At 44.3% G+C, this 72089-nt stretch overlaps 1 pseudogene; it reads right to left on the reverse strand.

Moving 5' to 3' along the window:
* Positions 1-13830: 13830 nt before the first annotated feature.
* LOC147959667 (uncharacterized) lies at positions 13831-14516 on the reverse strand (annotated as a pseudogene).
* Positions 14517-72089: the final 57573 nt, after the last annotated feature.

Raw genomic sequence — 72089 nt, forward strand, 5'->3', positions numbered from 1 at the left:
GTATCCACACATGTACTAAGTTTCCGGTTAATACAATTCTAGCATTAATAATAAACATTTATCATTATATAAGGAAATATAAATAACAACTTTATTATTGCCTCTAGGGCATATTTCCTTCAACTAGCCCATCTAAACCCCATCCACGCTCTTCGCCATTGGATCACGATCGTGTGGGCGAAAATCGCACCTCAATAGCCCTCTCCTAGCTCCCTCTATCTATAAATAAGTCTCCCCCTCAACAAATTTTGGGTAAAACCCTAGCCTTCTCATCCTCGCGCCGCCGGACACATTTGCCCCCGCCGCCGGACATGTCCACTGTCCTCCAGCCAATCCACGACCGCCACGTCACCCACCAGCTCCCAACCACCGCGCCGGCCGCCACGGGCCCACGAGCCCAGATCGGGCCCACCCCGAGCCATGCCGGGCCCGAGGGAGCCCGCGCCTCGCCACCTCGCCGGAATATCGCTGCCGCCTCAACGCCCATGCCACTCGAAGTCGCCTCCTCCGCGCGCGCGCCGCGCACCGCCGCCTCCCACTCGCCGCCTTGCTCCGCCGCCGCAGCACCTCCCACGCCGCCGCCTCGTCGCCGCTGCTCGTCGTCACCCCGCTGCCTATAGCTTGCCGCCGCCCGCGCCAGGCGCCAACCCTCCCCCGCCATCCCGCTCGTCGCCTGCCGGATCCGGCCAGATCCGGCCCGGGGCCGCCTCGCCGTCGTCCTCCCTGCAACTCTGGCGACCTCCTCACCCTCGTCTCCGGCGAGCCGCTGCCGCCTCTGTTTGGGTTGACCTCAGAACCCTAGATCTGAGAGGTAGAAATTCTGCTAAGTCCCAATGTTTTCCATATCTTGTGCACTTGTTTGACCTAGCGTAACTTTGTGCTCGTAGCTCCGATTTGCGCATATGGTATGTCAAAATGTTCATCTCTAGATGCTCCATATGATGGTGTGATTTGCATGTATGTTGTTGTTCATCTTCATGCCCTAATCATCATCGCAAAAGTGCTAAATGTTATAATCTGCTGAAAACTGCTGCAACTTGCTGATTTGTCTTTTTCATATCATTTTGTGTGTTTATCTCTTGTGCATCATGTCAACATGTTTTAGGAGCACATTCATGCATCTTTACAGTGGTGCAATCCATGCATTTTTATGTGCCCTGTGGTGACTAGCACAAGCATGCAAAGTAGGGTAGTTGTTGTTGCTGATTTCAGTGACAGTGTTTTATGCTAAGTCTAAACCTGCTATATTATGTTGCCATGTTAACTTGATGCTACAAGTGAATCCATACATAATCTGAAGATTCTCAGTAAGGATGTTTTGTATATATTGTTATGCTCTATTCATCCATGCTCTTGTTTGCAATTATGTCCTGTTGTAGCTTATCATTACCATGCTCTCAAATTGCTAAAAAAATTTTCTGTCAGCTTGTTATTAATAAGTTCAGTTTTGCCATGTGAATAGCTAGTGTTCTATGCATCCTATGACCATGTTCTTGGCATGAGTAGCTGCACAAATATGACTTCTTGTTGTTGGTTTTATTCGCATGCCATTATATGCCTTGAGATGAGTTGCACAAGCTTGCAAACATGCCTACTTGTCGTTGTTCCTTCCATGTTCAGTTTATTTCACTAAGTCTGTGAATCTATTATCATTTGCATTCTTGCCATGATGTTTTGAACATGTTCGGGTGGTTTCTAGCAATAGCTCAGTGTTCATGTTTTGTTGTACTCTACCTGTACATGCTTACCATGCCCTTTGATGCCACGAAATGTTCCTGTAGCATATACTTTTGTTGTCTCAAAGTATGCATCATGAATCTGTTTTCTGCCATACTCTGTTATAAATTGCAATCTTGTCTTGACGAATGCCATTGATCTAGAGGTTATATGGAGATGATTAGTAATCATGTTTTGTCATGTCTAATCTGTACTTTAATGCCATGATTTTGCTTGTTATGTTCTTAAAATGTAGCATGTTTGTTTCATGCCACCAACATATCAACATGTTATTTCTGCTCACATGTATGCCATGTTTTTCACTAAGTCTCAATCCGTGTTATAAAGTTGTTTTTTGCATTGATCTCATTGGATTAATCCTGCTGCCTATGAAGCTGAACCTTGGTGTTATTTGAAGCATGTAATCTGTACTTTGAGCGCAGGTCAACTTGTGTCCATATGTTTCCTGTAGCATGTTGTTTCCTTGATTGCAAAGTGCTTAGTTGCTGTTTTGGGCAGATTGTGTTTGAAACTTGTATTGAGTGTATGTGTTGAACCGTGGCTCTGTTTGGAGCATGCTCTACATGAGACTTGATTGGTTTTGCATGTAGTTTCATCATGCCATGTTGCGTCCATGTTTTGGAGTGTTTTCTATTGTGTTTTGCTTGTTTTTGCATCAATGCCATGCTTAACTTGTTTTGCTCATATCTTTTAGGCCGTAGCGCCGAATTAAATGAACTTTACATGTAACTTGACTAGAAAGACGCGTAGATCATCTTGGCGCACTTTAACTTGCTGTTTAACAACTTTAACTTAATGTTTTAATCAGATCAGGGCCAATTTCGAAATTTTCATATGAGGACTTACCGGAATTGTTATATGTTGTTTCCGGCCTCATTTAAACTTGCTTCGGTGTGGTGTTCTTGTATGCATCATCTCTTGCCATCAGTAGCATTATGTAGCCTTGTCCTACATCATGCTTGGTTGAGCATCATGCAATGTTATGTTGTGTGTTTACCATGTTGTTTGCTTCTTCCCGGTTATGCTCCTTCTTGATAGTTTATGTTTCATTGCGATCGTGAGGATTCATTCGACTACGCCTGTTCATCTTCTTCATGGACTTGTTCTTCTTCCTAACGGGATTTCAGGCAAGATGACCGTCACCTTGGATCTCACAACTATCTTTGCTATGCTAGTTGTCTCGATGCTATCGCTATGTTGCGCCACCTACCACTTGATTATCAAGCCTCCCAATATGCCATGAAACATCCTCTAATCTTTTCCACCATCCTAGCAAACCATTGTTTGGCTATGTTACCTCTTTGCTCAGCCCCTCTTATAGCATTGCTAGTTGCAGGTGCAGTTGCAGGTTGTTCCATGTTGGGACATGGATATCATGGATATCATGGGATATCATGGGATATCACAATATCTCTTATTTAATTAATGCATCTATATACTTGGTAAAGGGTGGAAGGCTCGGCCTTTTGCCTAGTGTTTTCTTCCACTCTTGCCGCCCTAGTTTCCGTCATACCGGTGTTATGTTCCTTGATTTTGCGCCCCTAACACGATGAGGGTTTATGGACCCCTCTTGACAGTTTGCTTTGAATAAAACTCTTCCAGCAAGGCCCAACATTGATTTTACCATTTTCCTAATAACAACTAAGACTTGCATAGGAACCGGCTAGCACCCGAGGATTCTTAATCAACCCCCGAGCCAGTGCTCCTCATGAGTACTAGTCCGAACTAGAGCACCTTGCGGCGCCCCCTGGGCAACTTGGGTCTCAGCGACTGTAAGCATAGCTCATCCGTCGTGGCCTGAGACGAGATACGCGCGCCTACTATCAGGGTGTCGGCACATCGGGAGGTCTTGCTGGACTTGTTTTACCATTGTCGAAATGTCTTGTGCACCGGGATTCCGAGTCTAATCGGAGGGTCCCGAGATGGAGGATTGTCTCCACGGATCGTGAGCTTGTCATGGGCTATGTTGGGACACCCCTGTAGGGTTTAAACTTTCGAGAGCCGTGCCCGCAGTTATGTGGCAGATGAGAATTTTTAATATTCGGTTGTAGTGGACTTGAACTAAACTCAATTAAAATACACCAACCGCATGCGTAACTGTGACTGTCTCTTTTCGAGTGAGTCGAGAAGAGAACACGGTGGGGTTATGTTTGAACGGAAGTAGTTCAGGATCACTTCTTGATCATTACTAGTTTGTGACCATTTGTGTAGTTTCTTGTCTTACTCTTGTACTCGTAAGTTAGCAACATACACTGCTTAGTCGCTTGCTACAACCTCACCACTTATCCATTCCATACCCATTAAGCTTTGTTAGTCTTGATACCCATGGTAATGGGATTGCTGAGTCCTTGTGGCTCACGGATTACTACAACAACAGTTGCAGGTGCAGGTAATGTGATGATCATGATGTGAGAGTGATGTTTACTTGATTTTGAGTTCTCCTTCTTCGAAGATCTTGGGATAGGTTCCTTGTCGGCAGCTTGGGCTAGCAGGGTGGGTGTCGTTTGAGTTTCTGTTTGTGTTTCATCCATAGTCGGGTGTTGTTCTCATGTATGATGTTTGATGTATTCATGTGTTATTTTTATGCCTTGTATGTATCCCCAACTATTATGTAATGGTACGATGTAATGATATCCACCTTGCAATAGCGTTTCAATATGCGGCTCTATCCTTGGTGGGACCTTCGAGTTCCTCCCAGATAGGATCGCATATTGGGCGTGACAAGTTGGTATCAGAGCCTCGACCGACCATAGGAGCCCCCTTGTTTGTTCGTAGTTGGTCGTTGTCGAGTCTAGAAGAAAACTTTTTCAGAGTCTAGTTATATCGGAGAGTAGGAATTCTTTTTACTCCTCAGCCCCTTCGTCGCTCTGGTGAGGAATCTCGACGTAGGTGTTTTGACATTACTCCTCTTCTCCTTCAAATTTCTTTAGGATCACGCAGTCAGTTTTCGTTCGTTGAGATGTCAGCTCTTTTATCCGGCGCACTTGTTTTTGAGTCATCCGCCCTTGTCGTCTTTCGTGAGATCAATCCTTAGTTCTTTCTCAACGATGTTGTTTCCCCGTTCAAAGTTGTCCTTGTTTTTCCCACCCGTCCACCCTTTTTCTTCTCGGAGCCAGAGTCCATAATCGAGTATCCATCCTACTCGTGCGATGCCTTTGGATTCTTTCCTCAATTATTTCAATCTGTGTTTTTCTCTTCAAGTTATTCGACGATTGCCCGTTCCAAGTTGCCTTTGTTTTTCCTGCACTCCCATCCCTTTTCTTCCCGGAGTCTGAGCCTCTATTCGAGCATCAATTTCATTCGTGCGGAGCCTCTTCAGTATTTCCTCAATTGTCTCAACCGGTGAATTCTTGTCTAGTTAATCATTGTTCGTCTCGTTTTCTTTCCAGTGGATCCATTTCAAGTATTTCATTGTTGATCATATTACTTTCCTCGACTCAAGTGTTTCCCCTTGATCGTTCGCCTCTCGCCAGTTTGTCCTTTCGGAGTGCTCAAGACATCTCAGAAGATCCCTGTCTGCCTTCAAATTAATTCGAGGTCGTTACCTCACTCAACTCTTCAATTGTTCCGGTGCATCATCTCTCTCTCTCCAACAATCCTTTCCAACGGTGTTTTCTTTTCAGTGGACCCTATCACACAGGTCTTTTCCCAGGATCTTACCTGACTCTTCTAATTTTCCCGGAGTTATTCTCAAATTCTTTTCGAAGTTTGACGTAAGAATGAATTTCATCAGTCACATACTTTTCCAAGATCAATTTCAAATTATTTTCATTGTTGGCTCAATCTCTTCGCTTTTCATTCTCCCAGGGTGCCTCAACAATTTTGGTGGTGTTCCTCGTCGTCATTCTCAATATTTGAAGACCGAAGAAGAGTTTTCCTCTAAATCTTGTCCGTTCCCTCGGAGATTTGTGGTGCTAGCTTGTTGCTATCCTCTCTTTTTTCAATCATGCGATTCTTTTATTACCCATCCGGAGTATTTCAGGAGTTTTTTCTGTTTCAATTATCCGAAGGCCTTCATTTTGAAATATTTCTTCGTTCCAAGTTTTCAGCTTTGTTCTCCAATTATTCTCAACTGATGCCACTTCGTTCCTCTCCATGTTCGTATCGGTGCATTATTCAAGAATTCTTTAGCCAGCTTGTGATCTCTTCATTCTTTTGCATCTAAATCCCCTGAAGTATATTTGTTCTTCTAATTCTTCCCGGCAAAGAATTCTCTTTCTTCTTTCATTTTCAAATTCTTATGGTGGTTCGTTCAAGATTCCTTTTCTGTTGTTATCGTATCAATTAATTCGTTCTTTCCAAATCCTACCGGTGGTTCATGAAGACTCTCCCATGTTCGCACTATATATTTCTTCAATCCTTTTCAAGAAGAATAAGTTGCATGACAAAAATCCATTTGTCATCAATTAAATTTGATGAGGATAAGCATAACATAATTCTTATTCTTACTTCGTCCTAATGAAGTAATCCCTTCCTTCGGAGCTTGTTCATGATGAATAATCTCTCGGTCATGAGTTGTTCATCTTTTCTTTTCCAGAGTTCCAAGTTTTTCTCGCTTGTCTCGTCGCGAAGCTCCATCTAAATCATCGCAAGGCATCATCTTGTTATTTTCATCCTTCAATTCTATCTCATCATACTTTTGTTACCGGAGTTCTTCACGGTGGTTCGTTAAGGATTTAATTCTCAAGTATCTTTTCTTCTTGCGTCACAACGTGCAAATAATTCTCTGTATTCTTTTGAAGTGGAGTTTTGCATTTCTTCATTCTTCTCATCTATTCAATCATTTCCGTTTGTGGCCGGTTATCACCTCATAATTTTGAGATGTTTTCCATAAGCCCACAACAAGCTTATTATTTTCGCTAGTGAATTTCCAACAACTTCGTTCAACAATTTGCGTAAGGATGCTTTCAATTTCATTTTTGGTATAAGTTGTCATCTTCTTCTCCATTCTTTTCATTCGACTTTTTCAATTCTTCCGGAGGCATTGTGTTGTTCCTCTCGTCAAGTATCGTTCCATCTTGTCAAGTTCATGTTCTATTCCATTCTATTTTCAACCGGGATGCTAACCTAATTCATTCATTATTATTTCTTTTCTATCTTGTTCTAACCGGAGTGGTTTCAGAGTCTATCTTGTCCTTGAGCTTTTGATTCCCGTCATATTCGTCGTTCCTCTTTTCTACCCGAGTGCTCTCGACTTTGTTCATCTTCTCTCTTGCGTTCTTATTTCACCCCATCCTCTTTTCTTCCGTCTCGCTCCTAATATCTCAGGACAAGATCTTCTGTTAGTGGAGGAGAGTTGTGACGCCCCAAGACTAATGCGCCAGGTGTCTTCCAGTTATTCGCTGTCATTGCCATGTCATTCGCTTGCGTGTTGCACCTTGCCATGTCGTCATGTGCATTTTATCTGCATGTTTTTCAAAACTTGCATTCGTTCGGGTCTCCTAGTTCTCTCCGTTGTCCGTTCTGAATCCGACACTCTCACATGCACCCGCCGCACCTTCCAGATCTCGTTTCGTGAGCAAGAGAAAATGTTCTCGGAAGGAGCCGAGATTTTTCAAGGGGCCTTGGTATATCACCGGTAGGCCGCGTGTCAAATTTCGTTCCATTTGGATGTCGTTTGATGCCCCAATGGTTAACCGCGTTAACTGCCGGACCCCTTTCTCCTTGCAGCCCAGCACCCCTCCACAACAACCCACTAGTGTTGGGGAACATAGTATTTCAAAAAAATCCTACGATCACGCAAGATCTATCTAGGAGATGCATATCAACGATTGGGGAGAGTGTGTCTATGTACCCTCGTAGACCAAAACCGGAAGCGTTTAGTAACACGGTTGATGTAGTCGAACGTCTTCACGATCCAACCGATCCAAGTACCAAACATACGGCACCTCCGCGATCAGCACACGTTTAGCTCGATGACGTCCCTCGAACTCTTGATCCAATTGAGGTTGAGGGAGAGTTCCGTCAGCACGACGACGTGGTGACGGTGATGATGAAGTTTACCGGCGCAGGGCTTCGCCTAAGCACTACGGCGATATGACCGAGGTGTGTAACTGTGGAGGGGGGCACTACTCATGACTAAGAGAAACTTTGGTGTGCCTTTGGGGTGCCCCCCTCCCATGTATATAAAGGGGGAGGAGAGGTGGCGGTGATACGTCTCCAACGTATCTATAATTTTTGATTGTTCCATGCTATTATATTATCTGTTTTGGATGTTTAATGGGCTTTAATATGCTCTTTTATATCACTTTTGGGACTAACCTATTAACCGGAGGCCCAATGCCAGTTTCTGTTGTATTACCTATTTTAGAGTTTCGCAGAAAAGGAATACCAAACAAAGTCCAAACGGAATGAAACCTTCGCGCTGATCTTTCTTGGACCGAAAGCAATCCAGAAGACTTGAAGTCAAAGTCTGGAACTCCACGAGGCGGCCATGAGGCAGAAGGGCGCGCCAAGGTGGGGTAGGCGCGCCCCCACCCTCATGGGCCCCTCGTAGCTCCACCGACATACTTCTTTCGCCTATATATACTCTTATACCCTAGAAACATCGCAGGGAGCCACGAAACCACTTTTTCGCCGCCGCAACCTTCTGTACCCGTGAGATCCCATCTCGGGGCCTTTTCCGGCGATCTGCCGGAGGGGGAATCGATCACGGAGGGCTTCTACATCAACACCATTGCCTCTCTGATGAAGCGTGAGTAGTTTACCACAGACCTTCGGGTCCATAGTTATTAGCTAGATGGCTTCTTCTCTCTCTTTGATTCTCAATACAAAGTTCTCCTCGATGTTCTTGGATATCTATTCGATGTAATACTCTTTTGCGGTGTGTTTGCCGAGATCCGGTGAATTGTGGGTTTATGAACAAGATTATCTATGAATATTATTTGGTTCTTCTCTGAATTCTTATATGCATGATTTGATATCTTTGCAAGTCTCTTCGAATTATCGATTTATTTTGGCCTACTAGATGGATCTTTCTTGCAATGGGAGAAGTGCTTAGCTTTGGGTTCAATCTTGCGGTGTCCTTTCTCAGTGATAGTAGGGGCAGCAAGGCACGTATTGTATTGTTGCCATCGAGGATATAAAGATGGGGTTTATATCATATTGCTTGAGTTTATCCCTGTACATCATGTCATCTTGCTTAATGTGTTACTCTGTTCTTATGAACTTAATAGTCTAGATGCATACTGGATAGCGGTCGATGTGTGGAGTAATAGTAGTAGATGCAGAATCGTTTCGATCTACTTGACACAGACGTGATGCCTATATTCATGATCATTGCCTTAGATATCTTCATAACTATGCGCTTTTCTATCAATTGCTCGGCACTAATTTGTTCACCCGCCGTAATACATGCTATCTTGAGAGAAGCCACTAGTGAAACCTATGGCCCCGGGTCTCTTTCTTATTATATTGCATCTCTTTTATTATATTGCATCTCGTTTACTATTTTTCAATTTTACTTTCCAATCTATACAACAAAAATACCAAAAATATTTACTTTACTATCTTTATTAGATCTCACTTTTGCGAGTGACCGTGAAGGGATTGACAACACCTTTATCGCGTTGGTTGCAAGGTTCTTGATTGTTTGTGCAGGTACTAGGTGACTTGTGCGTTGTCTCCTACTGGATTGATACCTTGGTTCTCAAAACTGAGGGACATACTTACGCTATTTTGCTGGATCACCCTTTCCTCTTCAAGGGAAAACCAACACATGCTCAAGAGGTAGAAATAAGGATTTCTAGTGTAGTTGCTGGGGAGATCTACGCCAAGTCAATACATACCAAGTACCCATCATAAACTCTTCTCCCTCGCATTACATTATTTGCCATTCGCCTCTCGTTTTCCTCTCCCCCACTTCTAAAACAATTTTCAAAAAGATTTGCCCTTTTCTTTCGCCCTTCTTTCGTTCGATATTGTGTTACCATGTGCCTTCCTTTTCCTTGCATCTTTGCTTGCTAAGAGTTTATGGATACCCATCCACTTGCTAACCTTTTTAAAGGATCCAATTATGATGAACCTATTGCTAGTGAGTTGAGTGCACTAGATTATCTTTATGGAGTTTTGCTTGAAATCCGTGAATCTGAAAATTGTGATGAAGTGCTTTATAAAGTGATTCACGATAGATCTTTGAATAAAAATCATTATTGCAATGACGTTACTATAAATTCTATTAATGTCAATTGTGCTAATAATATGAAAAACCCTAAGCTTGGGGATGCTAATTTTGCTATGTCTACTACTTGTTGCAATGATCATGATTGGGGTGATTCTTCTTATGATCTTAAAAATTTATTTAAGCCCCATGATGAATATGAGATTGATAATAATGCTTGCAATAATACTGAAAGTGGGTTTGGAAGAGTGTTAATTTAGACCCCACATATTTGGATAATGTTCGATCTCATGAAGTTTTTGATAAAAGTGGGTTCAGAGAGGTCATGACTTTATTTTATGATAATCCCACTATTTCGAAAGAGGGTCAACTTTGCATGCATGTGGATCATGAAGAGAAAATTTTATGTGATAGCTATATTTTTTAATTTGATTTTGATCCTACATGTAATTATTATGAGAGAGGAAAATAAGGTTGTAGAAATATTCATGTTACAAAATTACCTCTCGTTAGGATGAGATTGCTATTTTTTTTTTCTTCCTTGCATATGGTGGTTTTTGCTTGTCTTGATAATTTGTTTGCTTATGAAATCCCTATGCATAGGAAGCATGTTAGACTTAAACTTGTTTGTCATATGTTTTATGATGCTCTCTTTGTGCTTCAATTCTTGTCTTTCATGTGAGCATCATTGAAATCTCAATGCCTACCTATGTGCGTTAAATAGCGCTTGTTGGAGGCAACCCAATTCTATTATTGTTTTTTGCTTTTTTAGGTACTGTTTTGCATTAAATAATGTTTCTAGCCTATGTTTAGATATGGTTTTGTGTGTTTAATTAGTGTTTGTGCCAAGTAAAGCCTTTAGAATCTTTTTGGGTGATAGTTGTTTGATCTTGCTGTAAAAACAGAAACTTTTACGCTCACGAAATTAATTTTCATTTTTACCAGAGAGCAATGAAATACGTAATCCACTTGCAATAGATCAATATACAAATTGCTCAGGCCGTCCTAATTTTTCAGAATTTTTGGAGTTACAGAAGTATTCGAAATCTCCAGATTGCTATAGACTGTTCTGTTTTTGACAGATTCTGTTTTTCGTGTGTTGTTTTCTTATTTTGATAAATCTATGAGTAGTATCGGGGGGTTTGAACCATAGAGAAGTTGGAATACAGTAGGTTTAACACCAATATAAATAAAGAATGAGTTCATTATAGTACCTTAAAGTGGTGGTTTATTTTCTTATACTAACGGAGCTCATGAGATTTTCTGTTGCAGTTTTGTGTTGTTAAGTTTTCAAGTTTTTGGGTAAAGATTTGATGGATTTTGGAATAAGGAGTGGCAAGAGCCTAAGATTGGGGATGCCCAAGGCACCTCAAGGTAAAATTCAAGGGCAACCAAAAGCCTAAGCTTGGGGATGCCCCAGAAGGCATCCCCTCTTTCGTCTTTGTCTATCGGTAACTTTACTTGAGGCTATATATTTATTCACCACATGATATGTGTTTTGCTTGGAGCGTCTTGTATGATTTGACTCTTTTCTTTTTAGTTTACCACAATCATCCTTGCTATACACACCTTTTGGGAGAGACACACATGAATCAGCATTTATTAGAATACTCTATGTGTAGGATGCGGCGGCGAGGTCTCTGGGGATAGCGTGGTGGGCATGACCTCTTTCGACTCCCTACCATCGCCCACAATGACGAGTACCAGGCTGCGCTGCACCTCCAGTCCTAGTTCATGGTCGTGCTGGACAAGCCCCATGATGTGCCTTGGATTCAGTCGTAGCGTGGGCAGGGAACCAAACGGTGTTGTCTGATGCGTACGCACCGGGAGGTTTGGTCCGTCAAGGCCAGGTATGAGTAACTCTCCAGGATGATGGATGAATGGATGTGTGCATGAACGTATCTATGTATGATATCAGGGTCATGTTGCTTGGTGGGAAAAGGCCGGGGGTACAACCTCCTTTTCGATAAAAAAATGAGGGACGATGGCTGAAATAAGCATGTCTCGAGCAATCAAGACTATTGTGGCCTGTGGGTACTAAATTAGAGCACATCCTTACCTCTCTTGAAGCCTGTTCAATCCATTAGTAATGTTCAATATTCTGCACCTCTGATGGTCATTCTGATGAGTGATAACCAGGGTACTTCGTTTACATTGTGATGGGTATGTTATGCAGAAAGAGACATGAGTGTTGGGCTTGAAGATCAAAGACAGAACTGAGCCCTCTTTTGCTATACTACAAATACACAAAATTTTCTTATCTACCATACAGTGTACTTCCTCCTGTTTTATTCCTCTATTGTGTTGATGTGAGTGAAGATCCACCTGGACCTGAGATTTATGTCTTCTTTTGGTGATGAACTCAACCACCCTAAGCCTACTTTCATTGATTTATAAATAGGTTTGTTTTGCCTTTCTAGTTGTATATACTATATGTATTACATGATTGTACTTTTTCTCCAATGCCTGTAGCTATTGAGAGTTTTATTCCCGTGGTTAACAAGATACTGTCGTCCTGGTTGTCTTGTTAACATGTTAGCTTTTTCCAAATGCTTCTTCAAAGGCGAACTTCGAACCTCCAGTGGATCGCAAAGAGTTGTCACTAAAATAGATTGCCAAAATGTGCTCTCTATTTTGGTCAGAGTAGACCCTTTGTTATGATTCTCTTTGCTATTTAGTTCACTGGTCATCATTCTCTTTTTAAGCTGCTGCTGTCAATATTAACTGACACATTTATTATTTCAATCACATGATGCATTAGTGCGGTACAGATGCCTCACGGGTTGTTTAAAATGAGAGTGTCAAGTAAATTTATCTACTAGAAAGTTCTTTTTTTCATTAAAAATGTTCTTATATTTTGTCTAATAATGAATGTAAGTCCTCTTGGAGCTTTTTCTTGGGCCATTGTCCGTCTTCTGATTGTAGGTTTTAAAATTTATTTAGTGGTCTTGCTTTGGTTTTTGTTTTCATTTTGCCAAAGGGTGCACTGTGGAAACCATGCATCGGCTATCTCTCTATCAATAGTTCAATACCACTGCCTTTTTCACCATCTTCGAACATCACGACATTAGTTCGATTTGATACATCATGTTCTTTACTTCACTCTTAGTAATTCCTTATTTCTAACTATTTTTTCTTCACTTGCATATCTCTGTGATCAGCTTAGGCAATATACATCCGATGGTTCTACATTTTTCTTGGTAAGTGTACATGTCATGTAGTCCATCAAAAGAACGAAATGCACTGAATTGGTGGAGGCCTTTCTATTTATACATTAAATCTATGGTATTGATTCTCTATGCTTTATGCTCTGCCCATGGCCGTGTGGTTTTAGTGAGTCTCCTCTGTTGGAACAAGCCATCACTGTACGCAAATGTGCTTTTGTTTTTATATTGATAAAACATGTGTTTAGTTGTACTGGCTAAGAATAGTTCTGTGATTAATGGTTATAGTTTACTGTTTACTACTTCTACTGATGGCTTATATTTTTATAGACCGTGACCGTAATTGTGAGCCTTATGGGAGGCCACTCACTAGATAAATATAATGGATTGGGGTGGCCAATTGAGTAGCTTCTGAAAGAGGCCTTACTCTTCGGTTTCTCCTTCCACGACATCGTGGTGTAGGATGTGGCATGATGCTGTGTAAGAGCATCTCCAATAGCCGCCCAATGCGCCGCGTGCTAAAAACCACTTTCCCGCGCGTCCTTCGCCTAGTTTTGCGCGGCTGGCGGCGATGGCTCCAACAGCCGTGCTAAAATGCAGTGTGCGCACTGCTCCAGCAGCGCGCGCGACTCGCTGGCGCATGTCATATGTTGCATTTTTGACACAAAATGGATTTCAAACATTCAAAATGCAATGAACATGGCATATAAATTTCACACAAACAAGTTGATGAATAAAAGTTCATGCCCACAAGTTCATCCAACCAAGTTCAAAATGCAAACCAAGTTCACGACACAAACGAAAGACACATCAAGCCTCGTCCTCGTCTCCGTCCTCATCTTTGGAAGGTGGTTCTTCCTCCTTCGAAGATGATTCTTCCTCCTCCTCCTCATTATTGTCGCGCACCGCATCACGTGAAGCTCGGACGGTGTTGGCAAGATCTTCAATAGCATCTTCATGAGAAGGTGTGTGAGGCACACCGGAAGACATTCTTCCCATGGCGGCCGAAGGTGCACCCATGCCTCCCATGAGAGAAGCAAAACTCATGCCTCCCATGGCGGCCATGGCGCCGGGGGGGGGGGTGCTCCAATGCCACCCATGGCTCCCATGGTCTCCATAGTAGCTCCAAAGCCACCCATGGCACCTAAGCCGCCCACGGTAGCTCCGAAGCCATCCATGGCGCCAAGGCCACCGCCACCCATTGCACGAATCATAGTTTTTTGGATCAAGACTTCTTCACGGGCAAGATTGACATACTCCTTTTGCGCCTCATTGAGGATAGATGTGTCCAAGAAGAACAAGTGCTTCTCCCATTCCGACAATCTAGTTCGCTCCTCATTCCTCACCTTCCTCTCCTCCAAAGCCACCTTCCTCTTCTCGGCCGCCACCCTCCTCTCCTCGGCCACCAACCTCCTCTCCTCGGGCACGACATCTTGGTTCCTTGACATTTTCCTCACCTCATTGGCTTCTTTTCTTAACTGCACAATAGCTTCCATATCATTTTTAGCTCATCATCTCCTTTCCTCTTCTTCTTTTCTTTTGCGTCTTTCTTTCACCCATCCGGTCATTTTGGTTTCGAGTATGAAACCGAGTTGGGTGTGGGGCTTCTCTTGACATCATCACTTGATGCATCATCCTCCTCATCATCATCATCCAGCTCAATTGTTCGCTTGCTTTTGTTGCTCAAATCCAAATCATCCAAATCATCACGCTTCTTCCATTTCTCATCATCCTTCAATACGTCATAGCAATGAGCCAAGGTAAATGGTCTTCATTTCTTGATCCTCCCCTTCTTGGTCCTCTTCTCCTCTCCTTTGAACAAGTTTTGAACCCGCACAAGTGAAAGTTTCTTGAGAAATGGGAGAGGTTTAGTACCAGATTGTCTGGTAGGTAGCACTGCACAAAGGTGGCAGTGTGGAGAGAGGACGAAAACCCCGAGATGGACATCGGTGCTGAGGGCACAAGTTCATGGCGTTCGGTATGTGGTATGTGATTTCCAGGGGAATAGTAGAACTCAAGCAGCTGTAGTTCTGTGAATTCAGGGGATTCGAGCCAGGCGTCCACCATGCAGGGCATGGTATGCTTGCTCAGGTAGCATGACGGGATGCAGAGGCTTTGAACAGAGCCCTGGTGGGAGGAGATGATGGCTCTGGGGATTTCAAAATCATTGAAGAGAGATAGCTGACGACAGTCGAGATTAAGGGGAACGGCGTGCCATAGAGGGCGCCACCGAATTGAGAGGACTTGGGTGCGGCAGCAATCCTTGGTGGGGAGAAGCAAGATGATCTCCCCAAGGATGGCGTCCGGGAGATTGCTGATGCGGTCCACCTGAGATTCTACGGGTTCCTGGGATCCGGTGGGGGCGGGGTCGCCGCTTCTCCCCGCGCTGCCGGGTGCGGGATCTACAACAGGCGTCGCCACTGGCGGGAGCCTCATCTTCTTGGCGCTGGGGTCAGTCGACTCCATTTTCCTCGAGGGAGTCGTGTCGCGCTCACGGATTTGAGCAGAGTAACGAATGACGAGCCTAGTTTAGTGCGAGCGAAGAAGAAGGGGAGCTGGGGGTTTTCTATAGGAGTGAGGAAGAAGGGGAGCTGGGGTTTTCTGTAGGAGTGAGGTGAGGAATTTGGGGGTACGAGTGGAGCGAGCTGACGTGAGGTGGGTGGGAGCGAGGAGGAAGAAGAGCACCCAGGTTTTTGAATTGATTTTACTATTTACTAGTGTGGATGGGTTGTTTTGTCTTGGGACCCGAGAAACAATTACTACTAGTACAGTGGAGACACTCTAAAGCTACCCAGAAAAACAATTACTATTAGTACAGTGGAGACACTCTACCGCTTCTAGCTCCTCCTAGGTCATTGAAACGTCTCCCTCTACTGAATGTCGTTATACTTTTGTTCACCGACATGCGGGCCATGCAGCGCGCGGGCCCAAATGCCATCCACCAAATAAGAAGGCAGTATGCAGGCGGAGAGTCACCCCGGTCGTAGCGCGGCAGTAACGAGCCGTCGTATCACAAAACCCCACCTACCCGCAGTCTAAGTTTGACGGACGAAGCAACCATCATTTCACTCTTCGCTAAATCCCCTTCTCCCTCACTGTCTTCAAGAAAGGCAACACTTGCATCTGCCACTGTTCTTCTCTCCGAACAAAGGGAAGGTAAGCGGATCCGTGATGTTGGTATATTTTCATTCAGAGGAAAAAAAGAACTTTTGCAAAGCAGTAACCGATCCTCACTCTCTTTTTTGTTTCATTGTCATTGCGATTGTGTTTTCCTTTCAGTGGACTCCTAGTATTCGTCAGTTTCATGATGGACCAAGGAGAACCAGGCAAAGATCTGCCGATATTGGAGCAGACGCGGGAGGCTGATCCCCACGAGATAGAGAGCTCCAAGAAGATGGAGGCAACCACCGAGGCGACCCCAGATACTGAGATGGTCAACGCCCCGTTTGTGGTTACAGCCCCCGTGGCACTGCAGGAGCAGTTTTCCCCCTTCGAGGATGTGTCCCCCCCCCCCCCCCCGCTGAGCTGCCCAAGGTGATTTCCTTCTTTGCCAATCTCGATTGTGGTTTTTCATCTAAGTATGTGGTGATTTTTTTAGAAAAGGAAGTATGTGGTGATTAATAATGCAAAATTTTATTAGCTTCGATGCCATGGTATACGTAGTGGTTTAAATAACTTGTGTTTCTTATACTGAAAAGTAATTCAGAATTTGTTTCTGTTTCAATTAGAGCCCTGATGCAGACAAGGATTGTGTGGTTGTACATGTCACTCGCTATGAGGCGGACGACCTGAATATACGCACTGGGAAAACAGAGTTCTTAGGCTGTTGGATCTTGGAAGCCATTTGCGGTTATACCAATGAAGAGTTGTATTCCAGCCTCACTGTTGTCAGGCGTGTTGTCTAGGGTGTACTGAAGCACAAGAAGTTCAAAGCTACTCCTTCGTTTGTGAGGAATACTGTTCTTGTCAAGCTTACGCAGGAAGATGACATGGCATGCCTCCACAAACAAGTTTATCAGTGGCAAGGCCACAAGGTTGTCTTCATGAAGGTTCACAGGATTGAGCTGCTGCGGGATGTCATCGATGATGTTCATGGCAAGGTCCGCCTTGTGTCCAGCCCAAATTAGATAGAGGCATGAAATAGTTGCCCCAGCTAGTGTTTAATAGTAGTTTGGATTGTGTCTAATTATCCGAACCTTGCCTGTTATCGACCCCTCTAGGGCTAGTACTCTGTTTGAATCTGTCTATGGGAACTGCTACTACTTTTGTGTGCCCGTGAATCATGTGAGAACCATCATAATTGTTGCCGAAACAGATGCGTCCTCACTAGTTTTTTCATGAATATGGCATGGTAAGACATAAGTTGTCATGGTTTATCATACGAGCAGTGTGTGTTTTGATGAAATAGAGCACTCGTTCGAGAACCGTGCGCTGACGTATACATAAGTACTTGTAAACACTGTTGGTGCTACCCCACTTGTAAGCAGTTGTGCAAAACACGACACATTGGCTCAGCTCGCTTCAACACTAGGCTATCGACCAGCTAACAATCAACAATCTGCTGTCTGACATATAAGCAACTATGTATCTTGTTACAGTGGTTCATGCAGTTAATTGAGGCCACAATGTAATAAATTCCAAACGTTCACACGCTAGTCCAGCGCTCATGTGGAACACTCACATTAAACTCGTCTTCATAAAAAACTTGAAAAACATAAGTTAAGCAATTTTATACATCTCAATGATTCATAGAACATAACAAACATATACTAGTTCACAGCAAAAGACAAAGTTGTGAGAAGGTTTACAAATCAGGAAAAAACAAGCAAGGCTTCTCTCTGAGCAAAGGGCCTCCCGACAGGCTTAAATTTCCTGCAGTTCACTCTGGTTTTTTTGTTGCCACCATTCAGGGTTAGGTTCTCTCATTCCAGAATAACCAATTATAATTGTGGTATCAGCTGGAATGCTGAATTGAACCATGCAGTGTACTGACTAGCTGAAATGCTTGTGCATTCCACTAAATTTAAGCACCACTATTTGCAGAAATAAGCAGACCACAATGCCTCTTGTCCGCGCACCTGTCCAAAAAACCGTCGTGCAGCCGTGCCAGCTAGTCCTTGGTCCATGGGTGAACTGGTAGAAAGTGCATTCCAGACTAGGATGCAGTTGTTTTCGCTCGTCCCTGCACTGCAATCAGGAAGTAAAACGTACGAATCAGCTTCTTTTAGATTGCGTTGGTCATTCTACCTTAGTTACTAGCAATGTAGGGATACCTTGAAGACGGGAGGTTAGACGACGACAGCGAGGGATAGCCATCTCATTTTGCGCAGTTGTACTAAAACTGAGGTGTGTGCTTTTGATTGCGCAGATAGAAACGATACGGAGACAGACATCCCGAAACGATATGGAGACAGACATCCCGAAACGATATGGAGACAGACATCCCTATTTGCGCAAATAAGGTATACAGTTATTTAAACAGTGACATATATTACTACTTTCCCCCGTTTCCTCTTAGAACCAAGTCCTAGATTCATGCTACAGCTTTCCCACTTTCTTCCCTGTTTGAACCAATGCTTTGAGTCGACTGTATGAAATAGCTTTACTTCTAATCTACTACTACTATAACGCGGCAGTTTTGAAATTGGATTTACCACTCCATCTTCGGTTCTCCTGCCCAAACAAGCATTGGCTCAAAATCCACCATTCATTTCCCCTCTCATGCATATCACTTCCGTCCATCAAACAAAGGATGACATAATCTGACGGCTAAGAGCTGCCGGATTCGCTCCCGCTCCTTGTGCACATGGCCGACTTTGCTCTCCAAGTAAACAAATAAAGAAGTCCCCGTTGAATCTAGATTGCACCTACTGAAGTTGAGAAATGTCTAGAAACTGCCGCCACCTCCTCACATGCAAGTACGACAAGTTGGCAAATAGCTAGCACATTTTGGTTCCCTGTTGTCACCTGGGAAATAAACACTCTACTACTAACTTATTTTTTTAGATTACTGTAAAAATGGATTTTTAGATGCCGCTATACTACAAAGTTTACACTGTTCACATAACATAACATTGCATGGATGATGCTAGCTAAAGTTTTATTCTGCTTCATCGAGAAATGTAATATTTTTATTATTCGCAGAAAAAGTGTAATATTTTATTTCAGTCATACATAAGCTATACCTCAAGCTAATACAGGACATGAGTGTCTATCAGACCTAAATGACTCATTTAGTTGCACAAAATAGTCCGTAAACATGCATGTAAACCGTCAAACAACTCTAGAACTATACATCAGTGGAACCCAGGAAACAACATATAGTAAAACTTCAACTTTTATCTTGTAATCAAATTCTTACTTGGAACTCAGTTTGATTTGTGCAAGTGATTTGCTTCTTATTTCAGAATCCTTAGATCATGCAAACAAACACACTATGATATCTACTCAAGATACGAGTACCCATTTCTCTCTCTAAAAAGAAGGTATATGAGTATCTATCATACAGAACATACGTGCAAAGCACATGCCTTAGTAGAAGTCTAGGTGGCTTTGGAACAGCGGATGGAAGTAGAAAAGGATCCACACGAAGGGAGCTGGGGCAGTAGAGCAAGGCAGGTTTCGAAGGAATATATACCTGAGGGTCGTCGGCATGTCGCAAAGACAGCGTCGGGAGGCCACATCTTGGCCACAATACCGCAGGGAGGAAGAAGGGGTCGGAGGCCCTCCCGAGCCAGCGCTCTCTTGGAGAGAACGGCATGGCCGCCGATCGGGACGCGCGGGCAGCCGTTGGTCTCCTCCCTCGCCGCCGACGACAGCGTGAACGATGCACCTACACCCCTGCCCCGGTCGAGGTTGTCCGGCCGGATTTGTGACCAGCCGTGAGCTGAGAGAGTGTGTGTCCACCTATGTGTTGCTTAGATCTGGAGAGCATGAGAGAGTGAACGAGAGGAACCCTAGTAAAGCAAGCGCTAAGGCTCCTGCTTTTATATATAGTGGAGTGATTTTGTTGTACCAGCTTCAACAAAATGCGCTCCTACGTGTACCCGCGAGTGGGTGAGAGAGAACTAGTGCGTGTGTGCACCGCTTCTCTTCGTGAGAGTACAATATACTATGCCCAAAGAACGTTCGCCGCAAGAGTAATAGTACAAGTGTGACGTGTGAGCTAAAATAAAATGTGCGCGCCGTCTTTTGTTTTTTAGAAGTTCTGAGGGTAGGGTGTGAAGAGCACATATGTGCATGACGTCTACCTGCAGATAGACGATGGGTGCCACATGCGAGTCTGCGAAAGGACTCGGGAGAGTCGTGACTCATGAGGGTGCGTGTGCGTGAGGAGAGGGGGGCACGTATCAATGCAATGCATGTGTCCGTAAATCATTATCCGACAAACGTTCACCACAAGCCTTTTCCTGACGAACGCCGTAAGGACCGTTAGATCGGCATCCGACAGTGTCAGTTTTTCCATGTCATTTGACAGAACAGCCACTCCTCCTACACACAAATCTTCCACATGAGTGTTAGCAACTGCCGTATGCTCCCTCCGTTCCGAAATGCAGTGCATATAGCTTTATTGAAAATTCGAACCTCGCAAAATTTTACCGAGTTTTCGTGTACCAAATTGCACATGTAGAATACCATGTATATATCATTTCATTCATCTTCGAGAGGTAACTATAAAGTTGGGTGAGGAGTCTACAAAGAAAGACCATCGTATCACCCGCAGCAATTTCAAGCATCCTTTAGTGTCGAGGAATATCATAGGAACTCTATATGATATGATTTTTATAGGATTTTTTCCTTTAGAGCCAATTGGTTCATAGGAATAGATTCATATACTCCACATTTCAAAGGAAATAAACATGATATCATTTCTATAGCTTTAGAGCCACTTGGTTCATATGAATGGATTCCTATACTCCCTTAATTTCAAAGGAAAATAAACATTAGCGTATATTCAATAGAAAAGTTCCTATGATATGAACCAAATTACATCTCTTTTCTAATCCCTCATAGGAATTGAGAAACATGTCATCTCTATATTCAATAGAAAAGTTCCTATGATGTGAACCAAATGACATCTCTTTTCCAATCCCTACTCATAGGAATTGAGATGCTCCATGTCATCTCTTTCCCTACAACTTCCATGTATACATCTTCTATTCCTAAATAGATAGTACAACCCACTAGTAGCTTTTTTCCAAAACATGCAACTATGGCACAAGAACTATATAGTGTGCCAATAACTTTGAAAGATGGTCGCTGGATGAAGCTAACCCGACAGTGCAGAGATAGGCAAATCCGAGCACTACTGGCCGTTGGATATCATCAACATTCCACCAGATCTGCCACATGTACAATTTAGAAGACTCAATGGTTGAACTTAAGCATAATGCACAAACCTCAAAACACAAGCACTTCTCCTTTGTTCTAGAATCTTCTGTATCATAATTGATTATTTTTTCTAAATGAATTGCCATTATTTGTTTTTTACTTTATGATTTACTCCCTCCGTTCCAAAATAGATGACCCAACTTTGCACGAACTTTGTACAAAGTTAGTGCAAAGTTGGGTCATCTATTTTGGAACGGAGGGAGTACAATGCACAACCCCATGAATCTTAACATTTTTATAAAACTTATTGATTTTGAATGAGATGAACTATAAGAACTAAATGAACATCTACATCATCATATATGACTCAAAGCTTTACATCCTATAGTGTGTATTTATTCATAATTTGGTTTCGAAATATCATGCGTTCAATACATGTGTACCTTACTAGTTTTGAGTAGAGTAGCAAATTTCACGCGGCCCCGGGTATATCAAAATGTAGGGCCCATGCATCATTGCCTTTCGGTCGAACCTACGTCCACAATTTTTTGTATGTACTATATCTCCACTGGTCCCCGAACCCAAAATGCTGCCTCGTTCCCGTAAAACCAAGCAGCCCACACATATTTAAGGCATCGGCTCGAACCCGTTTACTACGATGTGGCCCCGCACGCTGTAGTACTCCTATAAACCCTACCGCCGGACTCATCATCGGTTTTCTTCAAGAGAACGAGGGAGAAGCCGATTTGTAGTGGATGCACTTTCAAAAAAAAGGATCTGTAGTGGAGACCGCTACCCTAGGGTGCCCTAGGTAGCTGCCGCACACATCATTGTTTTCTCTTTTCTTTATGCTCTTGCGCCCTAGAGTGAAATGATGGTTGCTTCATCCGTCCAGCTTAATGCGGGAAAGGTGGGGCTTTGTGATTTGACCCCCCATCGCTCATTTCTACTACTGCAGCGCTACGACCTGGGTGCCTTCACCTCCAACCGCTGCTCCGAACTGTAATTTGGTGCATCACACATGGAACAAGACAGTGGATGAGCCACATGTCGGCCAAATGGGTCCTGTTAAGTGTGTCGCCATTTCGTGTGCGGACTGATCCTGCTTGAGTTGCTACGCCAACACGACAGGAGCAGCCTACCACTTGGTTTTGCTCCTTGGTGAATCCCGACTATATTGATCTAAAAAGATACGTGCTGAACTACCCTCTCCGTCTCGGTTTTTTTATTTTTAGGTGTCTCAGTTTATAGGGCCTGCACGTAGTTCTAGGTCATCCATTTGACTAACTAAATGTGAGTTACTATGTCACAAAATTATATCATTGGATTCTTAAGCGAATGTAGTTGTACGTAAAAGTCGAGGGCGGGGCTTTTCCTACGCGGTAGGCGGCGGGGCAGTTCCGCCTAGTCGGTTCGACAGAGACGCGAGAAGACGAGGGAGTAGGCTGCTGCAAACGTAGGGCTGTGTGATTTGACAGTGAGTTACTGCTAGACAGGTGGGGCCCCGTGATTTGACTTGCCATTATCATTTTAACTTCTGCGCTACGCCCGGCGTGAGTCTCCCAGATTCCTGACCACCTCCATACAGGTGCCTCTCCCAATGCTCCACAATGTAGTAGAGGCTGGCTCTTGCATGAGAGACCACTTCTCCACTTTTTCCTTGCCTCTCTTTACTCCACATATGCAAAAAATGCCATGTAAAGCGCTCTATTGTACTTACTTTTACTTCCTCCTACAGGTGCTTAAGCTTGCCACATAAGCATAAAGTATGATGTGGCAAGTTAATCAAGAAGAGAGAGACTAGTTTGGTGACCCAAGGAAGAAACGGTGCTAAGCACGTGTACCTAGGTGAAAAGACAATTTTGAGTCTATAGCTAATTAAATGAAGCAAACTTAGCAACACCATTTCATTGGAAGAGGTCACTCCTTGGCAAATGCAATAAATACACGCGCTTACCACCGTTTCTTCCTTGAGTACAAAGAAAGAGATAGACAGGAGTAAAAAATACACTTATAGCCAGCCTTGTTGTAGTATGAGTGACTAAGTGATGACTATGTATGACATGCCAACATCAGATAGCCTAATGCACCGTGTTAAACCTCCGAGGGTGCGACCGCGCGAGCGACGCGACGGTCGTGGTAGGCGCGACCATGATACGGGCTGCTGGCAGCCCTTGGATCTGAGATCAAACGGTCGCATGCTAAGTTGCTGAAAATTTGCAGAATAACCCTCTAGGATAGGATATTCACCCATAGATCTAGAATCACGCCATGCAACCGTTCGATCTCAGATCCAAGGGCTCTCGGAAGCCCGTATCATGGGATAATGGAAAGCCACTACCTTGCCATTCGCACGCTGGCAGTTCGCTCCTACTCGTCCCCGCATGTCCTTCAATACTACGGCGGTTCGCTCCTAGTCGTCCCGTCCATTCACATTACGGCAGTTCCACTAATCCTAACCCTCCTCCCAAATCCATGGTGTCCCAAATCTCCACGATCGGCGGTGAGTACAAGGTTAGAACCATCACCGGCGATGAGTTCGACGTCATCTACACCCGTTCTTCCGCGACGGTGAAAGGATGCCTTTCTCGCTTTAGCCGCATGTTCGAAAACTCAGATGATGAGTGGGTCGCTAGGCTAGATGTTGTGTACACCACAGTCCTGGGACGAGAGAAGGATCTAAAGGACGAAGAGAGGAAGAAGCCCGCCGTGATCCAGGTTTGCGTACATAACGTTTGCTTGGTCTACCACATATGCCATGCCGACATTGAGTGCCAGGATTTTAAGAACTTCCTCAAGGACAAAACAGTGAAATTCGTTACTTTAGACTTTGGCAACGACAAAGAAGTCCTGCGTCGGATAGGCCTCGTTGTAGGCACCATCTTCGACCTCTAGAAGAATCGGCTAGTGTCCTCTCGTCAGCCTTCAATGCTGACCATGGCAGGAGCCATGGTTCATCCTTTGTACGGTAAACTGGAGAAACCTCATTATACGTTTCGTCGTCATGCATGGCAGCGGAATGTACTAGATATAGACCACATCCACTACGCTGCAATGGATGGCTACCTTTGCTTCAATATCTACAAGGGTTGGATGAAGAGCAACAGCCAAGTGTGCGGTTCAAGCAAAGAAGTATCGCCCAAGAGGAAGAGGGACAAGGACGAAGTCGAGGACATGGACGAGGACTCCAAGTAAGGTGGCAGTGTCCTTGCTCATGGTGGTTCTAATGCAGTGTCTACCATAATAGTTGCAAAGTTTAATTTCAGGTGTGCTTAATTTAATTTGAGGGGCGTGTTCTGCTGAGCCCCCAGCAGAACTATGTTATGTTTCTTGTCGTTACTTTAACTCTTCAGTACGTACATACTAGTATTTCTTACATTTCATCTTTTAGTTGGTATAGTACTACCACTCGTTTCTTCACATTATATACGTACAATATATATATGGCCAACATCATATAGCCAGCAGTTTAGTTGTCAAAGAATTTCAGGGTGCTTAGTTTTGTCAAAGAATTCCAGGATGCTTAGAGGGTGCTTGGATCCAAGGGACTTATTTTAGTCTGACTAAAAATAGTCTCTTTAAGAGGCTAAAGTTCCAAGCACCCCTGACTAAAGAGGGGCTAAAACTAGTCTTGAGACTAAATTTTTTTAGTCAGGGGTACCCCTACTAAAATGTGGATTAGTCCTCTCTCTACTCATTTAACTCCTCTCCTTTAACACATGCGAGTTCTGGATTGGAGGGTTTGGAGGACAATAAATGCTCATTAACTTGATTGTAGCCTTTTTAGTATTTGGATCCAAGCATGGGTGAGGCTAGCATGTTTTAGTCCCACTACTTCTAGTCATGGGACTAAAACGTATCCAAGCACCCTCTTAGTTTTATTTGAGGGGTGGGTTGTGCTGGAAACCATTATTGTGACTAGCCTTTTTAATAGTACTATATGAATAATTTGGCGATGAGCGCTCTCTATATGTACCACCTTTTTTTAATTTCAATTTTTGCTCCATGGCACAATCCATCGATAGTACTACTGTATAAAAGTATACATTTTTTAAAAGGCTAGAGTACTGTTCATCACATATATAGCCAGTTAAATTCTCAACCTGGAACGACGTGCATGCCATGTAGTAAACCGATACGGAGGAAGTATAGTAAAAATGAGGTGATTTTACCGAGCGATCGACGGGGGAGCATGGCCTGTCATGCAGTCCCACGTGTCATGATGTACCAAGGCGATGCGCGTGTCCCTCTTGAGGTAGAAGAAATACTAGTATGTGGTTTGAGATGATGGCGAACCGAAGTGTGAAATAATGGTTGCTTCGTCCGTCTGGGAAAGTGCGGCATTGTGATTTGACGTCTCATTGCTCATTACTACTACTGGGCTGGTACGAGTGGGGTGCGTCCCCCCTGGTATTCTGCACTGTTATTTGGTGCTTGACACGTCGACCCGGTTGCTATATGTCCCACATGTCGGCGACAGGAAGTACATAATTCATGAAAGGGAGCGTTGATGGAGGAGTATACTACAGAATTCATGAAAGGGAGCGACTTAGTTTTGGAAAAATCTGTTTTTATGGAGTACATACCCACTAGGGTTTATAGGGCTCATCTAAAAAACATTCGTTTTTCCGTTTGATAAGTCTCAATTCTACTAGATGTAGTAGTACCATTACATGTTGGATTTCGAGGTGCGTTAGATCACCCGACGCAAGCAGTGTCAAGAGGAAACTAACCAATGCATGTACAAGTTCATGGAAATTTAGTGGTCATTCATGCATTCATTCTAATTAATGCCTCGGTAAACATAACTTCTTGTGAAAAACGAGCGTACTAATTACTTGTGCAAAATACGAAATTAATTCGACCACTCACCATCTACCTTGGTTGGAGAGATTTTGAAATTGAGCCATAAACTGGAAAGGAGGGAGTAGTAACTTTTGTCTCGATTACTATTTGTGGCCTTGTATAGATGCAAAATGTATTTTTTATAGTGGCCTTGTATAAGTAAATGGAGGGAGTACTAACCAAAGTACGTAGTAGGGACGAGGAGTAAACGGAGGGAGTAGTAAAATTTTCTCCTCGTGCTGCGAGCCACTACGCGCGTGGGCGAGGGAGCGGGCGTAAGGCGTACTAGTAAGCAAGCTTCACCTCATCCTGCAAGCCACCGCGCCCGTGGGCGGGGGAGACGGCGTACTGAGCAAGCTTCTCCTCGTTCTGCGAGTTGAAGGGACACATCAAAAGTAATCCAGTGTATAGAGCCTTGCCTCTAAGGTAGGCCCCACATGGTTTGCCTCTTTTTTTAATTTAACATAACGCGTCAAGTCGCAATTTGTTTGTTCACCGTGGTAGACGATCCTCCCTCCACCAAGTGGACAATGAGTACACGTGCCAAATTACCACGTGGGCTGCCTTTTTCGTACAGAAATGAGCTCCACCGTGTACCCGCATGGGTGTGGTTCGGAAAGATACGGGAGTATGTGCGCCGTGCGTGCACCTCTTCTCTTCGTGCACGTCCCCCACCTATGTGGGTGTGTGAGAGAGAGATACAAACCTAGACATAATGCGCCGTCCATCGCCATGCCTCCGCCCAGTCCGACCACCATGCCCCACTCCTCCTCACCTTATCTCTCATCTTTCTCCCTCCATTTTTATATACAAGGGGCCACTATCAAAATTACAATTTGCAGATATACAAGGCCACTAACACTAATAGATGCAATATTAATGGTGTTTGCCTCGTGGTACTAGCAAAGGAGGACATTCATTATCCCTTGCATGCATGCGGGAGTTTGTAAAAAAATGCATCTTGATGTTCTGTGCAATGCACGGGCATCTTGCTAGTCCATGAAAACAACACATGGCAAAATTCCACGGCTTGGGGCGGCAACTGGCTCCGTCAGGCGAGGGGAGGGAGGTGGATCAGCGAGCTGCATAGCTCGTATCCGGCGGGCTACCCAGCCGGCTTGGATGCGGAATAACTACTCTTCTAAGCCATTGTAAGAGTGGACAAAATGGTGGAGGAGATAGGGGAGTGGCCCGGTCATGAACGGACGTGTGTCCAGAGTGGGTTTCTCGGCTTCCACACGGGCGGGTTTCAAGGAGGCGTTTGAATGCGGCACGGAGGCGTGTTCAGCCGGGCGTGCCGCGAGTGGCGCCCTCGACTCTGACCTAGGACACACCGCCGTTCTTCCACTGACATGTGGGCTCTTTGGGTGCATGGCATGCATGTCAGTGACCCAACGCAGGCAGCGCACAATAGAGGAACCTTTGGTGGGCCAGGGCGGTCAGAAGCGGGCATTTCATAAACCGATGATTGTTCATTGAGTGTGACATCATCTTTTTCATGTAGATAAGCCTACTATGTTGATAGCCCGTTCGATACGTTGTGATTCATAAAGACTGCTGCAAACATCAATGTTCTGCTTATCACAGATAAGATTGATTAATACCCGTAACAATCCATGTCCTTAACAAAGGGTGCATGCACGTATAGGTTGAACGTGTCTCTTGCGTCGTGTGCTGTGTGCATGCAGGCGTGCGAGTGTTGCATGCGTGCAAGGGTACGTTTCAGTGTTGCATGCATGGGTGCCTACGTGCGCGTGTTCGTGAGTGCATGTGTACGTGTCAGTGTTGCACGCCAGCATGCGTGTGTGCGTACGTGTCAGTGTTGCACGCCTACATGCGTGTGTGTCTTGCGTGCGTGCATGTGTACGTGCGGGGTGAGGCTACACGTCAGTCGACTGACTTTTTCATCTCTGGTCATTAGATTTTCCAGCCGTTGGATACGAAATCAAGGGCCTCCAGTTTATCATCAAACTCCACCCCCCTGAGCTTCCAGCCACCACCGGCCGAACCGCCAGCCCCCGCCGCCCGCGGCCGGCCCGCCCTCCCCGAAACCACTCCCCACCACCGGTCCGCCGCCGCACCGGCCATCCCTCTAGCCCCCCCCCCCCCCCCCCCGCCGAGCTTTTTCTCAGGGGATCCCCACCCCACCGCCCAATGAATGCCCCCAACCGCCGGTGACTGCCAACCAGAGGTCTCACGACTTCGAATACCCAACGACCACTAATTTATTACCATTTCTGTCCCTCGTATACGCGCTGACGGGTGGGCCCTATGGTAATGTGCGCTGCTGAATGTGGACCGTTTGACTGGTCAATTGATCGTGTTATCAACAAATTATGGAGCTGTATGGTGAGCCAGTGACCGTATGATCACCCTAAAATGTACTCCTATTTTATTAACACAGTACAGACTCAAACTACCATTTCTTTCTTTCATATACGGGCTGACAGGTGGGCCCCACGGTTACGCGCCCCGATGGTGCAACACTAGTTGCGCCGCGTGGAACGTTTGACTGGTCAATTGATTGTGTCATCAACAAAATACGGAGTTGTACGGGTGAGCCAGTGACCGTATAATCATGATATGTATTTGTTTAACACAATACAGACGCAAGGGCTCATATATACCCGCAAGCACTCACTGCTATAAGCGCACACACGCGAACCCTACCCCTATGCGTACCTTCGAGAGAGTGGGCCAGCATATATGATCTTGAGATTTTACGAAGTCACCATAGGTGCCTCGTAGTCGAGTGGAACGTCTCCTCCCACTGAACATACGTCGCCAGAAAATACTGAAATTAACACAAGATAAATGCGAGCACCGAGACTTTAACCTTGGTGGGCTCGAGAAACCACTGTCCTCTAACCATCCAACCACATGTTGGTTAGCATGACAAAGTGTATGTGGTGACCGTGATGAGCTTATTCTGAAGTCCAGTGACCATATCGTGCTTTCACTTCAAATACAATGACCGTAAGTGTAAGTGCATCTAGTGCCACCCCTAGTTGGTTTTGGAGTATTGACGACAAACCTAGTTGAGGGACTAATGTGTTTGTGAGAATTGCAGGATAACACAGGTAGAAGTACCTCATTGATTCGGTTTTCCTACCAGAGATGACCCCTAAAAATGTATGAAGACATTGATGTCAAAGGTGGTATATGAAGATATTCACATTGAAGACTATGACAAGAGAAGACATCGCATGAAGCCTATGGAGCTCGAAGACTTAGATCTTTCGTGGTTCTTTTTCTTCTTTATTGAGTCATAGGAACCACCGTACTGTTAAGTGGGGTCCAAGAGAACCAGTCAGAATGACTGAAGTGATGCTTAACCAAAACCTATGTCTTCGAGTGAAGACTATGAGAGCGAATCTTGTCCAGAGTCGGACAAGTCAGCTTTGCTTGTAGCCCAAGTAAAGTTGCCGTGTGAGTTTGAAATCTGACTGTTGGAACACATTTCAGTTCCTTAGTGACCCAGGGTCATTTCGGACAAATCAGGTCGGGTTGCCTAGTGGCTATAAATAGCCCACCCCTACAACCATAAATGGTTGGCTGCTCAGAGTTAGTGTACGGCTTTTGTCATTTGAGAGCAACCCACCTCGAAGCCTTTGAGAGAGAATTCCTTGCGAGGATAAAGCCCTAACCACCCAAAGCCAAAGAGAATTAGGCATCACTTAACTCTTCTTGTATGTGTGATCTGAAGACTTATTACACTTGAGGACTGTGAATCCTCCAGCCCCAACAACACATTCTTCAATAGCTCCAGGAACCCTACTCAAGGGAAAGAATATCATCTGATCGGTTCTGGAGCTATCCGCAGTCAAGCTATTACTCATGCATTCTTTACAATCAAGGTCACATCTTCCCACACAAGCGTCTTGACATTGAAGCAATAGCTAGTCTGCCCTGTCTGGAAGAAGCTCTGGATTGCTTCAAAGAGGTTGGGTTGCTGCCGTTCGTCACTGACCAAGAGCATTGGAATGAAGAGTTGCTACTCCAATTCTATGCCACACTTCACATCTGCGGGTATAACAGAGATCCGAAGACTTGGGTCCTGGAGTGGATGACAGGAAACGTTCATCACGAAGCCAAAGCCTTTGACATCATTGAGCTCACTGGTCTACCCACTCCCGGCGATCTCTACGAATCTGGCTGTCAACTTCACAGTGAAGCTGTGGAAAGCATCTTTCAGAAGGCTGAACCTAACATGAGTTAGATGCTCAGTATGATGAAGCCATTACCCCAAGATGCTGCGTATCCCAAAGAGTTCTTTGTTGAAGACCTAGAGTATCTGCCAAGGACCATTTATCACATCATAAGGCGAACTCTCTGGCCCATCAAAGGGCACTCTCCACATGCCAAGCTGGAAGGTGCAATGAAGACTTCGGTCTTCTATATTCTTCATGGAAAATGCTTCAATGCACAGGACTTCTTCATTCGCCAACTTGCTGCATCAGGCTCTGGTCTGTTTGGCTTGAAGTTCTACGCCCCATGGGTAGTGCGGCTGATCAAACTTCACTCCGCTATCTCATATCAGCCATCTGCTCACAATCATCGGATTTTTCTGCCTGATGTGGATATGTCTATTGAAGCCATCTATCCTGAGCCTGCCAAGGAACCTCTAAGTCTTCAGAATGCAGAGCATCAAAGTTTTTCTCAGAACATTGAAGGAGTTGATGCAGTCACTCGTGTGTATCCTTTGGCTGGCACTACACGTGCACCGCATCCTGCTCTCACTGAAGCCACTGACAGTACAACTGCCCCACGACCCAAGATGCGCACTCGTGTTCTCAATGACCGAGAGCTTCTTGTAGCTCTTCATCAGAAACAGGATAGGCATCATGACTGGCTGAAGCGTCAAATGCAAAGCCTCTTGGTGGATGTTAATCGCATTCGGAATCTTGCCACCAAGAATGCCTTTGTTGCCCATGAAACCTCTCAACGCACATGGAAAGGGCTGACGCTGATGTGTTCTGAAGATGATCTTCAAGAGGATGGCTTCTCTGAGCGCTTCAAATTTGACTCCACACCTCCTCGAAGGGCAGTGCTGTGACGAACTCCATCTCTTGAAGACTCTGAATTCTCTTCCTCTGCTGCAACTGTGAATGCCAGAGTGATCGAGGATGAAGACGATGCTACTTCACCGCCACCTCCTTCCGCACGCTTCGACACTGCTCCAAGCTCTTCTGCACCGCCGAATACCACCGACGACCCTGCTGCTTCACCTACTCTTCATGGGAACGAGTAGATGCTCTATGTCTTCAAACCTTTTTGGTCCATACTGACAAAAGGGGGAGAAACATATGAGTTTGATAGTCTTCAAGCGGGTCCATATGGGCGGGTGCTTCATATTATTGCTTTGTGTTTACAACTCTCATTTTGATACATTTGGTTCTTTGAGTTGTAACACTTAAACTCGATGGTCCTCTGCTACTTATTTGCCATTTTGTGATGCGACGATAAATTCCGCATGTGCGACGATAAATTCCGCACTTAGATCATCTTGCAGACGTCCATTTTCCATTATGCATGTCATTATCTTCACATACCTTCACATGCATAGTGGATTGTCATCATAAGTTGAAGAGGATCTCCACAAGCACAACCTGCCATGTGCATTTGCATTCCAAAAGCAAATTACTTATATGCACATCTTCAGGGGGAGCCCTTGCAACTTATGAAGACAATTCCTTATCCTTTACAATTTCACATATTATATTCCCCGTTGAAAACATCAACTAGTTTGTCATCAATCACCAAAAAGGGGGAGATTGTAACTGCATCTAGTGCCACCCCTAGTTGGTTTTGGAGTATTGACGACAAACCTAGTTGAGGGACTAATGTGTTTGTGAGAATTGCAGGATAACACATGTAGAAGTCCCTCATTGATTCGGTTTTCCTACCAGAGATGACCCCTAAAAATGTATGAAGACATTGATGTCAAAGGTGGTATATGAAGATATTCACATTGAAGACTATGACAAGAGAAGACATCGCATGAAGCCTATGGAGCTCGAAGACTTAGATCTTTCGTGGTTCTTTTTCTTCTTTATTGAGTCATAGGAACCACCGTACTGTTAAGTGGGGTCCAAGAGAACCAGTCAGAATGACTGAAGTGATGCTTAACCAAAACCTATGTCTTCGAGTGAAGACTATGAGAGCGAATCTTGTCCAGAGTCGGACAAGTCAGCTTTGCTTGTAGCCCAATTAAAGTTGCCGTGTGAGTTTGAAATCTGACCGTTGGAACACGTGTCAGTTCCTTAGTGACCCAGGGTCATTTCGGACAAATCAGGTTGGGTTGCCTAGTGGCTATAAATAGCCCACCCCCTACAACCATAAATGGTTGGCTGCTCAGAGTTAGTGTACGGCTTTTGTCGTTTGAGAGCAACCCACCTCGAAGCCTTTGAGAGAGAATTCCGTGCGAGGATAAAGCCCTAACCACCCAAAGCCAAAGAGAATTAGGCATCACTTAAGTCTTCTTGTCTGTGTGATCTGAAGACTTATTACACTTGAGGACTGTGAATCCTCCAGCCGGTTAGGCGTCGTGTTCTGAGCATCCAAGAGACATTGTGGATCGCCGGTGAACGAAGTCTGTGAAGGTTTGGGAGTCTACCTTGAAGACTTACCAGAGTGATTGGGCGAGGTCTGTGTGACCTTAGCTCAAGGGGAATACGGCGAGGACTCGGTGTCCTGAGCTGCGTGTTCAGGACTAGGTGTCCGGGACTGTGTGTCCTCAGGTTTAAATACCCAGCCGCCCTAACTAGACGTACAGTTGTCACAGCAACTAGAACTGGTCCAACAAATCATTGTCTTCAACGTGTCACTGGTTTCATCCTTTCCTTCCCTTTACTTACTGTTTGTCCTTGTGAAGTCATTGTATGATTGCACTATCTTTTATCTTCACTGAGTGACTGCGTGTTCTGTTTGGCTTCATAATATTTTCCTACCTGATCCTTACTACATTGCTGCTATTAGTCATTGTGCTTTCACTCCATTTAATACTTGACTATGGTTTGCCTAGTGTAGTATACCTTCCGCTGCGTGGTAATAGGTTTATTTCTATCGTCTGTCTTCATAACTTCCACGTTTTGAAGACTTTCATAAAAATCTCCTATTCACCCCCCTCTAGTCGATATAACGCACTTTCAGTAAGTGTCGTCAACAAAATATGGAGCACGCATCAAATGCAAAGTCCGTCAGTGTTATCAACAAAATATGGAGACATATCGTGAGCTAGATACCGTTGTACTATTGTATATGCTTATTTTCTTAGTGTCCGATCACGTGTGTGGTGTGGTGGGCACATCATTTCTAGTTGTGGTTGGTCAACATGAAGACTCATGGGTCGGTTCCATCCTGCGCCACATATAGGTTGGACCGAGACGTGTTATACGAAGACCCATGTGGAGGACTCGGCATACAGCAGGAAGCTACCAGAGTCGTGGAGGACTCTATCCCCACTGGTGATAAGCCGACTATATATGATTTGTAGCCCTAGGCCCTTAGTATGTTATACAAGCTTGGGGGCTAGTTCGTCGATAATATACACACACGCACAATGCCTGGTATTCACGTGTACTTTGTACACACTCCTGTCACTAATATACAGTACCAGGAGTAGGATCTTTCTTCAACTGCAATTGAATTCTAGCATGTGCATGTGTTTATTTCATATTATCGATCCATAGAGTGAGAGCGGTTTGAAATACAGGCAATGGATGCTTTTGCAATTCTTATATAAACATTAATTAGTGCACTCAATGTTGTTAGTGTGAAGCACTTTATACATTTGTCACTTGCATGGATACATTCCAAATTGCTAGCTACGAAATAGAATACATGTTGAATTCAACATAAAGGGGGTTTCGAAGATCCGAATTCATAGGAAGTGCATTCATCTATTTGAACCCGAGACAATGGCATTTGTAAATCAGATGTAAAAGGGGGCATCAATCTTTGTTGTGAGTTTGAACATGTTATATATATTCATATGCATATCTAACTTTTTTTTTGCAACCAAGGAGATTATATATGGAACCATGCATGAACTAAGGTAAGTTGCATATTTTTTAATATATACTCGTGTACAATGTATATTCAAATGTACCCCCTCCATTCCAAAATAATCATAGCTTTAGGATTTTCAAGAGTAAAGATTTGTGAAGTTTGACAAATCCTGAAAGTTCAATTCAAGAGAACCGAAAATGTTAAGGCCTTCTTTGGTTCATAAGATAGGAATTTTATAGGAATAGGAAAATCATAGGAAGTGAGATGACATGCATGTCAATTCCTATAGAGAAAGAGATGTCATTTGGTGCATAGGATAGGATTTTTTCCGTTGAGTCTAGGCTAATGTTTTTTCCCTCCAAAACGTGAAGGATTGATTCCTATCCTACATAGGAATAGGAATCCATTCCTACAAACCAAAGGGCTTCAAAGGAATTTTTTTCCTTTGCAAATCCTATCCTATAGAATTCCTACACAAATTCTACAAACCAAAGGAGGCCTAATGCTTCTGCTCCCAAATATTGAATGAAGCGCCAAATAGGCCTCTGGTCACCCGAAACCGCGCGAGACTAATGTTTTGGTGGTAGGAAATTATTGTCCTGACTCTGGCCCGTGTAGCCTATCGGCCCGATGTCCAAAGGTCTGAACTGGGGTAGGTTTGTAACTTCACCAAGACGCCAGAGAAGCATTCATACGCCGTGGGCGCCTACCCATGCGCTCGGCCGAAATCTACCCCGCCCACATTTGGGACACCTAACACGACTGTCCTACCCCCAACCCGCAATATGTCCGAAATTTTAGATGGGCGGAAAGTTTGTAACTTTCCCCAAATTTCAAACAAGCGCGTATCAAACCGAAACATTGTTCCCCCTTAGTTCACCGCCTCCCTCCATTTCCCCATTCATACTCCGTGGGCGCGAAAACGCCCTCTCCACCAGCCGCAAAACCTCAGCCTCCTCCGCCCTCCACCCCATAGCGGCCAATCCACCGCCGCCCTCCTCCATCACGCCGGAGCCAATACCCCGACGTCGTCGTCCAACGCAACCGCAACCGCAACGCCCTCAAGGACTTAGCAGCTGAAGTCGAGGCAGAGCTGCCTCCAGGACGCCGACGCCGACGTGCGCCGTACCAGAACCACTCCGACCACACCGTCCTGCGCCTCACTGCTGCGGCTCCACTGTCGCAACCGTCCACCGCACCGGAGCTGTTCCCGCTACGCCGTCGTTCGCCGCCTCGGATCTGCTTCCCCGCCGCCGACAGACGGCCACCACACCACACTCAAGAACTTGGCCATGGGTTCGTCCAAGGCTGCACCGTCCTCCACAACTTCTGGTTTCCGGCGAACAACAAGAAGATCGTCGGAAAAACAGAAGGAGGACACATCACTGCCAGCAGAAAGAGGTACTCCTCTTCCCTTATTCGTGCAAATCTTACGTCTCCGCTCACACGTATTCATCCCACGAAAGAAACTAGTTGAGCGCTTCTTACTGCATCTTCTTCGTGATACTAAATGCACAAGGTTTCCTCCCTTTTACTATTTCACCTTTGCTAGAGGTCAGTAGCCCGCCTGGATTTCAATTCAGGGTCAGTCGAACCACAATTAAAAGAAGCAGCACCCGCTTAGGCGCGTGGAGCACCTAGTCCGCCTGTTCCCCGAGGAAGCGGCGCATCTGTGTCTATCATAGGGGTATGGGGCGCAGGAGCTGCCTGCGTCCGATCCGGAGGTCGGCGGGGCTTGAATGGATGGCCCGGGGGGCGGTGCCAAGAACGGCGGTGTGGTGAGGTCGAGGGGAGGGCGCAGGCAGGGGAGGAATACTGGGCCGGTGGTCGCTGGCGTTTCGAGGAAGATCATCAACACTGACTCGCTAGAGGTAGATGAAGGCGATATGCCCGTTCTTTGTACATCAGACGGTGCAGAAAAATGGACTGACCTATTTGCTCTGAGTCGACTGTTATTTTCATAGAATCCTGTAGTAATTTAGTGTGCCATTCATGTTGTAGAGCTATGATATGTCTCTCGTCATTTATTTCTCACCGACCTGCTATCTGCTACCTTTACACTGTACTAATTGTGCACACACTTCACCCATACTCACACTATTGTCTTTTTATGCATGGGTATTTCAGACTCTGACGCAGTGTTGATGAATGCAGAAAAGAAAAGACAGAAGTCGCTCCAGTGTAATTCAAAAATAAGCACTAAGTGTTCCAGCGCTCTAACGGGTGAAGTGTCAGCAGTCGGAGACAGTAAACTTAGCTCTGCAGTTGATGATCTCAATTGCCACACACAACCATCCCAGGTGCTTGCTTTAACTTCGCGCTGTCAAATGTGGTTGCATGTTTCATATGGTGTCTAGCTTGTATTGCTTCCAATTTGGTTAAATTGCATCCGCTTACTTTACACATTATACCTTTGATAATGACACGCCTTCCTGTTTTTGATACATACTACATATGTCTATTAACCATGTTCGTACATCAAACTAATGCTCTTTTGTATCCCTCGTCAATCACTTATGATGAGACAGTCACCCGGGTGGGTTTCTGTGAGACGCCATACTCGTTTAAAGAGTGCAGTGTCATCCTCCCCACATGATTCTCAAGAAACAGCAAGGCTAAATGAAGATAGTCAACGTAGCTCTCTATTTGATCACCGCAATTCCCCCACACCACCATCGCAGGTGCTTGCTCTTACTTGGCAGTGTGATATGTAGTGTTCGTCTTACATGAAAGTAGTGTTCGTCAGTATCATGCATCAATGAGTTCTGAAGAGAAAATTTTATTCCTTTTTCTTGTGGGTTTGACTTGACAAGGCAAAATCAAGAAAGAGGAAGGAAAAGAGTAAGGAAGGCGATGATGGTGGTCCTCTGCAGCAACGTAAACGGATCATCTGTACCGATTCTCCTTGTACTGATAGTGCATTACAAGGTCCAAGTCTCCGCTCCCCTACTCCACCATCCAAGGTGCTTGCTCTAACTTGGCAGTGTAATATCTGGTTGCATGTTGCATATGGTGTCTAGCTCGTATTGCTCCTAATTAGTGTAAACTGCATCTGCTTAGCTTACACATGATACATGTGAATATGACACGCTTTCTTGTTTTTGGTACATACTATATCTTATGATAAGGCACTTTTCTTGTGTATCCCTCATCAATGCTCCTAATTTGTTAAATTGCATCTCCTTAGCTTACACATTATACATGTGAATATGACACGCCTTCCTGTTTTTGGTACATACTACATCTGCCTATCACACCATGTTCTTACATCAAACTACGGTTCTTGTGTATCCTGCCTGCGTCTATCGCTTATGATGAGACAGTCACGCGCGTGGGTTAATATGAGACACAATACTGTTATAAAGAATGCAATTTCATCCTCTCCACATGATTCTCAAGAAACAGCAAGCCTAACTGAAGATATTGAACGTAGCTCTGTACCTGAAGAACGCACTTCCCCTACACCACCATCACAGGTGCTTGCTCTAACTTCGCAGTGTGATACATGGTTGCATGTTGCATACGGTGTCTAGCTTGTAATGCTTCTAATTAGGGCAAATTGCATCTGCTTAGTTTACACACTATACCTGTGAATATGACATGCCTTCCTATTTTTGGTACACACTACATCTATTTGTTAACCTTGTTCTTACATGAAACTGCCTCTCTTCTGTATCCTGCATCAATCACTTACGATGAGTCACCTTTAGTCGTTGCATATTGCATATTATTTCTAGCCTGTTGCCATGTATTGCTTCTAATTTGGTCAAATACATTTGTTAGGGCACCCTTTTAATTTGGCAGAGTGATATTGGTTTCATCTTTCATATGGTTTCTAGCTTGCATCGATTCTAACAAGTTCAAGCACCTTGTGCTTAGTTTACACTTTATACATCATACATGTCAATATGTCACGCCGTCCTGTATTTCATATGTATTACATCCTCCTATCATGCGGCTACCTTACATGAAAGTAGTGTTCGTTAGTATCATGCATCAATGAGTTCTGAAGAGCAAATTTTATTCTTTTTTCTTGTGGGTTTGACTTGACAAGGCAAAATCAAGAAAGAGGAAGCAAAAGAGTAAGGAAGGCGATGATGGTGGTCCTCTGCAGCAACGTAAACGGAGCATCTGTACCGATTCTCCATGCACTAATAGTGCATTACAAGGTCCAAGTCTCCGCTCCCCTACTCCACCATCCAAGGTGCTTGCTCTAACTTGGCAGTGTGATATCTGGTTGCATGTTGCATATGGTGTCTAGCTCGTATTGCTCCTAATTAGTGTAAACTGCATCTGCTTAGCTTACACATGATACATGTGAATATGACACGCTTTCCTGTTTTTGGTACATACTATATCTGTCTATCACACCATGTTCTTACATGAAACTACTCTTCTTGTGTATCCTGCATCAGTCACTTATGATGGGACACCTTTAAGTTGGCAGTGTGATATTGGTTTGCGTCTTGAATATGATTTCTAGCATGTATTGCTTCTAGTTTGATGAACGCCACCTATGACGAGCCAGTTTTAACTTGGCAGAGTGATATTGATTGCACCTTCCATACGGTGTCTTGCATTGTTTCTAATTTGTTGAAGTGCCTTCTGCTTAGTTACCACATCATAGGTGTGAATATGTCAAGCCGTCCATTTTTTCGTACATATTCTGTATCATGACTTTGCCTTTCATCAGAGTAGTGTTCGTCAGTATCATGCATGAATGAGTTCTGAAGAGCGAATGATATTCCTTTTTCTTGTTGGTATGACCTCACAATGCAAAATCAATAAAGTTGAAGGAAATTGGCGAGGCATTAGATGATGGTGGTCCTTCCGAGCAACTGAAACAGAGGTTCTCTACAGATTCTACTCCGCCATCCTCCCAACAAGATTCGCAAGACAACGCAAGGCTAGACAGTCAACGTAGCTGTGTAGATGATGAGCACATCTCCCCTACTCCACCATCATAGGTGCTTGCTCTAACTTGGCACTATTAAATGTGGTTGCATGTTGCATATGATGTCTAGCTTGTATTGCTTCTAACTTTGTTGAATTGCATCTGCTTACTTTACACATAATGCCTGTGAATATGACATGTGTTCCTGTTTCTACATCAGACTACTATTATTGCATATCCCGCATCAGTCACTTATGATAAGGCACCTTTAAGTCGCCACTGTGATATTGGTTGTGTCTTGCATATGATTTCTAGCATGTACTGCTTCTAATTTGTTGAAACGCCATACAGTTTGAACTTGGCAGAGTGATATTGGTTGCATCTTTCATATGGTGTCTAGCTTGCAGTGCTTCTAATTTGTTGAAATGCCTTCTGCTTAGTTACCACATCATAGGTGTGAATATGTCACACCATCTTGTTTTTCATACATATTCCATCCTCGCATCATGTGTTTGCCTTTCATCCGAGTAGTGTTCGTCAGTATCATGCATGAATGAGTTCTGAAGAGTGAATTTTATTCCTTTTTCTTATCGGTTTGACTTCACAATGCAAAATCTTTACAGCTGAAGGAAATTAGTCCGACAGTGGATGATGGTGGTCCTTCGGAGCAACTCAAAGAGGGGGTCTCTATAGATTCTACTCCGCCATCCTCCCAACAAGATTCGCAAGACAACACAAGGCTGGACAGTCAACGTAGCTGTGTAGATGATGAGCACATCTCCCCTACTCCACCATCACAGGTGCTTGCTCTAACTTGACACTATTATATGTGGTTGCATGTTGCGTATGATGTCTAGCTTGTATTGCTTCTAACTTGAATTGCATCTGCTTACTTTACACATAATGCCTGTGAATATGACACGTGTTCCTGTTTCTACAACATACATGTACATGATGAGCACATCTCCCCTACTCCACCATCACAGGTGCTTGCTCTTACTTGGAACTGTTATACGTGGTTGCGTTTTCCGTATGATGTCTAGTTTGTATTGCTTCTGATTATGTTGAATTGCATCTGCGTAGCTTACAACTTATACCTGCAACGATCACTTACCCATAAGACACATTTAACTTGGGACTGTGATGTAGGTTGCATCTTGCATTGTCTTCTAGCTTGTACTGCTTCTAATTTCTTGAAATGGCTCTTACGACGAGACATTTTTTTACCTAATAGAGTGATATTGGTTGCATGTTCATATGGTGCCTAGCTTTCATTTCTTCTAATTTTGTTGAAATGCCTTCCGCTTACTGTTTTTTCATACATATTCCATCCTCCTATCGTACGTGTGAATATGAAACGCCGTCTTTTTTTGTATATATTCCATCCTCCTATCCTGCGCTTGCCTTACATCAAAGTAGTGTTCGTCTGTATCATGCATCAACCAGTTATGCAGAGCTAATTTTATTCATCTTCTTGTGGTTTTGACTTCATAAGGCAATATCAGAAAATAGGAAGGAAAAGAGTAAGTTAAGGGATGTTGGTGGTCCTCCGCACCGACGCAAACAGAGACTCTCTAGATTTGCCACTGCTACTGCTAATGAAGTTGATGTCCCAAGTCTACATGATGAGTTCATCTCCCGTACTCCACCATCGCAGGTGCTTGCTCTAAGTTGACAGTGTGATAATTGGTTTCATGTTGCATATGTTGTCTAGCCTGTATTTCTTCTATTTTGATTAAATTGCACCTGCTGAGTTTATACGTTATACATGTGCATATGACATGGATTTCTGTGTCTAGAATACACTGCATCTATCTATCATACCATGTTCTTACATCAAAGTACTGCTGTTGTGTATCCTGTATCAGTCACTCATGATTGGACACTTTTAACATGGCAGTTTGATAGTGGTTGCATCTTGCATTGATTTCTACGTTGTACTGCTTCTAATTTTTCGAATTGCCACTTATGACAAGACACTTTTAACTTGGCAGAGTAATATTGGTTGCATCTTTCATATGGTGTCTAGCTTGCATTACTTCTATTTTCTTGAAAATCCTTCTGCTTAGTTTGCACATCGTAGCTGTGAATATGTCATGCCTGTCTTGTTTTTCTTACATATTCCATCCTCATACGGTTGTCTTACATCAAAGTATTGCTTGTCTGTATCATGTATCAATGAGTTCTGAAGAGTGATTTTATTCTTTTGTGTTGTGGGTACAGCTTGACATGGCAAAGTCAAAAAAGAGCAAGGAAAATAATATAGTAGAGAGTGTTGTTACTCGTCGGGTGAAACAGAAAAGGTTCTGCCGTCGAGATTCTGCTGGTACTTATAGTGCAGTAGAAGGTCCAAGTCCACCGGCTAAATCTACAAACACAGTATCACCTGCTCCACCAGCTGCAGCATCTGCTTCAACTGTACCAGCATCTCAACCAGTTACTCATTCATTTGCTCCTGAACTGGCCAGTTCCCAAGCTGCCTTCACACCTAACACTACTTCTGAAGCACTGCTGACACAACAGGACTTGGCAAGATCAGATGAACCTCATGAGCATCAACACCAAGACGGTACCTGACCGAGTCAAGTTGCAGTTGCATGCTCCTTTATATGTACTCTCATAGTTTGATGTACACTAATACTTTCCATATTCGTTGTTGAACTAGCACCACGGCGCAAGCGGAAACAGACATCAGGGATAATGCTTGACAGATTAACAAAATCTAAAGGAGGAAGAATGGAGATCCATTTTGAGGCAGGTTTAAAAAGCCCACGTGATGCTACAGAGTCAGCCAAGTTAGTATCAGAGGCAGCCGTTGCCGTTAGGTGTCATGCACGTATCCTCCCAACATGGATCCAGTACAGGAATGAGAAAGACAATACCCAGTTTAACACCTTCCTTGACCATTTATCTGTAAGTAATGTTATTCATCGCAATTAGTAATATTGTATTGCTTTGTCCCATACTTTCTAGCTTCCTCCTAATAAGACTCACATTCTTTTTTCAACAGATGAGGTTCAAGTTGGATGCGAAAGATGATGCAACTAGACAAGCATGCTCTCATGTTTTTCAGTCTGCTCTGCGACAGTATCGGTACCACCTTAGAAAATCTCACTTTGAAGGCAAGGCTAACAATGAAATCGCCCAAACATCTCCAGTGGAATATATTACAGATGAAGACTGGACAACCCTCGTTAAACACTGGTCTGATCCAAAGTATCAGGTAGGCTATATGTATTTGATCAGACCACATATTGAACTTGTATTTATGTATGTGCCTTACAAGTGTATCTTCTTCTAGGCTAACTGTTTGAAGAACAAAACCAACCGTTCTAAAGTGAAATTCCAACAGACCACAGGATCTCGTAGCTATATTGCACACTACGAGGCTCTTGTAAATAGCTGCTACTTCCTTCTTTTTTTGTGCCATATTATCGTATCTATATTGACTTGTTCCAAATACAGAGGAAATCCTGTGTGGACCAAAAAGAACCTGAACCGAATGCAGTGCAAATCTTCAAGGATTGCCACACCAGCAAGATGAAGGGCATGAGCACACCAGTTCAAGCTGCTGTTGTAAGTCCTTACTCCTCCTGCCTTGAACTGATTGGTACTGTGATGTGTTCATTTAACTACTTGGTTTGCAGCCAATGTCAGTTACTCTGTTCACTTTTATTTACAGTTGTCTTAACGTATCATTTCACCTTACATGGTTTAAAAGAGATGAAGGATATTCTTTTGGTCTTGATTTGTAATCTAGTTGTTATGTTCACGTGCGCACACAATGATAAAATAGCCTGTTTGTTTTATATCTGTTTGCCCATGATATGAATGATGTCATACTATGTTCATCCTACTTTAAACCATATCTCTTTATCCTTAGATGTCAACGAATGTGAGGAAATAGACAATATAGTAGGCATGCTACATGGACATATGTTCCGAAAGTGATTTTATTATGTAGTTGGCACTACAATACATGCTAATGTATTACAGTAGTTCACCAAAATAAGTTATGTATAAACATTTTAACCTACTTTGTTTGTTTTTATCTCATTAGTAACTTATCTGGTACACTAATCTACAAGTCAAACTTTCAGGAATCTATGGAACAAATGATTGAACAGCCACAACCACCTGAAGGTGACGAGGCTACTACAGGCAGGCACAATGTCACCTCTTGCTGCAGTGCGTCAGTATCTCTCCACTAATAGTGCAAAAAGCACCTTCCTGCGTAATTCTGGGTTGGTTGTCAAGGTAACCTCGTCCAAATCGCCTACTGAACAAAATCTTCCTGCTAGACAGAGTGATATATATGTGCTCCATACACAAGTCCAATCCCTAGTGGACGTTGTTTCGGAAAAAAGAATAGTGGTTGAGAAATGTCGTCAAGATATGAATGGTTTTGAAACCAGACTATGAGACATTCGCTTCGTTGTTCAAGAGCAATGGCGGAAAAAAGGTGGAGATTGTGCTGCTCCATCAGATTCTACAACCTGAAACATTAGCACTCAGGTCAAATGATATGTGCTTCTATACATCTGATGGTGCTTTTATCTGGAAGACTGTAAACTTTATGCCAACAGGCCTTTTGTTGTATGGTTGGAATTTATTTTGTTGTGATACAACATTTATGATGCTGCCTTAGGCTGCAGTAATTACGACGCTATTTTTGTACAGTGTAGGTTTATCTTAGTAATGTATTCGGCCTAAAGCTTCGTAGGAGCCCAACATGCCAACATTCGTCGGGCCCATTCCAATTGGGCTAAAAACGATTATGGGCTGAAATTGGCATGTAGCCCACTAAAAATATCTGGGCCTAAATCAGCATAAGCTTTCATATTTTTCTGGTAGGCCTATGCCCATAGTGGGCCTTTAACAAGCCTAAACATAATTTGGGCCCTCAGTAAAAATAGGCCGTTTACAGGTGTAAATATCTCGAGCCCATAAAATACATGGGCCTTTAATAGACCGAAAGTGAGATTGGGCCCTGATTGTGCCAAATAACCCACTAGACTTTAACAGGCCGAAATTCGGACGGGCCGTAAATGCGCTGACTTAATACACGGGCCTTTAACAGGCCGGAACTTCGGTCGAGCTAGATTACGTCATTTTTATATGGGCCGTTAATGGGCCCGATATGACGTTGGGCCACATATGGCCCATGGTTTACGTCCGGGGTTAACAGGCCGAAAATGACAACAGGCCGAAAGTGGCCCAAAGCTATAGTGGGCCTCTAACAGGCCGAATGTCAGACATGGCCGAATATGACCCAAATCCTTCACGGTCGTTTATGGGCCGAAAGTTTTGATGGCCTGTAAATGGGCCCAAATGAAGCCGGACCTTTAACAGGCCGGAAATACACCGGGTCGTAATTCGGCCCAATTACTTAGCGGGCTGTTAACGGGCCAGAAGTGACCATGGGCCGCGTTGATGACAAGTTTAGGACAGGCCGTTGACGGGCCGATTTGACAGAGAATGTTGGTCCTTTAGCTGGGCCGGCCCATTATGGTCGGCAGAATCTAATGGGCCTTTAGCTGGGCCGGCCCATTGTGGTCCGCAAAATCTTGTGGGCCTTTAGCTGGGCCGGCCCATTATGGTCTGCAAAATCGTGTGGGCCTTTAGCTGGGCCGGCCCATTATGGTCCGCTAAATTTTGTGGGCCTTTAGCTGGGCCGGCCCATTATGGTCCGCTAAATCTTATGGGCCTACGGTTGGGCCGGCCCATTTAATCTTTGTGGGCCACTTTTGGGCCGGTCCGCGTGTCAACATATCATAGGCCCATCTCGACCGTTGGATGAGTGACACATGTGCCAACGCGGAGCTGACGCATGGATCCGTCAGCCAATGAGAATTTTACACGTGGAAAATCGGCATTGGTCGTGGCTGTTAACGGGTTATCGGATCCAAAATACGACCCGATAGCTTAACGGCGTTCCGTTACGGTGGATGCCACGTGTCGGTCACCCTTGATGAAAGCACTTCTGTGACGCGCGATTTATCGTCATGGAAGTGGACACTTCCGTGATGATAATTTTGGCAATGTCATGGAACACTTCTACGACAGCACAGGTATGACTATCTTGATTCTGTCATGAATTTGTCATGGATGTACATGCATGACAGAAAACGCGACCTACTATGACAAACACGTATCATCACGGAAGTGTAATTTTTTTGTAGTGTATGTATTTCTCGAGTGGGCCTTTGCTGGCTGGTAGTATTTATTGTCTATATGTATTTTGAAAATATGACGTTGGTAGATCTGTTATTTTCTTCTGGACAAGCATTTTGAAAATACCCCGTTGGTATATTGAAAATAGGTATATGAACAAGAATTGAAAGTATTTTACTAGAATAATGAAGTTACTAGCTATATAGTGTGATTCAAATATTTATTTCTGGAAGCATTCCTTTATGGTGGTTTCAGTTTGTTGTGTGCGCCTGTTACTAGGAAATGAAGCTATCAGCCTGGTTCTAACAAACTTAATGAACTCTTTGCACAAACATACATTGTGTATTAAGATGTTTCAGTCCTTCTACTGACATTTTGTTTAGTTAATTTTTCTTAAAGGATAAATTAATTTGGTTTTGAAGTTAATTGTCATCATGTAAGTAAATTGGTGTCTAGTAGCATTCTTCAGGTAGTTGATTATGTTATCTGAATCTTTGCAGCTGTTGCCAATAGCTGATGGTTGTGGTCCTCCAGCCTGGCTATCTCTGGCTGCAGAATCAGCAAAGAAAGGGCTCGTTGTTGGTCTGATTGGCCTTAATCTTCCACTCACGAACAACCACTGTGTATGGGAAGACGAATTCAAAGTAGCACATTTTCGCGGCTTTGAAATGCAACAACATGTTTGGATAGCTGACCGAAAAGGATCTCCTTGAAAAACTAAAATGTTAACATAACACTGTATGCTCCTCTCTTAGCTTTTGTTGGAATTACATTATCTGTTATTCTTGTTCCTTCTCAATATGAGGAAAACTGAAAAAGTACTTTGCATGAGTTGTAAAACTAAATAATTCTGAATTTATCAATACTGAACGAGACATTTGAATGTGTTCAATAGACTATGCTGATTGACCTAGGAAATGACAATGATATCTTTGGGAAATCTTTGGAAAGTATAACTTCTGCAACATCTGTACCTACTGCAGATCTTACGAGTATGGAGTATTGATCAGCTTCTTGAAACAGTATGTCCTTGTCAAAATCCCATGCTGCTTCTCCTTTTAGATGGGTTAATATTAATATAAGATGTTAGTTTTGAATTTGTTCCTTTCTCTCATGATGTAACTGTATATGCACGTACGTCGATACCATGAAGATGAATATTCTTTTCTGTAAAACATGTCCCTTTGATTGATTTGGGTTCGTTACTAAACTTTGTACTACTTCCTCATATGACTGTCACCTTTGATAAATCTCCTTTTGATTCAGTTATGTATTATTGCTTGTTTCCAAGTATTTGTCACTCAGGTTTTTGATAAATGTAGTGGGTGTCGGCAGCTGCAATGCAGAGCAGATCGAGTGATGTAAGGTGGTGTTGCTGTGGGACATTGCAACTGCTCCCAGATCAATTCAAACTCCATTTGAATGTTTTAGTTCATCAATGCTTTTGATTATATTTTTTACAGAATAACGAGGTTATTCTTATTCTCTAGGGCCTTGTGAAGAGTATTTTGAATTGTATTCATTACTTCATGTACCTATTACTATGTCTTATGAGTATTCACCTACGGCTTGATATCCTAAGAGGAGATTTGTACCTGTTTGCTCAAGTATTTTCACTAAATTACGCATATTGTATGTTAGCAAATATGACAACATGATTAGCCTGCCTTCGTCTACTTGCTATGCATATATGAATGCTATAATGATCAATTTCTCTTGAGTGCGCTTTTTCTTCAGCATCTGCACCTCATATATGTTGCCCGGGCTTCTCTAGATCAAATAAGAACGTTCACAAGTAACCAAGCTAGACAAGTAACCAAGCTAGACAAGTACACACAGGTACGCCCAGAATCTCATATATTAGTGCTTATATGTTTGTCTTAAATTCTTGTAGCCGAATCTCCGCCCATAGGAATTTGACTATTGTCTTTGTTGTCTCTTAAAATGGATAATGGATAATGCAAATTTGGTAACTAAATTTAGCCACAAGCTCCCCGTCTCTCTTCTCGTGCACTTCTTGCTGCATGTATCCCCGTCTCTGTGCTTAGGAGATATGCTGAAGAGTGTCTTCCTCTCATTACTTTGCAAGGCATGTCAAGAACTGGTAGCCAAGGATCTCCATGGAACTGAGTAGCATTTCTTGGTGATTTTACAATTTGAGCGTTCAGTTTGAAGCCCCTTTAAATTTCCAGTCGTTGTGTTCTTATAGTTTTGGTGTAGCACTTCATGTCACAATTGCATACTTAATTCATTACTTCATGAGTATATGTGGCCTCTCCCCCCTGTCTGATTCTATATCATGCCTTCTGGGGTTTTGTGTTTCAAGTGACGTAATCTCCTTGTATTTGAGTTTCATTTATTTAGCTCTTTTGAAATTTGTAGAGCAACTTCTTACATAAATGTCATGTCCATGTGTTACCAAAGATAGAAAAAAGAAATTGGAACGGGTGGCTGCCAACCTGGCACCCCCCAGCTTCCTCTCAGGAGCGCCACCAGGTGGCGCCCAACCCCTAGTCTATCTACATACCAGATGCTCAAACACATCATGCAACACCTATGAGTTGGAGATGAGAAAAGAAAGTATAATTGCATGGTCAATCTATAAATCAAATGGCAAATTGAGATCTTGCATCATCAAAATGACTGCTGAGTGGCAATATACCTTCCAACAAGGGCTTCAAGTTGAGGGTCAAGCTCAATTTTGTATTTGTTCAAATAAGCATTTAGCCCATTTGTTCCAAGTACATGTCAATGCAGGGGTGTGGCCAGAATTTAGAGCTCTTAACTTGAAACAGTGAGGTGGTAACTTATTTGTGCACGGTACAGATTCATCAAAACATTGAACCAAAACCACTCGGTCACTAAGGTAAATAATAGCAAATGGTATATGACAAGTCTAAACAATATCAGACGCCACCAAAGAATCCATATAAAACAGTGCGTGAGGAGTAAAACATGAAAAATAATCCTTAATTAGTTATAGCTATATTTCCAAAGAATAAATGGAATAAACTGAATAAGCACCTTTGCAATCCTAACAAGTTGATGATGGTTTTCATGGCCGTAGAAAAATGGTTCATTGCAGAATATCTACAAACAACAATACATGATCCATAAAATCATCACCAGTTGAACAAACAGTCTGAGATACAAAAGAATGCTATAAAAAATATCCAACTGTACTATCATGGCTGTCATAACCACTGTACTAAGCAAATCATTCACTACATCACGCATTCTGTTCATGTGTATTATGAAACTGAAATTCTACAAATGGAAACAAATACTACAGAAAAAAAACCTTTCCACATAAAAAGTGGATTTAAATTAAATATATTTTGGTGTACAAATAAACCAGAGTTACCAAGATGTGTGAAAACTGCATGTGTTAGCTTATGTTTAAGAAAAATGGCCACGCAAAGATAAACCAACATAGTATTTTAGTAGTATGTCGTGGGTATGACCTCACATAACAGAGTATTAGAATAAGTTACTACCTAGCTAGAAATAAGCAGTCCTCACACACAACTAATTCTGAAAGACTTAATGCTTTGACTTAGTAGTTCCAGCTGTCTTGTTTGAAACTGTTAGTGTAACTTACCACAACTTGTCAACAACTATCTGTCTAGTTACTACTTGTTGAAAGAGACTGGTTAGAATGACTAATCAAAGCAAATAAAAATATCCAAGTCAGCATGTTTAATGCACATGGCCTTGCTTTACTCTGATACTGAAGGTTCATTGTTGCTAGCTACTCACGAGGTAATAAGAATACAATATTCTTAATTTACTCCTTTGAATCTTTTAGTTTCTAAGAGAAAAAGGGAAACTTGGATCTTTTGTACATGAAAATGATTTTATGAACAATAAACTACAAACCAATAATAGTGGAACATTAGCATGACTATTGAAGTGAAATTGTTCCTGAAACAGTGAAGTATTCATATCAAATAATCAATCCGTTCTTACTGAACTACTAGCCGAATCAATCCGATTTGGGCATCACAACTCGCATATTAGATATTCCAAATTTAGTATGTTTGGTTAGAGTTTTAGTGATATACGTGACAAGAGTCATAGTCGGTTTAGTCCTAGAATACTAATATGTATAGGTCAAGGAGTCCTTAAATAGCTATTACAAATAAAGGAGAAAAGCCTCTAGGAAGCTATGGCAGAGGGGGAAAAAGATCAATCTTGTGCGTGCTTATTCTGTTGTGTTTATCTCGTCTCTACAGATCGATTAACTTAGCCGTCGGAGATTAGTTCGCTTCATAAGCTAGCCTACGTGAAAAGCATCCACCTACCTGCTTTCCTGCTTAGCTAGTTGTGTACGTGCTCGCTTTGCTGTCCGATGTACGACAACAATCTCATCTACGGCAAGCTATGAGTTCTAACATCGCAGCAAAGCATTGGCTAATTGTGGTATTCATATGAACAAATACCATGGACTATTTTCTCTTGATGACAATGTTATCTTTTCAAATTTTTGGATCAATTTATTTTGATTTTGCAGATCCTAAACTGATTTTACAGATCCTAAATTTTGGTCCAAGTGACACTGATGAGGACATCAATACCATTGTTACACCCACAGCCCCTGCTGCTATACATACTGGACCAATTACTAGAGCTCGCGCACGCCAATTGAATTATCAGGTACTTCCGTTTCTTGATAACGATTCTAATGTTGATGAGAATATGATGCTGCCTAAATTGGATACATTTGTTTTGCTTACAAATCAAGGGCCCAGCTTGGACAAGAAAGATGAACCTTGGAGCAAGTTCAAGTATGGAGATGATGGCATGCGCAAGGGGGTCAAGAACGGAGTTACAAGTGATGATTTCAGGACTTTGAAGCCAGCCTTGGACGAAATATACAAGATGCCACTTCATAAATTTCGTCCAGAGGCTATTCTAGGTGCTACCTCACCTTATTATTGGGCCAAGCCCATGTATTTTCGAAATACTTAAGTATAGGCTGTTTTTAGAGTCTGTATGTGTGGGGAAACAAGAGTTAGGGTTGGTTTCGGACCCCTCCTCCAAGGGCCACGAAATTCCCCCCTCTTCCTCCATATATACAACCCTTAGGGCGTCGTTTAGACTTTGGGTTTTGTTTAGATTAAAAGTTTGCCATAGCTGCAACTTCGCGTACTTCATTTGTGTCCAACGACCAGACCAAGACGTCACAGAACCCCGCCTTGATCAATAAAGCTTTCCTCTTATATTCGAAATATCCAAATTGCAATCTCAGTTTCTTGCTTGTTCTTTGTTTGCCTACAGGAAACAGACCTTCGTGGTCAGGTTGATCGTGCTCCGGCGTGGTCAATGACCTCTCGGAGTTGGTTTAGCGATTGCTAAGGTGTGACGTCCTCGCACGTTCGTAGTCGGATCGTCAAAGTCGACTTCCTCCAAAATGATAGCCACCATCTCATTGAAAGATCGGGACCCTCGCCCCTATCAGACACTAAGGAAGGAGAGGAGCTCACCATGGGGATGCCATGCACAACCGCCGTAGAGAAAGGGATGACGGGACACTGCCGGAGGAGCTGGACACCAGTGCTGCGCTGGCAACGTAAGCGGCGCCATGCCTGAAACCCTATACGCAGGTAGGGGTGGGGCACGAGCGATGGAGGCCACGTGCAGCAGATTTTGCCGAAGGAGAAGACGGAGGGCAGAGAGGCGAGGTCGGGGCTGAGCGGCACGCTGGCCATAGACCTTGGGCCTCACCAGAATCGGCCGGCGTTGGTGGCTGCAGCAAGGGGTTGCGAGAGAGGACTAGGTGGGGTGCTCAGTGGGGTCGGTCTAGGCGAGCTGCGAGGTGTGTGTCGGCGAGGTCGGAGCTGAGCCGCCTGAGGTGGGGGGATAGGGTTCGACCGGCGGTGAGCTGCGAGGTGGGCGGCAGCGAGAGGAAGGCGAGGTGGGTGGCGGCGAGACGAAGGCGAGCTCTGTCTCTCTCGACCTAATCTTTTCCTAGGCTTGGGCTTGGATTCGGGAACACACAGGGAGAGAGAGAGAGAGAGAGCAAATTATAGGGTGAGTGGGCTATTTTCAGCCTAGTTAGCAAAATTGCCAAGCCCATTTTCCTGTCATATTTTAGTACATGGGAGGCACTAAGTTATTGGTGGCATGAGATGAATAGTACTCCTACACGCCACCACTAATTTATCTAGATTTCTTATATTTTTGTACAATTTAGTCCAGTTATTTATGGCGTTCCGATTATACCGAACGCCACCAATAAGATATTATTAATGACGTGTCATTTCTGACACACGCCACCAGTAACTTAAGTCGTCCCCCATTTTTGGGTCTCACTTACTGGTGGCGTGGATTGTTGACGGCACACCGCCAATAACCTATTATTGGTGACGTGCCAAATAAGCCAACGCCATCACTATTTGAAAAAAAATAGTGGTGGCATGGATTGAGAATGAGGCATCCCCAAACTCAAAAAAAACTAAGTCTGGAAAATTCTGGCTAGGCAGTTTTTATACCATTTGTAGACTTTTTAGAAAAAAATTGTTGCAGAGCAAAAAAAAGAGGGAAAAGGTGCAAAAAAAAGTGAAAAAAAGAAAAAAAGAAAAAAAAATTGTTGCATGCTCCTCCCTTGTTTATGTGCAGTGCCGTGATTTTGTTAGCGTTCTAGGCTTGCATCTCTAGCACGGTCTAGCCTAGGACCAGCACAGTACCGTCGTTGAGCGTTTATTCAACTTTGCATCTCTGAATTGATTATTGCTGACCCTTTTTGCTACCATATTATAAGCCTTCCCAGCTCCATCTACGTCGTGCGTTTGACTCTCCCTGGTAATCTCTCTATCCAAGATTTGAGAGTTTTGCCTACGACGGTTGTCGATCACTGCCTGCTACTAGGTAAGAACTGGTAAGAATTTGAGATTTGCTTGACGGATTTGTGACACCCACCACTACCTCTTGTTAGTAGTCTGTAGGATCATATTCTTGTGTGTTTCTATTGCTGCTAACCATGGTAGGATCACAAGCCGACAAGGCTGACTGGGAGAACATGACGAATAAGGAGTTGCATGATAAATTTCAGCAAATGATGAGTGGACAGGTGCAAGATGTGCTAAACAGATTTGAAGAGGCCATGGAGAAGATAGATGGCATGGAGAAGACATTCGAAACAAAGCTCGATAACAAGTTTAATGAATTGCTCGCGCGTCTTCCACCACCACCACCGGCTGCACCTAACACACTTCTACAACAACAACAATAACAACAACAAGAACAACAACAACAACAACAACAACAACAACAACAATAACAACAACAACAACAACAACAACCACGACGACTACCTCCATGTCGCGAAATAGCCCCCCGCCGAGCGAGCCGTGTCCCTCTTGCGCCTGGTCAAACTGTTGGTGCTGCTATTGATTCTTCTGTGGCTCTTGCTGCTGATGCGGAGGAGGATGATTATGTGGGAGATTACAATGACGAGGTGTCGTGGTATTCTCACGGGGGGCTTGCGAGTCGACAGATGCCACAAGGGCTTAGTGTGAGGGTAAGACTGTTGCTGATAGGACCGGGAGCGCGTATGCGAGTAGCACGCGCTAGTTTACCCAGGTTCGGGGCTCTTCGGAGAGATAATACCCCTACTCCTGCATGTCTGAGTATATATCTGGGGTGTACATCGGGCAGTACAAAGTGCTCCTAGAGCTGTATCCGAGGTCAGTGCCATGGGCATCTAACTTGTATATGTCTCATGTGTGTATGAGCTAGCTAGCAAGTGGGCATGAGAGTGCTCCACCGTGAGTGAACATGTATGCATGCGTGAGGGGTGTGTCCATGGGCATGTATATGTGTGTGCCTATGCGTGTCTTCTCCTTTATATAGAAGAGGGTAGCTTAGGATGTAAGCTTGGTAGTGGGCATGGGTAAGGCATGGTGCATGTCATGTTTGGGTAACGTACAAGCAATGTCTGGCCATCATCCGGCCATTGTATGGGAAGCTTATGGCTAGTGCAAGACCACTATCACCATTATCTGGCTAGCGTGTGGGCATTGTCTGACTAATGCATGGCTAGAATCTAACCATTATCTGGCTTGAGTGTGGCTGTGATTTGACCATTGTTTGACTTGCATCTAGCTAGCTCGCATAGATGGGATATGGAGTGGCAAACGTGTGTTCCGGCCGGAAGCAAGGCGCAGCACGGAGGGGAGCAGATGCAAACGACGCATGGATGGACACGGACGACCGAAGTGAGCCCGCGCGCGGACGGACTGTCGACGTTGCAACGGTGGTGATGAAGACGCACCGCCCAGCACGGACGCGCCGAGGGCGTGCTGATGTCGAGCCCTCGACCAGCGCGAGAGAGGTGGCGATGTCGCGGTGATGATGAAGATGGCGAGGCCGATGGCAAGGACGCGCCGCCCCTCGCGGCCGGTCCGGGGGCGTGTCGATGTCGGGCCCCCGAGCGCTACCAGAGAGACGACGGCGACGTCGCGGCGGAGATGACAAAGATGGTCCCGCCCGGACTGCGAAACCAGCAGCTGAAGGAAATATGCCCTAGAGGCAATAATAAAGTTATTATTTATTTCCTTATATATCATGATAAAAGTTTATTATTCATGCTAGAATTGTATTTACCGGAAACATAATACATGTGTGAATACACAGACAAACAGAGTGTCACTAGTATGCCTCTAATAGACTAGCTTGTTAATCAAAGATGGTTATGTTTCCTAACCATGGACAAAGAGTTGTCATTTGATTAACAGGATCACATCATTAGATGAATGATCTGATTGACATGACCCATTCCATTAGCTTAGCACCCGATCGTGTAGTATGTTGCTATTGCTTTCTTCATGACTTATACATGTTCCTATGACTATGAGATTATGCAACTCCCATTTGCCGGAGGAACACTTTGTGTGCTACCAAACGTCACAACGTAACTGGGTGATTATAAAGGAGCTCTACAGGTGTCTCCAAAGGTACATGTTGGGTTGGCGTATTTCGAGATTAGGATTTGTCACTCCGATTGTCAGAGAGGTATCTCTGGGCCCTCTCGGTAATGCACATCACATAAGCCTTGCAAGCATTGCAACTAATGAGTTAGTTGTGAGATGATGTATTACGGAACGAGTAAAGAGACTTGCCGGTAACGAGATTGAACTAGGTATGGGATACCGACGATCGAATCTCGAGCAAGTAACATACCAATGACAAAGGGAACAACGTATGTTGTTATGCGGTCTGACCGATAAAGATCTTCGTAGAACATGTAGGAGCCAATATGAGCATCCAGGTTCCGCTATTGGTTATTGACTGGAGACGTGTCTCGGTCATGTCTACATTGTTCTCGAACCCGTAGGGTCCGCACGCTTAAGGTTTCGATGACAGTTATATGATGAGTTTATGAGTTTTGATGTACCGAAGTTAGTTCAGAGTCCCGGATGTGATCACGGACATGACGAGGAGTCTCGAAATGGTCGAGACATAAAGATTGATATATTGGACGGCTATATTCGGACACCGGAAGTGTTCCGGGTGATTTCGGAGAAAACCGGAGAGCCGGAGGGTTACCGGAACCCCCCCCCCCCCCGGGAGAAGTAATGGGCCATATGGGCCTTAGTGGAGAGAGAGAGGGGCAGCCAAAGGTGGGCCGCGCGTCCTCCCCCTGGTCCGAATTGGACTAGGAGAGGGGGGCGGCGCCCCCCCCTTTCCCTCTCCCTCCCCACTTCTTTCCCCCTCCTAGGAGTCCTACTCCTACTAGGAGGAGGACTCCTCCTTGGCACGCCTATAAGGCCGGCCGGCCTCCTCCCCTTGATCCTTTATATACGGGGGTAGGGGGCACCCCTAGAGACACAAGTTGATCCACGTTATCATATTCTTAGCCGTGTGCGGTGTCCCCTTCCACCATAGTCCTCAATAATATTGTAGCGGTGCTTAGGCGAAGGCCTGTGACGGTAGTGCATCAAGATCGTCACCACGCCATCATGCTGACGGAACTCTTCCCTGACACTTTGCTGGATCGGAGTCCGGGGATCGTCATCGAGCTGAACGTGTGCTAGAACTCGGAGGTGCCATAGTTTCGGTGCTTGATCGGTCGGGCCGTGAAGACGTACGACTACATCAACCAAACGCTTCCGTTGTCGATCTACAAGGGTACGTAGATCACACTCTCCCCTCTCGTTGCTATGCATCACCATGATCTTGCGTGTGCGTAGGAATTTTTTTGAAATTACTACGTTCCCCAACAGCAGCAGCGCGGTAGCATAGTACCGCACCACGGTGGGCGCCAACTATCGTGGTATTCTCACGGGGGGCTTGCGAGTCGACAGATGCCACAAGGGCTTAGTGTGAGGGTAAGACTGCTACTGATAGGACCAGGAGCGGTTATGCGAGTAGCACGCGCTAGTTTACCCAGGTTCGGGGCTCTCCAGAGAGATAATACCCCTACTCCTGCATGTCTGAGTATATATCTGGGGTGTACATCGGGCAGTACAAAGTGCTCCTAGAGCTGTATCCGAGGTCAGTGCCATGGGCATCTGACTTGTATATGTCTCATGTGTGTATGAGCTAGCTAGCAAGTGGGCATGAGAGTGCTCCACCGTGAGTGAACATGTATGCATGCGTGAGGGGTGTGTCCATGGGCATGTATATGTGTGTGCCTATGCGTGTCTTCTCCTTTATATAGGAGAGGGTAGCTTAGGATGTAAGCTTGGTAGTGGGCATGGGTAAGGCATGGTGCATGTCATGCTTGTCCCCTGGGTCACTTCATAAATAGTGCCAGGGGACAAGTGACACTGTACATGATGGTGTCACGGTACGGTTGTCTTGTCCGCGGTATGGCCGTCTCGTCGGGGTCTTGTCAGTGTCGGGTCGAGCTGCAGTTGGCAGCCGGCTGGTCGGCGCAGTCGGCAACTGGCTGGGGAGCCGACAGGAGCAGTCGGGCAGTCGGACTGAGGGGCTTTGCTAGCCCCGATGTCTTGAAATATTGTCTTGTCGTCTTCGGGGTACCCGTGGTCAATTACTCCGTCACGAGGTTGATCAAAATCAGAACTACGTGCAACCACCAGCACCACAACCACCAGGTCGTCCACATGCAAATATAGGCAATGGTAGGGCTCCCCCTCAGGTACGAGATCATGACCATCTCCCTAAACTGAAATCGAATATTCCACCATTTGAGGGTAGATATGTTCCTGATATATATTTTACTTGGGAGTTAGAAACTGAACAACGATTTACATGTTTACAATATCCTGAGGAGAGACGTGTTCCTGCTGCTGTTTGTGCTTTCACTAGCTTTGCATGTGTTTGGTGGTCTGAACATTGTAGATTATATCCTATTCCAGCTACTTGGGCTACTTTGAAAACTGCTATGCGTACTCATTGGGTTCCACCATATTATCAACGTGAATTACTTCAAAAATTGCAGCGTTTAAGACAAGGAAAACATTCTGTAGAAGAATATTATCAGGAATTACAAACTGGCATGATTAGATGTGGTATTGTTGAGGAGAATGAAGCTATGCTTGCATGTTTTATGGGTGGATTAAATAGAGAGATTCATACCATTCTAGAGTATAAGGAGTATACTAATATCACTCGTTTATTCCATCTTGCTTGTAAAGCTGAACGTGAAGTGCAAGATCGACAGGCATTGGCGCGAACTAACTTTTTTGCAGGTCGATCTTCATCATGGACACCACGTGCATCCTCTACTTCCACTGGACCAGCACCTCCATCAGGTGCCACCTCCAGCCATGATATAGGAAAGCAAGCACAACCACCACTATCTGCCAAGAGCACACCTGCTAGGCCTGCGCAGAGCTCTTCTTCTTCCATGGCATCAACAGGGCACACAAGTAATATTACTTGTCGTCGTTGTAAGGGAAGAGGACATTTTGCGAGAGAATGCAAATATCAGCGTGTGATGATTGTTACTGAGGATGGTGGGTATGAGTCCGGTTGTGACTATGATGAGGAGACTTTGGCTCTTATTACACATGAAGAACATGGTGGAGATGATTCTGATCATGAGACGCAATACATGGCTGCTGAAGATGCTGACATGTATGAATGTTTAGTTGCTCAACGTGTTTTGAGTGTGAAGGTTACACAAGCTGAGCAAAATTAGAGGAGTTGTGAAGGAACGTTCTGTTCGCGTCATCATAGATGGAGGGAGCTGCAATAACTTGGCTAGCATGGAGATGGTGGAGAAGCTATCTCTCACCACAAGACCACATCCACATCTTTACTACATCCAATGGTTCAACAACAGCGGCAAGGTTAAGGTAACACGTACTGTTCATGTGCATTTTAGTATCTCTACATATGCTGATTATGTTGACTGTGATGTGGTACCTATGCAAGCATGTTCCTTATTACTTGGTAGACCATGGCAATTTGATAAAAAATCTGTACACCATGGTGGAAACAATCAGTATACTCTTGTTCATAAGGATAAAAATATTACTTTGCTTTCTATGACTCCCGATCCCATTTTGAAAGATGATATTAATAGAGCTAATAAAGCAAAACAAGAGAAAAATAAGAGTGAAAATCAGATTGTGGCAAAAGAATTTGAGCAACAAATGAAGCCTAATAATAAACCATCTAGTGTTGCTTCTGAAATTAAATTGAAAAGTGCATGTTTACTTGCCACCAAATCTGATATTGATAATCTAGATTTTAGCAAATATGTTTGCTATACTTTTGTGTGCAAAGAGGCATTATTTTGATTCGAGGACGTGCCTTCCTCTTTGCCTCCTGCTGTCACTAACATTTTGCAGGAGTTCGCTGACGTCTTTCCACAAGACGTGCCACCGGGATTACCACCTATTCGAGGGATTGAGCATCAAATTGACTTAATTCCCGGTGCATCATTACCCAACCGTGCACCATACCGTACCAATCTGGCGGAGACGAATGAGATTATGCGTCAAGTACAAGAACTGCTCGACAAAGGTTATATACGCCAATCCCTTAGTCCTTGTGTTGTTCCTATCATTTTAGTGTCGAAAAAGGATGGTACCTCACATATGTGTGTTGATTGTAGAGGCATTAATAATATTACTATTCGTTATTGTCATCCTATTCCTCGGCTAGATGATATGCTTGATGAATTGAGTGGCTCTACAATATTCTCCAAAGTTGATTTGCATAGTGGATACCATCAAATTCGTATGAAATTGGGAGATGAATGGAAAACAGCATTTAAAACTAATTTTGGATCATATGAGTGGTTAGTCATGCCTTTTGGGTTAACTAATGCACCTAGTACTTTCATGAGATTAATGAATAAGATTTTACGTGCTTTCATTGGATGATTTGTGGTAGTTTACTTTGATGACATATTGATTAATAGCAAATCTTTGGAGGAACATTTGGAACATTTACGTGTTGTTTTTATTGCTCTACGTGATGCACGTTTGTTTGGTAACCTTGGAAAGTGCACCTTTTGCACCGACCGAGTATCTTTTCTTGGCTATGTTGTTACTCCACAGGGAATTGAAGTTGATAAAGCCAAGATTGAAGCAATTGAGAGTTGGCCACAACCCAAAACCGTCACACAAGTGAGGAGTTTCCTTGGCCTCGCTTGTTTCTATTGGTGTTTTGTGAGAGATTTCAGCAACATTGCTGCACCTCTCAACGAGCTTACAAAGAAGGATGTGCCTTTTGTTTGGGGTACCGCACAGGAAGAAGCCTTCACGGTATTGAAAGATAAGTTGACACATGCTCCTTTACTCCAACTTCCTGATTTTAATAAGACTTTTGAGCTTGAATGTGATGCTAGTGGAATTGATTAGGAGGTGCGTTATTACAATATGGCAAACCTGTTGCATACTTTTCTTGAAAATTGAGTGGGCCTAGTTTGAACTATTCTACTTATGATAAAGAATTATATGCTCTTGTTTGGACCTTATAAACAGGGCAACATTATTTATGGCCCAAGGAATTTGTTATACATTCTGATCATGAATCTTTGAAACACATTAAAAGTCAAGCAAAACTGAACTGTAGACATGCTAAATGGGTTGAATTCATTGAGACTTTCCCTTATGTCACTGAACACAAGAAGGGTAAAGAAAATGTTATTGCTAATGCATTGTCTCGTTGTTATACTATGCTTTCACAACTTGACTTTAAAATATTTGGTTTGGAGACCATCAAAGATCAATATGTGCATGATGCTAAATTTAAAGATTATTGCAGAATTGTAAGGAAGGGAGAACTTGGAACAAGTTCGTTCTTAATGATGGATTTGTGTTTTGTGCTAACAAGCTATGCATTCCAGCTAGCTTCATTCGTCTTTTGTTGTTGCAGGAGGCGCATGGAGGAGGATTAATGGGACACTTTGACGTCAAGAAGATGGAGGATATACTTGCTACACATTTCTTTTGGCCAAAGATGAGACGAGATGTTGAGCGTTTTGTTGCTCGCTGCACAACATGTCAAAAAGCTAAGTCACGACTCAATCATCATGGATTATATATGCCTTTGCCTATACCTAGTGTTCCTTGGGAGGATATATCTATGGACTTTGTTTTAGGTTTACCTTGAACAAAGAAGGGGAGAGATAGCATATTTGTTGTCGTGGATAGGTTCTTGAAAATGGCACACTTTATACCATGTCATAAAAGCGATGATGCTGTTAATTGATGTAGGGTAGAACCCTAATCGGCCGATCTTTCATGAAAGGAGCGGATACCGTGAAGAACACGAGGAACACAAAGAGGAGAACAAGGGAAAACACAAGGGGAAACACGAGAGGAACACTCAAACTAACAAGAACAAGTCACACATGGGCTAGATCCTCGAGTACATAAAGTAAGATACACGATCCACGATCAACGAGGGACGATACAAAAGGGTAACCGGTTCTTCTCCGTGAGGAGGTCTTGATGTTCTTCCCTAAAGTGGGGTCTTGAATCCGCTTGGGGGATCTTCTCCGGCGGAGGCTCGAATCTCCAAGGAGAAGGTAACCAAGTGGATGAGCAAAGCTCTCACACAAAATATGAGCTAATCCTTTGCTAACCCTAGAAAGTTGTATGGGGTGGAGTATATATAGTCTAGGGGGGAGAAGGGATACATGGGCCTTGGCCCTTCACTGTACGCAGACAGGGGAGGCCGGATTTCCGGGCTGGTCGGGCCGGATGTCCGGGCTTTCAGGCGATGCCGGATGTCCGGGCTGGGGGAGCCGGATGTCTGGGCTGGAGTGGTGGCATTTGTTGCTCTCGGGTTCGGAGGGGCCGGATTTCTGGGCTGGTGGCCGGATGTCTGAGGGCTCGGGAGAGGCCGGATGTCCGGTCTGCCGGAGTCGGATGTCCGGGGCCTGTAGCTTCTGGCGGCTATGCTGCTGTAGTGGATGATGCTCCAGGGGCCGGATGTCTGGGGCCTTGGCCGGATGTCCGGGGCCTGGGAGATGCTCTTGGCTCCTTCTGTTGGTTCTCCTCATCCGTGGACTTGGGGACTTGTACATCTTCATGCGCATCTTCGGGAGGGCCCTCTTGGTGCCTAATCATGCACAACACCTCGGACTTAGGTAGTAGCCATGTCTCATGCATAGAAAAAGTGGGAGTTCGGAGAGGAGTGAGTTCACCTGATCTTCGATAGCTTTGGCTCAGGCTCGTGTCATTGGTCCAAGTGGTGTCGTTGGAGGTGTAGGTGCGTCCATGGTGATGATCTTGGGATGCTCCGCATCATCTCTCCTCCCTTGGGGAAGATCCGTCCTCGGATCGAAATCGTCATCACCATGGTAGGGCGAGAGATCTTTGATGTTGAAGATGTCGCTCACGGAGTACTTGTCACGAGGGTGTCGATCTTGTATGCGTTGTTGTTGTAGCATGCAAGAACCTTGAATGGTCCATCCGCGCGTGGTCGAAGTTTGGACTTGCGTTCTTGGGCGGTCCTTTCGAAGGTGTAGCCACACGAGGTCTCCAATGTTGAATATCATAGGGTGCTTGTTGACGTTGAGCTTGGTCGCAAGGCGTTGTACTTGGCGCTCGATGGTGTTTCTTGTATCTTCATGGACCTTGTTGAGATGGGTCGCTCGTGCACTTGCGTCCAAATTGATTCGCTCTTGGAGTGGTAGAGGGAGAATATCCAATGGTGACAAAGGGTTGAACCCATAGACGACCTCGAAAGGGGACTTGCTAGTTGTTGAGTGTCTTGCTCGGTTGTAGGCGAACTCGGCGATGGGTAGACACTCCTCCCACTCCTTGATGTTCTTCTTGATGAGTACTCGAAGTAGAGCAGAGATTGTGCGGTTTGTCACCTCCGTTTGGCCATCGGTTTAAGGATGGTACGCCGTGGAGAAGAGTAGCTTGATTCCGAGCTTGGCGCATAGGGTCTTCCAAAGTAGCTAAGGAACTTGACGTCGCGGTCCGATACGATAGTCTTTGGCACACCATGGAGACACAATATTTCCCTACAAAAGAGATTAGCAACATGTGAAGCATCATCTATCTTGTTGCAAGGAATAAAATGTGCCATTTTTGAGAAACGGTCCACAACAACAAATATGGAATCTTTCCCATTTCGAGTCCTAGGCAAACCAAGTACAAAGTCCATGCTAATGTCTTGCCATGGTTGGTATGGAATTGGTAGAGGCATATAGAGGCCATGAGATTGAGCTTTAGACTTAGCTTTGCGACATGTAGAGCATCGGTTGGTGAAATGATTGACGTCCCGAAACATCTTTGGCCAAAAGTAGTTCTTCGAGAGCGTGGCGAACGTCTTGTCGCGTCTGAAATGTCCCATTAAGCCTCCTCTATGAGATTCCTGCAAAAGCAACAAATGAAGAGAGGACTTGGGGATGCAAAGTTTGTTAGCTCTCATAAGATATCCATCTTTGATGTAATAGCATTCCCAAGATGTATTCGACAAACACTTGGCATAAGGAGTAGAAAAAGTTGCATCATGCTCATACAAGTCTTTGATATGCTCAAAGCCAATGACATCTAACTCAGGTTGTGTAACAAGCATGCATATGCGGGAAAGAGCATCCGCTACAATGTTTTATTTTCCCTTGATGTACTTGATGACATAAGGAAAAGACTCAATAAATTCACTCCATTTAGCATGACGCTTGTTCAACTTGGTTTATCCCTTAAGATACTTGAGAGTCTCATGATTGGTATGAATGATAAACTCATGGGAACGAAGGTAATGGTCCCATTCATGCAAAACGCGGACTAAAGCATATAGCTCTTTGTCATAGATGGGATAGTTGAGTTGTGCTCTGGAAAGTTTCTCACTAAAGTAAGCTATGGGGCGCTTCTCTTGTGTTAACACACCTCCTATGCCATTACCACTAGCATCGCAATGAATCTCAAAAGGCTTGTCGAAGTTGGATAAAGGAAGCAGGGGAGCATGAGTAAGAAAATTCTTAAGCTCATTGAATGTGGTATCTTGGGATGGTCCCCAAACAAAAGGCGCATTCTTCTTGCTCAAAGCATGCAAAGGCAAAGCAATGGTGCTAAAATCCTTCACAAAGCGACGATAGAAACCCGCAAGGCCAAGAAAACTACGCACTTGATGCAAGTTGGTTGGTTGCGGCCAAGTCTTAATAGCATTGATCTTGGACTCATCAACATGAACACCCTTAGAAGAAACGACAAAACCAAAGAAAACGAGCTTATCAACACCAAAAAGGCATTTCTCCATATTAGCATAGAGGTGCTCTTTTCTAAGAGTTTGCAAAACGGTGCGGACATGGGTGACATGCTCTTTGATAGATTTGCTAAACACAAGAATGTCATCGAAGTAAACCACAACAAATAAACCAATGTAAGGGCGAAAGACATGATTCATAAGGCGCATAAAAGTGCTCGGTGCTTCCGAAAGACCCATAGGCATGACTAACCACTCATACGAAACAAACTTGGTTTTGAAGGCGGTTTTCCATTCATCACCCTCTTGTATGCGGATTTAACAGTAACCACTCTTAAGATCAATTTTGGAAAATATAGTGGCACCGCTAAGCTCATCAAGCATTTCATCTAGGCATGGAATGGGGTACCTATAGCGAACGGTGATAGCATTGATAGGTCTACAATCGGAGCACATGCGAAAGCTACCGTCACGTTTTGGCACAAGAATGACCGGGACGGCACAAGGGCTCAAACTCTCACGCACATGTCCATGGTCGATGAGATGTTTTACTTGCCTTTGTATTTCTTTGGTTTCTTCGGGGTTGACACGGTAGGGAGCTTTGTTCGGAAGAGGTGCTCCGGGGATGAGTTCGATTCGGTGTTCAATGCCTCGTAGAGGAGGTAGACCCGGAGGTAGCTCATCGGGGAAAACATCTTGAAATTCCTGCAAAAGAGAAGACAACACTAGAGGAAGAGTGTGAGAAGTGTTAGTTTGTGGTGCATTGTCCTTGCACATGAGGACATAGTGTAGGACACTAGATGGGTTCTCACACACTTCTCTTATCTCACATTTGATGTAGGGTAGAACCCTAATCGGCTGATCTTTCACGAAAGGAGCGGATCCTGCAAAGAACACGAGGAACACAAAGAGGGGAACGAGGGAAAACACAAGGGGAAACACGAGAGGAACACTCAAACTAACAAGAACAAGTCACACATGGGCTAGATCCTCGAGTACATAAAGTAAGATACACGATCCACGATCAACTAGGGACGATACAAATGGGTAACCGGTTCTTCTCCGTGAGGAGGTCTTGATGTTCTTCCCTAAAGAGGGGTCTTGAATCCGCTTGGGGGATCTTCTCCGGTGGAGGCTCGAATCTCCGAGGAGAAGGTAACCAAGTGGATGAGCAAAGCTCTCACACAAAATATGAGCTAATCCTTTGCTAACCCTAGAAAGTTGTACGGGGTGGAGTATATATAGTCTAGGGGGGAGAAGGGATACACGGGCCTCGGCCCTTCACTGTACGCATACAGGGGAGGCCGGATTTCCGGGCTGGTTGGGCCGGATGTCCGGGCTTTCAGGCGACGCCGGATGTCCGGGCTGGGGGGGGGGGCGGATGTCCGGGCTGGAGTGGTGGCATTTGTTGCTCTCGGGTTGGTAGGGGCCGGATTTCCGGGCCGGTGGTCGGATGTCCGGGGCTCGGGAGAGGCCAGATGTCCGGGGCCTGTAGCTTCCGACGGTTGTGGTGCTATAGTGGATGACGCTCCAGGGGCCGGATGTCTGGGGCCTTGGCCGGATGTCCGGGGCCTGGGAGATGCTCTTGGCTCCTTCCGTTGGTTCTCCTCATCCATGGACTTGGGGACTTGTACATCTTCATGAGCATCTTCGGAGGGCCCTCTTGGTGCCTAATCATGCACAACACCTCGGACTTAGGTAGTAGCCATGTCTCATGCATAGAAAGTGGGAGTTCGAAGAGGAGTGAGTTCACCTTATCTTCGATAGCTTTGGCGCGGGCTCGTGTCATTGGTCCAAGTGGTGTCGTTGGGGGTGTAGGTGCGTCCATGGGGATGATCTTGGGATGCTCCGCATCATTAATGTTGCTGATTTGTTCTTTCGTGAAATTATTCGCTTGCATGGTGTGCCAAATACTATTGTTTCAGATCGTGATACTAAATTTCTTAGCCACTTTTGGATATGTCCATGGGCTAAGTTGGGGACTAAACTGCTTTTTAGTACTACTTGTCACCCCCAAACTGATGGACAAACTAAAATAGTCAATAGAACATTGTCTACTATGCTTAGGGCTGTTTTGAAGAATAATAAGAAAATGTGGGAAGAATGCTTGCCTCATATTGAATTTGCTTATAATCGTTCATTGCATTCTACTACTAAGATGTGCCCTTTTGAAATTGTGTATGGTTTCCTACCTCGTGCACCTATTGATTTGTTGCCTCTTCCATCTTCGGAGAAGGTTAATTTTGATGCTAAAGAACGTGTTAAATTGATTTTAAAAATGCTTGAGTTAACTAAGGAAAACATTGAGGGTATGAATGCTAAATATAAACTTGCTAGAGATAAGGGTAGAAAACATGTTGTGTTTGCACCTGGAGATCTTGTTTGGTTACATTTGCGTAAGGATAGATTTCCTAATTTGCACAAATCAAAGCTAATGCCACGTGCTGATGGTCCTTTTAAGGTGTTAGAGAAAATAAATGATAATGCATATAAACTTGAGCTGCCTGCAGATTTTGCGGTTAGTCCCACTTTTAACATCACAAATTTGAAGCCTTATTTGGGTGAGGAACATGAACTTTCGTCGAGGACGACTTCATTTCAAGAAGGGGAGGATGATCAGGACATCAATACCATTGTTACACCCACAGCCCCTGCTGCTATACATACTGGACCAATTAGTAGAGCTCGCGCATGCCAATTGAATTATCAGGTACTTTTGTTTCTTGGTAACTATTCTAATGTTCATGAGAATATGATGCTGACTAAATTGGATACATTTGTTTTGCTTACAAATGAAGGGCCTAGCTTGGACAAGAAAGATGAACCTTGGAGCAAGTTCAAGTATGGAGATGATGGCATGCGCAATGGGATCAAGAACGGAGTACCAAGTGATGATTTCAGGACTTTGAAGCCACCACAAGGAGTGCATGAAGCCTTGGACGAAATATACAAGATGCCACTTCATAAATTTTGTCCAGAGGCTATTCTAGGTGCAGCGTCACCTTATTATTGGGCCAGGCCCATGTATTTTCGAGATACTTAAGTATAGGCTCTTTTTAGAGTTCGTATGTGTGGGGAAACAAGAGTTAGGGTTGGTTTCGGACCCCTCCTCCAAGGGCCACGAAATTCCCCCCTCTTCCTCCATATATACAACCCTTAGGTCATCGTTTAGACTTTGTGTTTTGTTTAGATTAAAAGTTCGCCATAACTGCAACTTCCGTACTTTGTTTGTGTCCAACGACCAGACCAAGACGTCATAGAACCCCACCTTGATCAAGAAAGCTTTCCTCTTATATTCACAATATCTAGATTGCAATCTCAGTTTCTTGCTTGTTCTTCATTTGCCTGCAGGAAACAGACCTTCGTGGTCAGGTTGATCGTGCTCCGGCGTGGTCAATAACCTCTCGGAGTTGGTTTAGCGATTGCTAAGGCACGACGTCCTCGCACGTTCGTAGTCGGAACGTCAAAGCCGAATTCCTCCAAAACAATAGCCACCATCTCATCAAAAGATTGGGACCCTCGCCCCTATCAGACACTGAGGAAGGAGAGGAGCTCACCATGGGGATGCCATGCACAACCGCCGTAGATAAGGGATGACGGGATGTTGCCGGAGGAGCTGGACACCAGTGTTGCGCTGGCAACGTAAGCGGCGCCGTGCCTGAAACCCTATCCGCAGGTAGGCGTGGGGCACGAGCGATGGAGGTTGCGTGTGGCAGATTTTGCCAAAGGGGAAGATGGAGCGCAGAGAGGCGAGGTCGGGGCTGAGCTGCACGCTGGCCATAGACCTCGGGGCTCACCGGAATCGGCCGGCATTGGTGGTTGCAGCAAGGGGTTGCGAGAGAGGGCTAGGTGGGGTGCTTAGTGGGGTCGGTCTAGGTGAGCTGCGAGGTGTGTGTCGGCGAGGTCGGACTGAGCCACCTGAGGTGGGGGGAGAGGGTCCGACCGGCGGTGAGCTGCAAGGTGGGCGGCAGTGAGAGGAAGGCGAGGTGGGTGGCGGCGAGACGAAGGCGAGCTCTTTCTCTCTCGACCTAACATTTTCTTGTGCTTGGGCTTGGATTCGGGAACACACACACACACACACACAGAGAGAGAGAGAGAGAGCAAATTAAAGGGTGAGTTGGCTATTTTTTAGCCCAGTTAGCAAAAATGCCAAGCCCATTTTCCTATCATATTTTAGCACATGGGATGCACTAAGTTATTGGTGGCGTCGGATGAATAGTACTCCTACACGCCACCACTAATTTAACTAGATTTCTTATATTTTGTACAATTTAGTCCAGTTATTTATGGTGTTCCCATTATACCGAACGCCACCAATAAGATATTATTAATGACATGTCATTTCTGACACACGCCACCAGTAACTTAAGTAGTCCCCCATTTTTGGGTCTGACTTACTGGTGGCGTGGATTGTTGACGGCACACCGCCAATAACCTATTATTGGTGACGTGCCAAATAAGCCAACGCCGTCACTATTTGAAAAAAATAGTGGTGGCATGGATTGAAAATGAGGCACCACCAACTGAAGTTATGGCTAGCCCTTTTCGACTAGTGGTTACAACAACGTTCACCGACATGCATAGTCACAAGTTTGATCCACACTTAGCGGCTCTCAGGAAGAGCCACACGCGACTGGTTTGGCTCTTATTCGCAGTGTGCTAGGCACACACGGCCGGTAGTTTAGTCAATAGTGGCGTGCGGTGCACATGCTGCAGGTATATTGTTACTAGCGGCGTTTGAGATGCACGCTACTAGTAAGAACTTACGAGCGGCGCTGTACCAACGGCGTGCCACCTGAACGCTCCTAGTTGGCACTTTTGCACGCCGCTAATTGGGAGATCCCATACTAGTGGGCAAAAGCAGGATGCTAGGCCACATAGGTCGATGATGAAGCAAAGCATGTTGAATCTCACAAGTTGTGCACGCATGAGCCGCTTCTGATGTCCAGAGAAGTGCCGCCTAGATTGCAACTCCAACATGCTCCTATCCCCATGGCGGGTGACAATTGTCGCAAGGATTTTGTCACAAATACACATAACTTGACAATTTGGGAGGCACACAAATATGATCCATGTATCGGTTTAGACGACTAATTATATGTAGGTTCGGACCCTTTATCTTGAAGGTAATGTCCTACTCCTGTTTGGTGTTATCTAGCATTGGATGAGGATTCTCACAGTAGACGAATCGTATGAAATTCGTATGTGTCTTTGTATGCATGCCTGCGCAAGGACGTCCTAGCCTCACCTTATATATTATCGATAAGTCTTGGAATTACATCGAGATCAGCCACGTCGTGGTAACAACTCATTTGTCATGCACCATTACACTGGTTAAGTGCTTTGCAGTAACGCCTGACTGATGGTCTTGATAAGGCACCAATGGTCAAACTGAGTGGGCTTCATGGTGCGGGCCCAGCCAAGTGGACTTTCTGGAATGGGCTAGGGCCACCCAGTCCTGTTTGGCTCGATTCCTTGCCTTGGGCCTACCGGGATGGGGTCCTATCATCATGCAAGGCTACACTTGGACTTGTAATTTGCCGCATGTTATGCGCTTGACTCAAAGTGTGTAACACAATCCTATATATATAAATGCGTTGTAGGTCGATTAATAGATTAGATATAAGTTATTAGGCTACATATAGATCACGAGATGATGATACAATCGCCAGAGGCAATGGTGGCTGGACCGATCATGATGGGTGGTTAGAGATACTACCTGATGGCTTTGGTGGGCTTGTCGTCGTTGTACAATGAGATTTGCTACATAGAAGGAGCACTAGTAGGCATGCCTAGTTACAAGGGCATTTCCTGCCTTAAGTGTTTTGGTGTTGATGACAATGCAATTTGCGGACTAATCGTGTGCCTAAGCTACACATGCTTACTTCATGTGGCACAAGATGGTTAGGCAACCCTCCAGACGGGATAGATCGAATATGGATTTTCTGACAGTATTATTTCTTTGGTCGTAGGACTATTAAGACGGAGTCCGCATCAGAAGGTACTGGGTGAACCAAAGCACGCACATAGTACCTGAAATTTCACCTAGGGATATTTTTACCGCACTAGCGGTTGTGCCACTGGTGGGAGCGCTTGTACTGGCCTGGTCAGTGCTTTCGGAACAATCACCGCACTGGGGGTGATATCCAAGGGTTAGTAGTGCTCCAGGTGGTAGCCAAGCGGTTGTGCCGCTGTTCTCATGGTGGTTGTACCGCCATTATTTTGGCAATCCCACGAAAAATCTACACGACGGTTGTACTGGGCCTGGTACCGCCCCAACCCCGATTAGGGGTGACTCCTTCGGGTTTGGCGGTGGTAGAAGGCGGTTGTCACTCGGTTGTCCCGACTGCTGACACGTCCATTTTGCATGATGTTTTCCTAGCATTATTTATTATGTTTCGGGTCATTATTTCACTTTATGATGATATTCTAATGCCTTTTCTCCCTTATTTTTCAAGTTTCACATGAAGAGGGAGATTGCCGGCAACTGGAATTATGGACCTGAAAAAGCTACAATAGAGAAAGATATTCCCCACGGCTCCAAATGACCTAAAATTTTATGGAGAATTATTTTGGAATATATAAAAATAGCAAAAGAAATACTAGAAGGGGGCCCATCAAAGAGTCACGAGCTCAGGGGGTGCCCCCAGGGCACGCATGGTGAGCTCGTGGCTCCACCAGCAGGCCTCTTGGCCCATCTTCTCCTATATGATGCTATTTTCGCTAGAAAAAAAATTAGGAGAAGACTTTTAGGATGAAGCGTTGTTGTCTCTAGGCGGAACCTAGGCAGGAGCACTTTTGCTCTCCGACAAAGCGATTCCGCCAAGGAAAGGATACTTCCCTCTGGGAGGGGGAAATTGAAGCTGTCAATATCACCAAAGATCCTCTCATCGTGGATGGGCCGATCTTCATCAACATCTTCACTAGCACCATCTCATCTCAAACCCTAGTTCATCTCTTGTATCCAATCTTTGTCCCATAACCCCAGACTGGTACCTGTGGGTTGCTAGTAGTGTTGATTACATCTTGTAGTTGATGCTAGTTGGTTTATTAGGTGGAAGATTAAATGTTCAGATCCTTAAGCATATTCAATACACCTCCGATCTTGAACATGAATATGAGTTATGAGAAGTTACTTTTGTTCCTGAGGACATGGGAGAAGTCTTGTTATAAATAATCATGTGAAGTTGGCATTCGTTCGATATTTTGATGATACCAGTAAGATGCCCATGTGTTGCACGACATACTGATATGTCTCCAATGTATCTATAATTTTTGATTGTTCCATGTTGTTATATTATAAATCTTGAATGTTCTATAATCATTTTATAGTCATTTTATATCATTTTTTGGTACTAACCTATTGACATAGTGCCAAGTGCCAGTTCCTGTTTTTTCTGTATTTTTTACATCATAGAAAATAAATATCAAACGGAGTCCAAATGCCATGAAACTTTACGGAGAATTTTTATGGGACAAAAGGAACACAACGGGCCCTAGCCGCACCTGGGGGGTGCCCCGAGGGAGGCACAACCCACCAGGGAGCGCCAGGAGGCCCAGGCGCGCCCTGGTGGGTTGTGCCCACCTCGGGTGGCACCTGGACCGCCTCTTTGCTCTATAAATACCCCCAAAATCCTATAACCATAGGGGAGTCGACAAAATATTCATCCAGCCGCCGCAGAGTCCAGAACCACTAGATCCAATCTAGACACCATCTTGGATGGGGTTCACCACCTCCATTGGTGCCTCTCCGATGATGTGTGAGTAGTTCTTTGTAGACCTTCGGGTTTGTAGTTAGTAGCTAGATGGCTTCATATCTCTCTCTTGATTCTCAATACAATGGTCTCTTGGAGATCCATATGATGATGTAACTCATTTGCGGTGTGTTTGTTGGGATCCGATGAACTTTGAGTTTATGATCAGATCTATCTTTTTGTATCCATGAAAGTTATTTGAGTTTCTTTGATATCTTATATGCATGGTTGCTTATAGCCTCGTATTTATTCTTTGATATTTGGGTTTTGTTTGGACAACTTGATATATTTATCTTGTAATGGGAAGAGGTGCTTTGTAGTGGGTTCGATCTTACGGTGCTTGATCCCAGTGACAGAAAGGGAAACGACACATATGTATTGTTGCTACTAAGGATAAAACGATGGGGTCTATCTCTACATAGATAGATCTTGTCTACATCATGTCATCATTCTTATTACATTACTCCGTTTCTTCGTGAACTTAATACACTAGATGCATGCTGGATAGTAGTCGATGTGTGGAGTAATAGTAGTAGATGCAGGAGGAATCGGTCTAGTAATCTTGGACGTGATGCCTATATAATGATCATTGCCTGGATATCGTCATAATTATTTGAGGTTCTATCAATTGCCCAACAGTAATTTGTTTACCCACCATTTGTTATTTTTCTCGAGAGAAGCCACTAGTGAAACCTACGGCCCCGGGTCTTCTTTCTCATATATTTGCCTTTGCGATCTATTTTTATTTGCTTTTATTTTGATATCTACTAAACCAAAAACCCAAAAATACTTTGCTACACTTCATTTTATTTGCGATCTATTTATTCAATCTATTACAACTTTCTCCCGTCACACACCAATTTCTGGCACCGTTACCCGAAAGGTATTGATAACCCCTTTAACACGTCGGGTTGCGGGGATTTGTTATTTATGTGCAGGGGTTGTTTACGTTGTGTTGCTTGGTTCTCCTACTGGTTCGATAACCTTGGTTTCATATCTAAGGGAAATACCTACCTCCTATGTGATGCATCATCCGTTCCTCTTTGGGGAAATACCGACGTAGCTTCAAGCGACATCAAAAATAATTTCTGGCACCGTTGCCAGGGAGGATCAAGTCAAGATAGTTTCCCGGTCACGTGCCATTTCTGGTGCCGTTGCCGAGGCGGATCAAGTCAAGATAGTTTCTCGGCCATGTGCCATTTCTAGCGCCATTGCCGGGGAGGATCTTCAACATATACCAGGTTCCTAATCACAAATCTCATCTCCTCGCAATTTACATTATTTGCCATTTGCCTCTCGTATTCCTCTCCCCCACTTCATAAAAATTTGCTGTTTTATTCGCCTATCTTTTCCTTTCGCGTTTTCTTGCCGGATCTGTTTTTGAGTGCAATCTTGTTGTGTAGTCATCATGACTCAAGAGAACACCAAGTTATGTGATTTCTTAAATACCAACAACAATGATTTTATTGGCACTC

Source organism: Triticum urartu, chromosome 7A (genome assembly GCF_056163025.1).
Source record: "Triticum urartu cultivar PI428250 chromosome 7A, HENAU_Tu73, whole genome shotgun sequence".
In the NCBI taxonomy this organism is placed as follows: Eukaryota; Viridiplantae; Streptophyta; class Magnoliopsida; order Poales; family Poaceae; genus Triticum; species Triticum urartu.